Raw genomic sequence first — 72,089 nt, 5'->3', positions numbered from 1 at the left:
TCAGATTGCTGACATTTGCCCCTGCTTTGTCGTGTCATTGACCCAAACTCAGATTATTAAGAGTGACTCCAAAATAACCATAGTATCTCTGCTTTGTCATGCTTCTCAGATAAATCCTTCAAATCTTGGTATTTTCATAAGTTCACAATTATGTCTCTTTCATATGTTGACTTTGTCTTGCATTGTGCAATTGAAGAAGTTGGTGGCCAGTTTTGAAATCTTTTCTCACTTATTTTGATATGGACTTGACTCAAAAACAAGAGAAAAATGACTTTGACTTTTATTTGGACCACTGACTCAAGAAAACAAAATAAAAAAAGAAAGAAAAGACAATGATTGTCCCCATTTGAAACAAAGAAATGACAAATTTTCTAAAAATGACAGTTAACTCCAATGATTATGCCATGGATTTTGGATTAAGCTGTCTGATCTTTCTATCCAACCTTTCTACCAATTATTGTTGAGTTAATGGCCTTGAAACTGAGTTGTTTCCTTAGGCCAATTGCATTCAGACCTTATTCGGCTAGTGACGTTTTGAAGGGTCTTTCCCTCAGCCTACCCTTGTCTTATGGTGTCTGTGAGGGTTTTTACTAATGAGACTCTCTTATTCTCATTTCTCCCAACTCACAATCGTCTCACGGTGCTCATGAGGGTTTTCACCAATAAGACTCTCTCTTTTTTATCTCTCTCAACTTACTATCGCCTTACAGTGCCCGTGAGGGTTTTCACTAATAAGACTCTCTCATTTTTATCTCTCTCAACTTACTATCATCTTACGGTGCCCGTGAGGGTTTTCACCAATAAGACTCTCTTATTTTTATTTCTCTCTTGATTCCTTGGGCTGAGGAAGACAGGTAGTTCCCAAATACATCAGCATATCCCTTGCATTCTTTGCCTTAACATCCCCAAAGATTGATCTGAAGGTCTTTTCTTTGGTTGTAACTTGGCTTTTGGATAGGGTTAAAAAGAAAGGATGACGTGAGGCCTAAACAACACTTGAAGTGGGTTAGGACTTACAACTTTTGGAATCGACTCAAACAATGAGGATTAACTCATGCCACGGTTTCTTTTGACTGGGTGATGCTAAATTATTTATTTGGTTGGACCGAGCCCTTAGTAGGGCAGCCTACGTATCTCACCCCCGAGAGAGGAGAATCAGGTCATGCGTAGTTCTGGCAGCTTGTCCTTTTGCTTTGATCTAATTTTTCTCTTTTTTTTTTTCTTTTATTCGCTCTTTTCACTTTGCGATTCTTTTTTTCTAACTCTATTTTTCTTGACACTCTTTTTTGAAAACATTTTTTTCTCTTTTTTTTGTAACTTTTGACTTTATCTTCTTACTTGACACTATTCTTTGAACTTTGCTTACTCTATCTTGATTCCAAAAGAGGGGTATGAAAGAAAATAATACTAAGGCTAAAATGGGGTAAACAAAGGATGACACAATGTTTGGATAGCAAAATGAAATGCCTTCATCATATTAATCCTTGAGAATGCAAGTATATAGCATGCAATGTGAAAGTACATGACCAATATCACTTATGACACGTTTTACAACACTAACTTGCCTCGAACATGTGTTTCATCTCTTTTTATATACTTGTCAAAGATACAACTCTACCTTTGTTATGCATCCTCACATCGAGTGATTCATGCTTCTGTGGAGCTGATTATCTTCTTGTTAACCTTGATATAGGGATCACACGTCTACTATTTGACCTAATTGGGACTTGCCTTTTGATCGATAGCTAAGTTATTCTTGTGATTCTCAAAATAATTGCCTTAACCTATTTTCAAATGTCTCAGCACTCTATCTATTTTCTCATATGCTATTTTTTTTCTAACTTTAACCCTCTGATTCAAAGTTCTTGCTTAAATTGAATTTTAAGATATGGCTGAAAATTTCACTGCATGTCATATCACTAGAGTTAACACAAAATGTACTATGTAAAGAAAACAAACAAACAACACATATTTAAAACACAAAGGAAAATGAGACACTTCATTTAGTCAAAACAAAAGATAGAAGGGTTTGAACATAAACAACAAAAGGACAAAACAAGACAGATCCCGAACTACAACCCTGAAATAATTCAGAGAACAGAAACAAAACAAAACAAACTACCAGACCCCTTCCTAGTAAGGAGAGGGGTGACTTCTTAATTGCTCAGCCTAACATCTTAGCCACTGGTTTGCATATCAGCATGACTAGAGCTTTCCTCACTGTCAGTGTTCTGTACCATGATTGATTTATCTTGAATCATCTTTTCAATTTCTCTTTTCAAAGCACGACAATCTTCAATACTATGACCCTGAACATCAGAATGATATGCACATTGTACATTAGGATCAAAACTTCTTGAATGTGGGTCGGGAGTATACCCAAGGAGAGGAGTGATTATGTCCTGCTGTACCAATCTCTAGAATAAACTTGCATACGACTCTCCAATGGATGTGAAGTTATCCCTCGACTTCTGTCTCATTTCATTATTTGGCTTAAATTGAAAACCAGGCCTAGAAGGGCTTCGATATGTATATGGAGTTGGAGGATGACTCGGCAGAGTTGGCGTAGGCCAGTGTAGGTAAGATGGGGGTTGAACCTAAGGATGCGCACTATACACTTGATATGGAGGTGGGGGAATGGGATATAATGGATTTTGGTAAAGATTCTGTAGAGCTTGGGCATAAACTTGGGTTTGAGCCCGTGGGTAACGATGGTGTGGTCTTCTTGCCCATGCCTGTTGTCCAACTGCAATGGAGGATACATCTTCCACATTCTTCTTTCCTCCCACACTTCCCAAACATTTTTGAATTTCTTGAGTAGTCGCTTTTAATGTTGCAAAACTCACAATGCGACCAGTCTTAATTCCATCCTCTATCATCTCCCCCATTTTGAGGACCTCAATAAATAGCTTGCCTAATGCAGGTAACAAGTGTTGATAATATGTTTCATCCTGCGCTTGAATAAACGCCTCCACTATCTTACTTTCTTTCATTGGCTGTTTCACCCTAGCAGCTTGTTCATGCCATCTAATCGCATATTCTCTGAAAGTTTCAGTACTCATTTTCTTCATATTAGTTAAGGATTTCTCGTCAGGAATCAACTCCATATTGTATTGAAATTATTGTACGAATTCATTAGCCAGGTCATCCCAGCTATTCCACTTGTCGATGTCTTGGTCAACAAACCATTCTGAAGCTAGACCTGAAAGAATCTCACCAAAATATGCCATGAGTAATTCTTCCTTCCCTCCAACGCCCCTTAGCTGGTTGCAATAGCGTCTCAAATGTGCTATAGGATCGCCATGTCCATCATACTTCTCAAACTTCGGCATTTTAAAACCAAGAGGAAGATGTACACCTGGAAACATGCACAGATCTTTATATGAGACACTTTTGTACCCCTCAAGTCCTTGCAAATTTTTCATAGTTAGTTCCAAACTTCTCAATTTTCTGGCTATTTCCTTTTGTTCTTCTGTCATAACAGGTTTCTCAGTTCAGTGTTAGGAGGAAATTTAGGCGGTTGAGGAAAATCATAAGGACCAGTCGACTTAAATGTGGGCTCGAGAGTGTAATGCTGATCACTAAAAATATACAATACAGGGTCGCTTGTAGAGTGAGGAATCACAACCGTTGGATTGACATTAAAAGCAGGAGCTTTAGACGAAGTGGGGCTGCAAAAGCATGAATAGCAGGCGGAGCCGAGCATGTGGTAATTTTGTATTGAGGAGTGAGGAAATGAATATTGGAAGTAGTTGGATATTGTTGCCCCAGAGTCGATCCTGATGCACGTTGCGGCATATCAACAAAAATGGGAAATTGTGCATGTGACACGGGAGGCAAGCTAGAAAGATATTCTAGATTATCAATGGGAACTGGAGGAGGCGGCAACCCATTAGCCCAAGCTCGATGCATTTCTATTATTTGTCGCCTTAATTTTCGAATCTCTTCATTATCTCCTACATTCTCATTCCCCGAACTCCCTATCTGATTAGTGACAACTAACTCGGTATCCTTGTTGGCCATAACTTCCTCTGTGACTTGGAGCAATATGGAGGACCAGCCAAAATGCCACAAACCAACCACCATAAACTAACTGGACAAAAGATAGCAAATGGTTAGAGTTCAACAGTTTTTCAAAACCTCTTTTTTCTTTCTTTTTGAAACTTTAAGAAGAAAAGAAAATAACAAATTGTCAAAAGAACTGATGAAAATCTTTTTTTGTATTTTTAGGCTTAACATCCTTATACAAAATGGAAACTATGATTAACAAAAAAAAAATCTTTTGGGGTTTTTGATTTTGAATTTCATAGGAAAATGAAACTTGAAATTATTAAAGAAAAATCCTTTTGTAGTTTTCTTTTAGAGATGTATATGAAACACCTACTCTAAGTGAAGAGTGAAGAAAATCTTTTTGAATTTTCAGATTTCTGTACAAAATGAAATCTATGATTACCGAAAAAATATTTTTGGATTTTTTATTTTGAATTTCATGCGAAAAATGAAACCTGAACCTATTAAAGGGAAAATTTTTTTGTTGTTTTCTTTTAAAGATGTACATGAAACACCTACTCTAAATGAAGAGTGAAGAAAATCTTTTTGGATTTTTGAAATAAGATCAACCAAAAATGAAAGCTACGCCTATTCAGGAAAATCTTTTTTTTTTCTTTTTCTTTTCTTTTCAAGATATGTATGAAACACCTGCTCTAAATAAAGAGTAGAAAATTATTTTTTTTTGAATTTTTTAAATAAGATCCCCGAACCTACAATAGGCTGCCTACGTATCTCACATCCCGAAAGAGGTGAATCAGGGGTGCGTAGTTCGTTCAGAGTGGACAATTAACGATTAACTAATAAATTGACCCTAACTTAAGAGACACTACCAAAAACGAACAAAAAAAATTTTGGATTTTCGGCTAGACACTGACACCACCGATTATGAAGAAAAATCTTTTTGGTACTTTTGTTTATGACAAATAAGTAGAAAAGGCAAACAAAACTTTTTTTTTCTCTTTTTTTCTTTTTTTTTTTTTAATTTATGGTACTTTGAGAAGACAAATGTAAAACGTAAAAAGAATTTTTTTGAGTTTTCGGATCGTGAGGAGCAAAAGCCATAAAGAATTTCAAAATAAACTACGACATTCCCTTTTTTTTTCATTCTTTTCGACTCACTTTTTTTCTATTTTTTTTTTCGTTTTTGCCTACGCACCTTACTCCTAACAATTTATTTTTTATTTTTTATTTTTTTATTATTATTATTATTTTTCAAAAATCAGTCCGTCAAATGACCACGTTACCCTTAAAAATGCAACAGTTAGCACATAGGGATGCTTTAGAGGTGAGCCTCCTACAAAGGGCCATGTGGGTCCCGCTAGGTCTCCGTATGATGCACATAAGCATGACTTTAAGGCTGACCTACGTTGTGGTTCACTAACAAGGCTGTTCGGGGGAGCGTATGGTCGATAGTGGCTGCTTTGTTTTCCACCTACTCCATAACACCGACGGCTCCCCCCCTAAAATAAGGGTGACTTAACTAGAGGTTGTGTACAACACGTGTACTACGGACTTGTTGCAAAAAGAAGGCCGGGGGGTGGACTCATGATGATAAATATAAAGCGGTAACACATAGGATAAATACTATAAACAAAAAGCACGAAAAGGCACAAAAGTGAAAATAACATCAACAATAATCACAAATAATGCTTATACACTCGTAATGCCAAACAAAGCCGATACAACTCAAAAATAAGCTCGAATTCTCACTAGCGTCCCTAGCAGAGTCACCAGAGTTGTCACACCCCTTTTTTACGTACTCCAAACGATTTATATTTTTAGTTCGAAAGGGTTTTATTATTTAAGTGACAAGAAATGAAAATTTGTTTCGGAAAAGGATTATTTACACTTTAACTCAGAGTCGCCACTTGGCATAATCTGGTGTGCCAAGTCACTATTAGAAAATACTTTTTCAAAACCATTTGACTCTTTAAACTGGTTTGCGAACAGAGACTCCGGCTAAGGAATTCTGTTGACCAAGGAGAAGGTGTTAGGCACCCCTCGATCCCGTGGTTCAACCACGGTCGCTTGGTAGAGTGTATCGACTATTTTTTGGCACTAAGAAATGTATAAACCGCACAAAAAGCATGCAAAATAATCAAACAAAACAAAACAATCCGAAATGCAAAGTCCAATCCAATTATTACAACCCGAAATAAAAAAAAAGACTGAAAGTAAACCTACGCTAATCCTAAATTAATGCTCCACCCGACGCCTCGGGCCTTCACCACGAATGTCCTCCGAGTACATGATACCTCGGGGCATTCCCCAGTGAATAAATATATACAGATACTTCGGGGCATTCCCCGACTAAATTATACAATTGAATTAAATGCGACAAAAAAAACCATTCCAACACATATTTCAAACATGTCTTCAATCCACCATGCCTAAGTTTGCCTACCCGCACCTACCATTTGCATATCCAATTAACGACCTAAAATCGTGACACTATCGAATTTAATCAAGTTGATGCTTATCGCGAATTAAGCGACTATCAATGAATCAACATAAACTAATGTTCACTTTCTCAATTTTAATTCCGCCCTAAACAATCAATCTTAATTCTCCAAACAAGATATCATCTCATCATATAATCCATAATCAATCCACAATCAAGGGAATTAAAATACCAAACCAGAACAAACAACAATTCACATCATCACGAATCAACCAACACACAATATTAGAATCAATGCATCGGATACCATCAACAATAAAACAAAAGAGGTAAAGAGTAGAATTAGACCTCGATGACGATTTTATTCCAAATATCAGTCAATCAAAAGACGAAATTCGCGCATCGAAGAACCTCGAATCGAACCTCAATAACGAGCCACACCAAACTCAATAATGAGAAATAATAACACGAACTGACTTGAATCCCGAGAAAGAAATAATAACACGAACTGGCTTGAATCCCGAGAAAGAAGAAGTATCACTCAAGTCGAAGACCGATAATGCCAAAAACTAAGAAAATTGTGTTCGAGATTTTCGAAAAATAGGCAAAAACAGATCGGAAATCAGGGAATTACCCAAGAAACTGAGGAACTCATACTATTAGAGCTCCGGTGAGCTAATAATGGAAATAACCGAGAATAGAATAGTTGGAGTGAAGCTGACACCGCTGTTTTCAGGCGAGTTTCACCGAAAACAGTAGCGGATAGCGACGGCAAGGTCTTTTCGATGGTAAATCCGGCGTAACAGTGATAGCAATACCCAGAGGATGATTTTCAGTCAATTTTCGGTGGGTGAGGCGGTGGTCGGTGGTTTTGCTGCCTTCTCTGGCGGCGACGAGGGTTACGACGTGGAGGGAGGCGGGCTGTTTCGCCGGTGACGGAGGCTTTCTCTGATTTGTTGGGGCGGAGACGTTGGTTTCGAAGGGAGGAAGACGGTGATGATGACATTATTGCTGTCGTCATTGGCCGAACGGAGAGGCAGCACCACTTCTCCTTTCAGTTTTGGGGAGAGAGAGAGGGTAGAAAGAGGGAAAGAGGGGGCTGGTTGTTGAGTTCACCGGACTCCGGTATCGTTGGCTGCTACTGTTGCTGGTTTGTGGTTGAAGTCAGTGGTGGCGCGTTTATGATGTATTTGTAAGAAAATTTGAATTTCTTGGGTGTGCTGTGAGTTATGTGGAGAGGAAGATGACTGTGTATGCAGAGATTTTCAGTGGAAAAATCCCCCCCCCCCCTTTCTTTTTCGTCCGTCCTCTCTCTTGTTGTGAGGTGTGGTGTCTATATTAGGTGAGGGTGGGGTAGTGGGGTAGGAGGGGTAGGGATTAGGATGTGTTGTCAATTTTTAGTTGGGTGGGTTGTTATTTTTGTCATTTTGTGGAAGGATGATCACACGGGTGAGGGTACACGATAGGATAAGGTAGAAAAAGGGTAAAACGACATCGGAGAGGGACAAAATTAGGTGTCTACAATCCTAGATGGGGTTACTATTTTTTCTACAAATTCCTTCCTTTACTTGCCACTCTGGCCCCACTTTATATTGCTTTTGAGCTTTACAAATACAATATTTTTTTTTATATTTAATTATTCCATATCATTAGAATATTAGATCTGACCCACCACACTATTATTTTAATAATTAATTAAATTAATAACCCATGGAATGTTCTATTCCCAAATCCCAATTCCCAATCCCACTGCCCACACATATTTTTCTCCCCCAATTTCCAAATCCCTAAAAACTAAATTATTTTCCTCAAAATTCACTCCAAGCTTCAAGCCAAGGAAAAATTTCACAACTTGAAAATACGCACGCAACCATCATTAGCAGCGGCCAAGTGCCAATGAAAACACGGTGTCATTACGACAAACAACAATACAAGTCAAAAGTTGATCGTCAGAAGTTAAAGATAATGATGCACCCGCTATCTTTAAATCCTGGGTTCGCCTCTATACATAAATCACCCAAAACCTAGTGTCATAATGTAAGAGCAATCCAAATACAATCCAAAAAAATGCAAAGTAAAAAATCTGCCTCTGGTCCCAAATAAAGACATAAGTAAGATAGAGTGAGATTCAAAAATTCGTCCTAAACGCTAGAATGATCCAGTAATACCTCAAATATCACCAATCAACAACACGATCTCAATCCCTGTGTGTCGTGTTCGTGCTAGGATCTACATCGAAAATGCACAATATCATAATCCAAGTTGCAGGAAAATTGTATCCCGAATGAAATATATAATTGTTGGAAAGATATATATTAAGGACTTCCAGTCCTACCTATTGTTGAGGCCTCCAAATAATTAATTATAGACAAATCTCAATTATAAAAGAATTGTGGAAAAAGATTAGAACATGAACCAAATTTTATACTCTATCTAGTGTAGATATATCAGATTCAAATGAAAACTCATAATTTAAAAGCATTAAGTAACAATATCCAGTGATATAATTCATCTAAAGTCTATCTAGTTGTTATGATAAGAATAATCCTTACTTGTGGCTCAAGCTTATTTGCGGCTCAAGTTTACTTGTTGCCCAACTAATGTCCATAATCAAAGAAAAAATTTTGTTCGTAGATCGGTTACTTGATGGACGTATCAGATTAATTTTTAACCTTTATAAATTGGTCCTCACTACGGACCATTAAAGTTTTCACATACGCTCTTCTCTCGTCCATCACTAAGGTTGTGGTAGTGTAAGACTAGGACAAGAAAGTAGAAATCAATTTTCTTCTAAGGTTTCTGCTATTCTCTGTGATGATGCCTTTCATGTCCGGTATATTTTCTATGACGTGGCTACATAAGATTATCGTGTTCAAAATCTGGATGTACATTAAATTTAAAACTAACATGTGGCATCCGAGCCTAGATTATTTGAATTGATCATCTTTGATGAAGAAAGATTTTACTATTTTGATGTTTCTATTGATTTACCTTATGATTGAATTTTTTTAATTACTCCCTCCGTTTCGAAATAAGTGAATTGTTGGAGTATTTAAGGGTGTTTCAAAATAAGTGAATTATTGATTTTTTTTTTCAAATTTATCCTTATGATTTGACAATCAGTTCACTTTTGAAAATGTATTACAAGGTCAGTTTTTTCTTTTTTGGGGGTAAAAATGGAAAGTTGTATTAAATTTATGTCTTTAATGTTTTTTCCTTAATCTGTGTGTCAGAATCCAACAATTCATTTATTATGAAACGGAGGGACTACCATGGAAGAAAAACAAATAGTACTCCTATATGATTACCACAATCATTACTGGAGATTTATTTCCTTGAAATCTAAACTAGCCCTAAAGCACTATGGTTGTCAGTATATTGTTTATGTCTCAAATTTATTACATTAGGATATTTGAGATTAGCTTCCTCAACCACGACGACACTGCATCAGGTAACATTAGGGTGTTTGGACTCAAGTACAAAGTGCTATTGGTGAACTTTATTTTGCCCAAATTTGATGATTACAAGTTTGCTTATTTATTAACTACCCAACACAATCCGAAAGAAGTTAAGTTACCTACCTCAAAACGACGAAATTCGAGCCTAAATTATTTTAAGATGGAGTCTTCCCTATACAAACAACCTCAAAATCAACTATAACATTCAAAAATAGCATCTACGCATAAAAAGAAAGCTAATGATACCCATGTTGCCAATATTGAACGGGTTCAAAATGAATTTGAAAAATAAAATGGGCAAAACTAAAATTTTATTTTAGAAAGACATTCTCCAAGGTTATAGGATACTACAATCGAAAACTCACACGAAAATGAGTTAAAAACAAGGTTCAAATTAAAAAAATTATTTTTAAGCTTTACCGATGAAAAACACAAATCTATTTTTAAAATCATGATTGAAAAGTGTTTTTGAAGATGTAATCCATGAAAAGTAATATAAATATGATTTAGGAGTTTAGCCAAAAAGAAATATCGAGAAAACCCTAAAAAATCGTCTCTTCCCGAAGTTTGGAGGTCCAAAAATGATGAAAATCGTAAAAAAGAGGGTTATATACAACAGTTGCCGCTTAAACGGCTATCGCTTTAGAGATACCAGTTTGCCAAAATAGATACCAGTTTAGCAGACTTGGGCCGCTAAAGCAGCTGTCGCTTATGCGAACTTTGGCCGCTTAAGCGGCTGCACCAGATATCGGTAAATACTGATTTTGGTGCAAGTCTACCAAGTTTCGAACAGGTCCTTGAGATTTGATTGGGACCACACAGGGACAACCCATATATATTATCATGCTATTTTCGACGTTCCAGACTCAATAGTGACTTCAAATTTGTAAAAAATATATTATTTTTAATAAATTAGCCTCTGTGAGCTCCTTTTCACTATTTTTGAAACGAAGGGTCAAAATATAAAATAAAGATTTTGAATTCAAACCAACCACGTTACAAACCTAATTTCAACATTTTGAATTTAATGAAACTGTCTAAATCATCATCCCACACTTAGAACATCAAATATTAACCGAACTCAACTATATGACTTTTAAAGCCTTTAAAAATCATAAACTCGTCCAAATCATTTTTTATCCCATCAAGAACCGTGTCAACCATCTCCACACTCCCAAATCAACATGTAGCAATTATGGAGAAGAAAAAATAATAAAAAAATATAAAAAGTAAGTTTTTAAAAATCAGGTCATTGCAATAAATTGCCTGAATACCGCACTGTCAGTCCCAACAAGTCATAAATGACTTGGGATAGCTATAAAAAGGCTCTAAATGCATAATAAGCACGAAAATGTAGAGAATGACTCAAAGGGTCTTTTTGTTTCGGTGAGAACATAAATAGATTCAACTATTAAGGGTGACAATATGGATAAGCCATTTATGATAGCTCCATGACATATTTGATTTTTTTGTCTTAAATAAAATGAACTGACGTTGGTCATTATTTTTGTAAAAACAAGTTTGTGACATATTTTAATGAATAAGCTTGGTCAACTTTTTAAACCTCTCTAGTTTTTAGCGCTAAATTAATGACCATACTCAATTAGCATCATTAAATTTCTACAAAATAAAGTAGGTAAAAGTTAAGTAACACTAGTCCATTTTCACCTTTTTTTTAGTAATGATATAACATAAACTTACTATTTTTTTAGATTTATATCTAGATAATTTGTATGCTTGATGTGATGGGCGAAGATCGAGGAGGCAAGTCCAATCATCAATAATGAAATTTTCAAATTTTTTTAGTATTTTTTAGATTTATATCTAGATAATTTGTATGAATTTATGTGATGGGCGAAAATTAAGGAGACGAGTCCACTCATCAACAATAAAATTTCAGATTTCTTTTACTTTATTTCATTTTAGTGGGTCTTATTATTTAGTACATGTGTTAAACATGCCAGTATCTAACAAGAGCCAATAATTAGGATTCAAGAAAGATCTTTAAATAACAAAAATATCTGGGAGAGTACGTTTGGTGTAGCTAAAATTTAAAATTTATGAATTTTGAATTACCATCAAACTTATAACCGTTCTTTATTGTTGTGTTTCATTGTTAGATATATTTTACATATATTATTTGATACATTTTCTAATATAAGATCTAAGAAAATTGCATTCGTTCGAAATCCACAAGTATTGTCCCCCCTCCCTCATGTATTTATCACAATCCTTAATTAGTATTACTTAGGTTCAAGTTTAGCCAAATGCAATTCTTAGGCATTGTGATTATATTCAAAAGTATGTTAAATACGTATAAAAAATTTAATTACTACATAATAATTAAGATGAGTTATAAATTTGATGATTGTTTACAAAACTCATAAACGTCAAAATCTAGCTCTTCAAATGTTTTTGTTATTTGTAGATATTTTGAATTTTAATTATTGGCTCTTGTTTGATAGTAAAATTTGAAGATTTGCAAGTATTGTTAAACTATTGCTTTCACTAGAATACCCTTCAAACAACTAATTATAATTTCACTTGCATTTCAAGTATTGAAGTTTAAAATTAGCTTGCAGATACAGGAGCCAGAATTTGAATACGCTTAATGCGCTGACCATAGGAACGAAGGATTAGTCTCACGGCTACCGGCTGTGGGAATACCTTGAGAAATAAAAACAAAAAATTGCACATATTCAATTGATATTTTTAAAGACGTAGAAGATTTGAATTAAAGTCCTGTCCTTACAAATATAAACAGAAGCAAGTTGTTATTTGCAAAATTGAGATGTTATTTATTGTCAAATATAGTGACGGAGCCATAATTTATACAAAGGAAAGACAAGATATAAAGAAGTAAACACATAAAAAAGTTATAATATATATATATATATATATATATACATACATGTGTGTGTGTATGTATATAGATGTATATAGAAGTATTTTATTTAGAATATAGTGTAATATTTTATAATAGGGGTCTCAAAATAACACTCCTTTAATAAGGATGCATTGCTCCATTAATGAGAAAATTCTCTATCACATAAATCCATATATTTATCTGAAAAAACATTGATATTATTATGTAAGAAACATAAGAATGAAACAATAAATATCTCAAATTTAGTCACGAGCTGTAAAGTTAGTGGAGCCAAAGTACATTGATATTATTAAGTACGAAACACAATAGATATGTTGATTTTAGTCACAAAATACAGAGTTGGTGGAGCAAAAATTGTTGTTCTGGGCACAAAAATTTGTATGTTTCAATTCAAACTTCAATACTAAGTTAAAGAACAACTTTCAAGAACTACAATAAAGTTGCAACAACTTCAAACACAAGTCCAAATGAATAATCAAATAAATTATCAAAATGAAGTGTTTATCAACTTTAAGAAAGAAGATGAAGCAGAAAATTGTAGAATCAAGTCCACTGGATACATGGTGCGTCCTTAAGGAATTTATTCCCCTCAAGTTCCCGAGGTTATGGAATCTTTTCTCCCAAGATAAAATGATTCTCTTTCTTAAAATAGCGGTACCTCAAATTTTCAGTCGAACATACTGAACGATTTGATGATTACACGAGAGTTTTTAGAAGAAGAAGAAGATTGTTTTTCTACTCAAAATTCTCTTTACTTGAGGAAAAATTCAGATATTTATAGCCATTAAAGTATTGTTTCATGAAGAGAAGTATTGGTTCAGAAAAGTGCACCTCTCTTCGAAATAGGTGCAGCTCTTAAAAAAAGTCACAACCTATTGGAAATGTCACAACCATTCAAACCGAAAAGCTGTCTATTCAAATTGCATCCTTCGATGTCTTTTCGGAAAACACATCTATTCATTTTCTATTCACACCTTAAAATCCCAACAAAAATTTTATTAAGAAGTGTCAAAATGTAAATAAGTAAATCTATGAAAAATCAAGAAATATATATATATATATATATATATATAGTGTGTGTGTGTGTGTGCGCGCGCGCGCGCGCACGCGCAAAAATTTCTTGAGATATCAAATATCCTCACTCACAATCAGAGGCGAACCCAGGATTTGAAGTTTGTGGGTGCACCAGTGTTGTCAAAAGCGCGCATAAGCCTCAAAGAAAGACTCAAAATGTGTTGAGCGCTCGCCTCGTTTAATGTGCAGCTTAGGTTCTAATTTCTAATACATACTTTTCCTTGTCAATGAGGCTTTTAGTAGAGATGAATGTTAAACAATTGATATTTCACTTTATAAAAAAAAATTAATTTGTTTGTTCATATATTTGTCATTCATACATATATTATTAGTCTTGGACTAGACATATATTTATATTTTTTCTCCTTTTATGCTTTTTTGTTTGTTAAATCTCACACTTTATTTGTACTTTGTACTTAAACACAATAGGCCATGAAACTTTTTTACGCTTATGGCTTTTGATGATATTGTGGTGCACCAATATTATATTAAGACGTTAGAAAAACTTTCAGTGTCGATTAAGGGATATTATATAGAACGAATAGGACTTCTAAAATAATAACTTTACTTTCTTATAATATGAAGTTTACTTTTAACAATTTTTAACAATCAATTGTGGTAGGTCAATGGTGTACGGGAGTTCACCTTAGGGACTTGTCACTGGTTCGAATCCCCGTTTCATCAATTTTTCTTATAAATTTGGTAATAATAAGCAATCTGTAAAATTGAAAATAAAAATGAAAATGTTGTGGGATTCAACCCCTGGTTGCGTGGGTGGAAGCGCTAGCTTCGACTGGGGTGCACTATTATCTATATTCTAATTTCTCAAGGTATATACGTACAATTTTTTTCGACGTTAACGGGTGCACGTGCACCCCCGACGATACATGTGGGTCCGCCTCTGCTCTAGCTACATTTCAACAGAGAGCTATTTTTCTATTAAGCATTTGAGTCATTGTTGATAAATTTGATAATATTGTTGTCTTTCTTCAAGCCTTACTGCAACACAATACGAATTGCTTTTCAAATCGCCAATGCTTCAGCTATCACGACTTGTCCAATAAAATGAAATGGACTACCATAGGCATGAATTACATTACCATCAACCTTCAAGGCTACCATTACAATACTCGCCTTTTGAGTATTTAGAACCATACTCGCATCAACATAAAGCGACACATTTCTGGATAAATAGTTAGTGACGCGGGGTTAGTCACAACATGTTATTCTTTTCGCCTATTATTTGCGATGTTTATTTCATCTGTAAACTCATGAAGGCGATCTAAAGCTCAGTTTAGAAATATGTGCTCATTTCTAGCTCTTCAAATCATTCATAAAATAGATATTGACTTACAATAAGCAGGGGCGGCTCTACCCTTTCGGAAAAAAGGCGGGCGCCTTAGGTCCCCAAATTTGAGGGACCTCATTTTTCTTTTAGTAATAATAGATTACAGTTTTTTTAAAAAATATTAAATGTAAATAAAATAAATTTTTTATATAAAAAAAATTTAGAAGTAATTTGATATATCTAGTACTCCTCTGTCTCAAGAAACTAATGCATTGATTATATTATTAATTAAAAAATAATTATTGGAAAAAAATGATTATATAATTTAAAAAGTAAACTTTATAAACATAATTAATTTTTCTTAAAAGCTTAAGGCCTCCGTTCGATTTTGACTTTAAACCACGAATTCGCTTGAGCCGCCTCGGACAATAAGTGATATTAATTTTTTCGGCATCCAGAAATAACTTATACCACCAAGCAGAAAATTTTGAAATGCTGTGCAAGTCGGGATATTGGATTGGACTTCTTTTCCACACATTTACGAATTTGGGACATTTGAAAAAGTATATGCTCAAAGGTCTTTTGTTCCAACCAACAATTTGTTACATCAATGATATTAAAAATTATGAAATTGATTAAAAAACAAGTTGCGTACATTGTGAAATATTATTTTTTATGCATACATTACAACAATAACATACTCCATGTATTTCCACATAGTAAGGTCTGGGAAGGATATAGTGTACGCAGATCATACCACTACCTTAGGTGAAGTAGAAGGGCTATTTTCGATAGACCTCCGGCTTAAGACCGATGATAGTATAACAACCATAAAACATCAATGCATATAAACTAGCACAATATGCAAAATAAACTATCATCGCTAGCCACAAGACAATACTATAGCCACAAGATAATACTAAAAACTATCTATTCGAAACCATAGACATCACTCAACACCATGGGCAAGAAAACTTCTGACACAAATAAAGAACGCTCCCCTACTGTTACCGACGCACTCCCACCCCTAACCCTCTATCCTAATTCGTGTTCTCCGTACCTTCCTATCAAAGATCATGTCCTCCATAAGCTGCTCCATATCATGCCTAATCACCTTCCTTCAATAGTTCTCCATACATTGAAATAGTTAATAGCTGACTGACTATTGGTTCCTTTGTTTCGATCATGGTTATTATCTGTTAATGTTATTGTTCTTTTCTCCAATGTTTTCTAAATTCTTTTTACAATGTGAATTGAGTTAATAAATTGATAAGTTATCAACCCATCTAAAAATTACGTGAGTTAAAATGAGTCACATTAAATGTGCTAAAATGCAGATCAAAACATAATTTGCACAATTCTTACTATGTTTAATTCCTTTACTTATTCTTATGTAAAATCATTAAATTTTATTATAATTAAATATAACACGTCGAATAAAAAAAATATCTATATAATATATTAAAAGTGTGAAGACTCTTAGAAAAGTGAATTGAACTTTTTGTCCTTCATTAAAAAACTCTTCTTTAGACAAAACTGTCTTTCCACTATTTTCTTTAATTATTATTTAACTATTTTTATTATATTAACTACACTCCTAAAATAAAAGGTGCTCCTAAAATATATGGAAGGAGAATCAATTAATATTTTTCTTTTGTACTGATCAATTAGAAAAATACTCTTAAAATAAGATAGAAAAATCCTCCTAAAATAGGACTCTGTTAAGAAAATACTTCAAAATATTTAGATGGATCATGATTTTATGAGCTAATTTTATCACTTCAAAATAAGGTTTGCGTACATCACCCTCCCCAAATCCCATTTATAGCCCGTTATTTAATTACACATTTACACTAAGAGTTCGTTTGGTAGAGTGTATAAGATAATACTGAATAGGTTGTATTAGTAATACTGAGATTAGTAGTGCAGGAATTAGTAATACTGGATTTATTTTTTATGCAGTGTTTGGTTTAATGTATTAAAAACAATATGTATTGTTATATTTTAAAAAAAATATTGTTTTGTTTACAAAATGTCCTCAACATATTATAACTTTGTGTGTTTTCTTTGCAAAAGGGTATTATTCTTTTTTAAAAATAAAAAAAGTTAACAATATAACTAATTATTTACTTTAGAATTTTAGATTTAATCATTCACTTACAAATTTTTATTTTTTTTTCTTTATTTGTTCATCATTTGCGTGTTGTTCCCACTTTGTGGCACTTTTAAGTTGGAAGGAGATACGTGTAATTCTTGGATGAGACAATAAAATCATTATTAACATAAAATTGTATTCTATAGAGTGTTAAAACTAAGTAGAATAAATATTTTTATTCCTGAATAACCTATTTACAAAATTAAAGTTTATATGCAATTTGTTTTTGAATTTTGATCAATAAATATTTTTCAAGTTAATGGAGTAGTTTTTTTTTATAACTAAAATTATTTGGAGGGATATTATTATTTTGATAAATTGAAAAGAAGTAAATCATATTGAATAAATTGAAAAAGATTTAGAAAAAAATTAAAGAAATTTGAGGACATTTTTGTAAATAATAATAAAATTTGTAAACTAATTTATTTGAATAAATTTATTAGTACAAATATAAAAAATAAAATAAAAAAATAATTAAAAGAATTTGAGGGATATTTTTGTTTTTACATATACTAATCTCATGGTATTAAAACTCATGTATTATTAATATCACCTGATGTATTAGTAATATACCCTATAGTACCATGTAGGGTGTATAACTAATACATGGTATTAATAATACATTGATACATTGATCAAAAATCCTACCAAATATAGTATTAATTTATATCACACTTAATACATGAACTATTTCTCCTAATACGTGCTACCAAACGACCCCTAAGTATATTGTATACCGTGCAGATTGGGTTAAGTTTAGAAATGACCTTAAAATGTCTGACAAATATGACCCTTTTAAGAGGTGCTTTTGATTTTATGACCCAGCCGCTTAATAATGTTATAACTCTGGCCTATTGTTCAATACCCAATGAGCCACTTTTATTTTGGGCTTTCAACAAAGCCCATATAAATGAAAGCCCATATAAATGAAAGCCCAATATAAAACATCTATCGTTATTAACATTACCCCTTCTCATTTCACTGTGAAAAAAACCCTAAGCTTCTCATAGAGCCGCACAGTTTGTTCAACAAGCTCATCCAGAACGAAAAATGGTGAGAGAAAATCTTCACTTTCCTTCTTATGCATTTTCAATTTTCTCGCAGCAATTAACTGATTATAATCTCTAATTTTTTGTTGTTTCTTAAATATTTTTTTTTTTCACTTTCATTCTGCATTTTCTCGTAGTAAATAACTGATTATAATCTCTATTTTTTTTTTCTGATTTTTAAAAATATTTTTTTATTTTTTTTTGTTTCACCTTACTTCTGCATTTTCAATTTTCTCGTAGCAGTTAACTGATTATAATCTCTATTTTTTGCTATTTTTTTTTCTCTTTTGCTTTTCGCTTTCCTAGTTCTGCATTTTCAATTTTCTTGTAGCAGTTAACTGATTATAATCTCTATGTTTTGCTGTTTTCTTAAAATATTTTTTTTCACTTTCCTTCTGCATTTTCAATTTTCTCGTGTGATTATAATCTATATTTTTTGATTTTTTTTTAAAAAAATTTTTAATAGTTTTTTCACTTCCCTTCTGCATTTTCAATTTTCTTGTCTGATTATAATTTCTATTTTTTTGCTGTTTTTTAAAATATTTTTTGTTGTTTTACTTTCCTCATTCTGCATTTTCGATTTTCTCGTAGCAATTAACTGATTATAATCTCCGGTTTTTGCTTTTTTTTTTTTTTAAAATATTTTTTTTGTTTTTCACTTTCCTTCTTCTGCAGTTTCAATTTTCTCATAGCAATTAACTGATCATAATATCTATTTTTTTAAAAATTTTTTTGTTGCAGACTTTCAAGCGAAGGAATGGAGGTCGTAACAAGCATGGACGTGGACATACCAAGTTCATTCGTTGCTCTAATTGCGGAAAATGCTGCCCTAAGGTCTTTTTTCCAATTTTCTATGTATTGAGTATTTTTTGTGAATATTGAGGATCCAGGAGTTAAGTTTATGGTAGATGATAATCAATTGTGTATTATTCCTTTTTGTGGTAATATTGTGGAATTTTTATGGAGTATATAATTTAACATTGAAATTAAATGATTATTGTTTTGAGTAGTATATATTGTGTTCATCTGGTGCAGTGTGACTATAGATCCGTTCATATGTGAATGGTAATTAAAAGAAAGGGACATATGCATGGTTAGTCTAATGTAGAAGTTGTATTAGCACTATTCTCGTAGTTTCTTGTTTGTCTTTTGCTGGTATAATTTGTGTGGAAGTGTTGGTTATCGGCTTAGACATGACATGGAATAGCTTCAGCTTAACGAGGACATAACCCTAGATAGGAAGGTGTGGAGGAGGCGGATTATGGTAGAAGGATAGTAGTGACGAGTGCGTCAGTGTTAGTAACACTAGGTAGGAGGACTTTGTGTGGAAGTATTGGTGTCGGCTTAGACATGACATGGAGCAGTTTCAACTTACCGAGGATATAACCCTAGATAGGAAGGTCTGAAGGAGGTGGATTAGGGTAGAAGGATAGTAGGGACGAGTGTGTCAGTGCGAGTAGGTAGGATGACTTTGTTATCTGTGTTAGTAGCTATAGTACTAGTATTATTTCATAATTTTGCATCGTTTGTTGTATTACTTGGTGAGTCTTCTTTATGGCAGAGTGTTGTATCGTTTGTTTTATTACTTGGTGAGTCTTCTTTATGGTATTATTGGGTGTGGTAATGTATCTTGTCCTTTTACTACTCCTTTTCTAGATTGTTTTATCTTGAGCTGGCAGTTTATCTGAAACCTCTCTATCTCATCTCTGAGGTAGTGGTATGGATTGCGTACACTTACACTCCCCAGACCCCACATGGTGGGAATATACTGTGTATGTTGTTGTTGTTGGTAATCGGCTTATTGCACTAGTCTTGTTGTTGTTGCTCTCTTCTGTATTGCTATGTACTGCTTTCATCTCCATACTCTCCTTTTCCAATTGCTTTGAGATGCTTTGCTTGAGTTGAGGGTCTATCGGAAACAACCTCTCTATCTACACAAGATAGGATCAAGGTCTGTATGCACTTTTCAGGACCCACTTGTGGGTTTACACCGGTTATTTTGTTGTTGTTGTTGTTGCCTTCTTGGTGTGTCCTCTACAGAGGCTAGTGATTTCTAGTTTAGGGCACCTTGATGCTCTGATTGGTGGTGTTTCTTAAATAAATTTTTTGCTCAAGAGGTGATTAGTAGGTCCTGTTTGGACTTGCACTTCGTAGACTAAGCTGAAATATATGAAAAGATGGATACTTGTGAAAGCATCTGCAAATGCCGCTTTCATTGTTCAGGAAGGAAGTTGGGGTTAGATTAAAAGGCGCAGATTAGGGATCAAATTAAGCTGTTGGAGTTGTTTTGTTTTCAAATGCAGGATATGCCAGGGTCATAATCGTGTGCTTGGGATAAGTATACTAAGATATTAGTATTAATATATGCCGGTTTTAGCTAATGCCTCCAACCAAACATCAGATAAATTTTATCCCAAATCCTAATCCCCTGAACTGAATGACTTCCTAGAGTATCATGTTCATTACAAATACTTATTCGGTACAAGAAAGTTTGATGCTGTTTGGTTAATGTTCACATATATTTCCTTCTACCATCTGTTAAATGCCGGCTGTGCTACATTGTGTACTGTTAGACCAATTTTGAGGAGTATCCTGTGACTAGTGTCTCCTAAACCCCTTCAGCATTTGAAGTTTGTATTGCCCCATAATTATCACTATAATATTAATAATTCAAGACCATTTTCTGCTATTATTTTCGAATTTGCTGATGTTATTAATCCTAACTGATTTTCAGGATAAAGCCATCAAGAGGTTCCTTGTGAGGAACATTGTTGAGCAAGCTGCTGTGCGTGATGTTCAGGAAGCTTGTGCTTTTGAATGTGAGGTTTTTAGCATGTATTGAACAATAGTTTGCTAGCTTGAAATAAACGAATATGTTCTCTATGCAGTGTACACTCTTCCTAAGCTCTACTTGAAGATGCAGTACTGTGTTTCGTGTGCAATTCACTCCAAGGTGGTTAGAGTCCGTTCCCGTACTGATAGGAGAGTTCGTGAGCCTCCACAGCGTTTCAGGCGCCCAAGGGTATTCTATCCTCCCCGTATTATCTTCTTAGCTTTGACTAAAGTTTCCTTGAGATGTGGATTTTGGTGGGGAATTGAGCTTTGTGCTTGTGAAACGGAACTTAATTATACTTGCTGTTTGCCGATTTTTCATTTTGTTGATCTGTTATCTCATTTTGGTATTCCACCTATATATAGAAGATTTATGCTACTCGGACTCTCCAAAATGTTGCATCTGTGTCGTATCCTTTAAAATGCACTATTTTGGAGGATTTAACGCGCACGTGGAGGCATTTTTGAAGAGTCCGAGTAACGTAGCAAGAAATATATTTGCCTGCTATAGCCTATTAATACCAGGAGGGATATCAACGCAGTTGCAGTCATTCAGGCTCACTTAAATATCAGCCATCTGTACTGTTTACTATTTGTTTAGATAATAATGAGGGTTCTTCGTGGACTTTGCTATTCTATGATATTTTTTTGCTCACTTGGAGTTTGTCTTTTCTGTGGTGTTCCAGGATGATCTCCCAAAGGCAGGACAAGCTCCACGCCCCGCTGGAGGACCCCCTGCTGCAGCTCGCACTTAAGTTGTTAGGCTTCAGGTTTTGATTAATCTGATAGTATGGCGTGTTTTACATGTGGTTTTGACAGTGTACTGTTTTCATTTAGACTATGGGACCTATTACCATGTTATGGAATTGAATTTGAATGGAAAACTGAGATTTAAAATTTCTGATTGAAGGGCTTTTAACTTGTGTTTTTTGATACCCTGACATCACATCTGCCGATATGCTGTTCTTAGTTATTTCAGTTTCCAGATTCAAATTGATGGATGATAAATTTCTTGTAACCTTCTTCTACGCTAGCATTGGGATTTGTCTTGATCCTGTATTGGTCTTTATATAGTAGCCGTAAAGAAAGTGTTGCACTCAGTTTGAATACAGTCAACGAGGTGGGAAAGGCCTTGTCGAGAGTGGTTCAAACCCCATCAGAAGTAACAAAATGCTTGGAGAGTTGCACAGAATCCGTGTTGGTGGAGGTAGCAAGTACCTTAATTTGTCTTGGGTGGATGCCGACTTGTTTGTTTAACCAAGTTGTAGGCCATAGATTAACTTTCAAATTTTCACATGTTAATATGAATCAGGAATGCACTAGATGAGATATATGAAGGCTAAGATCATTAGATAGTGGTGAATGAGGAATGCAATAGCTGTGTTGCTCGGACTCTTTAAAAATATCAAAGGGTGTGTTGGTTACTCCCAAGGAGTACTTTGATGGAGGTTCAGATACGGTGAAGCAACATTTTTGGAGAGTTTGAGCAACATAGGTGGATAGTGGTTCAAAGGTCAACAAAACACCATGGTGGTGACCTTTTTATTATTTGCTTAAAGCTTAATTAGCAGAGAGTTGCAAAGTGTCTGTTGGTTGAGGTAACAAGTATTTGCTACAATCACCTCCTAGCAACCAGGAATGCTAAAAGAAAAAGGGGCTGCCTGCTAAAGCTTCTGCTATGCTCATAGTGTGGGGAAGGGCTGGACCACAAGAATCTATATATGTGTGTGACTAGCTCTTTGAAAACTCAAGCTATTTTATAATACACAATTATATCTTCAACATATGAAATGCTCCAAATACCTCAAAGATTGGAGTGTGCAAAAAGGAAACCGGCCTGCATTAACCAACAAAATTTGAACAACAAAGAGGTGGGGGGCTGGAAGATGAAACTAAAACTTTCCAAAGATGCTTTATAGTGAAACACTTCTATTTTAATTAGGCCAAAATCCTGACATTAATGGCAACCTGGCTAAGAACACATCAATAAAGTGTAAAGATAAGGAAGATGTTACTTTTATGTATGCGGGCATACCGGTTACCTCTAAGCCTCTCCGTTTGAGGTTTGTGAAGGCTAAGATCATATGACTTGAAAAGAAATTGATAGGAAATGAAGAACTTTATTCGATATTCATGTATGATCGATATTCATCTATCAGTAAAAAAACATTCAGGGAGAAATACAGACCCTAATAATAGACAAATGAACCCCATAAGTCAACAACATTATAGGATAGGATTAGACTTAGCACCTTGATTTTCTTTAGACATTCTTGAGTTTTTTATACCTCATACCTTTTTCATTCTTTTTCCTTTTCATATTGGTGTATTTGATACAACTATTGTCCTATTTATATTTCAGTGCTTGGTCTAAAATTTGTATAGAGTAGTATTGTGGTAGATTCTCAAACATATAAATATTCTATATGTTACACCCTGGTAGATTCTTGTGCTGCTATATTATCTTCAATGTGTTCCTCTTTTTTGTACCACCTGGATAGCTATACTCGAGCCAAGGGTCTTTCGGAAACCTCTCTACCTTTCTCTACCTCCCCGAGGGTAGTGTTAAGGTTTGTGTACGCTTTGCCCTCCCAGACTTCACTTGTGGAATTTTGTACCACCTGAATTTGCTACAGTTAAGCTAAGGGTCTTTCGGAAACAGCCTCTCTACCTTCCCGAGGTAGTGTTAAGGTCTGTGTTACCCTCTTCAGATCTCACTTGTAGGATTTTACTGGATATGTTAGTTGTTGTTATATGTTACACCCTATTTTTGACAATCACATAGGCCCGTGACTTGCTACAAGTCTTCCTCTGTCAGTTTCCTTGGAGTTGAAACTTGCCTGCTGCTCTCTGTCACCTCTGCAATTGTGTGTTCACAGTGCTTGTCTTGAAAGTTGAAAGTATAGGCAATTGAGAGAGAAATTGAGAGAGAATTATGTTTCGAATATAACACAAGAATTATACATTCGTATGTTTAGAATATAATACGCCCCCCTATTTAATATATATTACTGAATTGCTAAGTTGTTCAGACTCTTCAAAAAAATTGTTGCTGCACTGGTGTCATTTTTGAAGGATTTGACAACAAAAGCACAAACTCATTTGTGAATCAAATATTTATACCCACCAAGAATTTTATGTTGATTTTATGTTTCAATAAATTTTGAAACAAATACATCGGTTAAAGATTTTTTAAGAGTTATGTTTCAATTAGTTTGGAAACAAATGCATCACTTAAAGTTTTGAGTTACAAAGGAAATGAATTTGATAAATTCATTATTCATAAGTTTTGAGTTACAAAGAAAATGTATTTGACAAATTCATTATTCATTTTTACGTTATATTATAGGTTCTTGAAAGAATGACATTTTTTGTTTTAAAACATACATGAGCCTATTAACTATTATTTAATTAATATGCTTCTCATGCATGAAACTTTCATCCTATAAATAGTGTTTTCTTTGGTTTGAAAAAAAAAAACACTCAAAACTACTTTCCCCTTGAAAACACTAGAGAGACATTGATCAAATGGTGAAATCACCAATTCAAGAATAGAAGAGCAACATTCTTGAATGCTACTTGTTTTGTGGCTTAGTTGAATCCCGAAGATAGAGTTGTCAATTGTTCTTCCGTTTGCTCGTGTGAGAGACTCCAACTATCTTCAAGAAGCGTATTATCGTACCTCTAAGCCAAGCAAGTTTTATTTTGAATTTCTTGTACAATTATCATTATTGTTCTAACAATTTGAAGATAGTTGTCTCTATGACTTCTGCATCAATATCAACTAGTATCCCATCTTTGCCTAATCTTAATTTTAAAATATTTGATGGCAAAGACTTTTCTAGATGGCGTGGAAAGAGAAATTTTTTTTAAAACGATTAAAGTTGGCATATGTTCTTGAAGAACCTTGCCCTAATGCTCCTGGTTCTGAGGTAGCATCTGACGAGGCTACTTTGATTAAAAAACAAATTGCCAAATGACAATATGATGATTATTTGTGCAAGAATTATATTCTTGAAGGAATGTCTTGCAAATATTATGATCAATATTATGTTAAATGCAAATATGCTAAAGAGATATGGGGCACTCTTCAAGCTATTTATTTAGCCGAAGAGGTGAGTTCTAAGAAATTTCTCGTTTCAAATTATAGGAAATTCAAAATGGTTTATGACAAGTCAATCACTGAACAAGTACAAGAATGTCAACTTATAGCTAATAAAATTGCTATATCTGGAATTGCTCTTGATGAAAACTTTCATGTTGGTGCTATTGTATCAAAACTTCCTCCATCTTGAAAAGAGTACCGAAACAAACTCTTACACAAAAAGGAAGATTTGACTCTTGAACAATTGTTGCAACACTTGCAAATTGAACAAGAGACACGATGACGCGATAATAATAGTTTGAAGGAACCTGTCATGAAAGCTCATATGGTTGAAGAAAAATCAAACAAGAAGGAACTTGAAAATAAGAATTTTTCAAAGGCAAAGAAGACTACAAATTTCAAGCGTAATGGTGCCAATTTTAAATCTGGTGAATGCTATTATTGTCACAAAGTTGGTCACTATGCGCGTGATTGTAGAATTCTCAAAGCCGAAAAGAAGAAAGAAAAAGCAAATAAAAATAAAAAAGATGATCTTGTGGCAATGGTCACAAAAGTATTTGTAGCGGAAGATCAAGTGGAATGGTGGATAGATACTGACGCAACTCGTCACATATCAGGTAACCAAAATTCTTTCAAGACTTATGAATTAGTGGGGGATGGTAAAACTGTATATATGGGAAATTCCTCCTCTACTAAAGTTGTGAGAAAAGGAACTGTTGAACTGAAGTTTACTTTTGGAAAGATTGTTACATTGATGGACATATTGCATGTTCCTGATATTCGAAAGAATTTGGTGTCAGGTAAGCTTCTTTCGAAGCATGGTTTTAAAATGGTTTTTGAGGCAGATAAATTTATTTTATCTAAAAATGGCATGTTTATTGGAAAAAGTTATGTTGCAAATGGAATGTTTAAACTCAATATTGAAAATGAAAATATTTTTGCTTATCTTGTGGAGTCTCTGGACTTATGGCATGAACGTCTGGGACATGTGAATTTTAGATCCATTCAACTTATGGTGAATAATGGATTAATCAAAAATTGTGGAAAGAATCATACTACTAAGTGTCTTACTTGTAGTAAATGCAAGATTACTAAGAAGCCCTTTAAGACAGTTGAAAGGACTTTCACACTTTTGCAATTAATCCATACTGATATTTTTGAGATGAATTATTTGTCACGCCATGGAAAGAGGTATTTTATCACTTTTGTTGATGACTACTCAAGATATACTTATGTCTTTCCATTGAAAACAAAAGATGAAACATTTGAGACTTTCAAAACATATAAAGCAGAAGTTGAAATAAATTGAGTGTGAAAATTAAGTCAATTAGGTCTGATAAAGGTAGAGAGTACTTAACGTCAGATTTTATTGATTTTTGTGAGAGAGAAGACATTGAAAAATAATTGACCATGTCCTATACACCACAACAAAATGGTGTAGCAAAAAGAAAAAATAGGACTTTCATAGAAATGGTTAATTCTATGCTTTATGGATCTGGTATATCTGAAAATTTGTGGACTGAAGCCTTACTTTCAGCATGTCATATTTTGAATAGAATTACTTTCAAGAATCATGATGCATCTCCATATGAACTTTGGAATAATCGAAAATCAAATATAAATTATTTTAAAGTATGGGGTTGTTTGGCTCATGTTCGATTACCAAATCAACATTTAACCAAGATTGGCTATAGAGGAGTAGATTGTGTGTTTATTGGTTATTCACAAACCAGTAAGGCTTATAGTTTTTTAAATTTTGAGACCCCAAGTCCTCACACAATTATTGAATCTTTACATGCTAACTTTTTTGAGCATATATATCCCAAGAAAAAAGATTTTTTGAACAAGATTCAAGTTCTTCTATTCCTTCTCTTAAAAGGAAAATAGTTGAGCCATTGGAAGAAAGTCAACCAAGATGTAGTTCAAGATCAGCCAAATCAAAAGACTTTGGACCTAATTTTCAAGCTTATTTGGTTGAAAAGGATCCTGAAAGTTATGCTGAAGCTATGTCTTCACATGATGCTCCATTTTGGAGTGAAGCCATTGATGATGAAATGCATTCTATATTATCTAATAATACATGGATATTGTCAGATCTTCCTCCTGAATGTAAACCAATTGGTTGACGATGGATTTTTAGGAAAAAAATGAAATCCGATGGTACTTTAGATAAGTACAAAGCCCGTTTGGTAGCTAAAGACTTTACTCAATTGAAAGATATTGATTATTTTGATACTTTTGCACCTGTAGCTCGGATGACCTCTATTCGTCTCTTGATTGCTCTAGCAGCAATTCATGGTCTTGTGATTCATCAGATGGATGTGAAAACTGCATTCTTGAATGGAGATCTAGATGAAGAAGTCTACATAAAACAACCAAAAGGATTTGTCAATCCTGGTCAAGAACGTAAAGTTTGTAAACATCTTAAATCTCTTTATGGATTAAAGCAAGCTCCAAAATAATGGCATGATAAATTTTAAAAAGTTATGATTTATAATGGCTACTTAATCAATGGTGGAGATATCTGCATATTTAGTAAATTTCAAGAAAATTTTGGTGTTATAATATGTCTTTATGTAGATGACATGTTGATCTTTGGAACTGATATCGAAAGAGTCAAAGAAACAAAATATTTTCTTGCTTTTCAGTTTGAAATGAAAGATCTTGGAGAAGTTGATGTAATTTTAGACATCAAAATTGTAAGATCGGCAAGTGATTTGACTCTTACTCAATCAAGCTATATTGAGAAGGTTCTAAAGAAGTTTGGTCATTTTGACGACAAGCCTGCTCCTACACCATTTGATCCTAGCATCAAGCTAGTACGAAACTCTGGTGATATTCTTGATCAATTGACATATTCTCAGATTGTTGGGAGTCTTATGTATGCTGGCATTGTACCAGGCCAAATATTGCTTATGCAGTATGAACTTTGAGCAAGTTTACTGGTAGCCCTGGAGTTGAGCATTGGAATGCCTTAATTCATATTTTAAGGTATCTGAAGGGTACAATTAATGTTGGCCTGCATTATTCTACCTTTCCAGCAGTTTTTGAAGGCTACAGTGATGCTACTTGGAATTCTGATCTGAATGACTCTAAATCTATTACTGTTTGGATTTTCACTTTGGCTGGAGCAGCAATATCTTGGAGATCAAAGAAGCAGACATGTATTACTTACTCAACCATGGAGTCAGAATTTATCGCTATGTCTTCTGCTGGAGAAGAAGCTGATTGGCTGCGGAGTATACTAATAGATATTCCATTATAGGGTAAGCTAATACCACCTTTGACTATATATTGTGATAATAAAGCTGCTATATTTCGGGCTTCAAGTGATTGTTTCAATGGGAAGTCAAGACAAGTTCGCCTCAAACACAATCATGTGTGAATATTATTGGAGGATGGCATAATATCACTTCAATATGTGAAGTCCAAACTCAATTTAGCAGATCCTTTGTCTAAAGGGTTAGGCAAGGAATTGATGGTACAAACTTGTAATGGGATGGAAATAAAACCTGTTATAGATTGATTGTACTTTATGGTAACCCTACCTAATGATGTAATCTTAGGTTCAAAGGGAAAAACAAGTAAAGTTACAATTGTGAAGCACATCAATAAAATTTTCTTTTTCCCTAGAGAGTGAGTAGATGTGCATAAGTTGAGATTTATTATCTTGATAAATCTATAAGACTGATATCGGTTGGAGTAAATAATAACACTCTTGATAGATTTGACAGTATTCCTACAAAAGAAAAGAATGAGATTATATTCTCTTATTAAGTCTATACATCAATTTCGGTTGGAGTGTGTAGGAACACTCTTGATAGATTTACTGATACTTTGTTGTAAATAAGGATGAGATTAATTTCTCTTAATGAAATTCATAGACTATTTAGTCGGAGTATGCAAAGTTACTCTTGATGAATTCACCGCACTAAGTGCGAAGTGGAGGTCGCTTCAATAAGATTTTTACAGGAAAATCTTAAAGCACTTAGCTAAAATGATTCGGGACACATGGCCGTAAGGTGTCAAAGGATTTTGATTTTCACCGGAACATAGCAGTATGCGTGGAGTATTTTTCTACTTCATTCAATGAACTACTTAGTTCAAAATTTGTTCACTAAGTAGTCAATGATTTAGAAAGTCTTCACTAGCTAATGGTTCAAGTCCAAAAGACACCATTATTGATGCATGTTGCTAGATTGATGTCTCAAATGAATTTTGTTTTTTAAAGATAAAATTTCTTGAAACAAGTGGGGGATTGTTGATTTTATGTTTCAATAAATTTTGAAACAAATACATCGGTTAAAGATTTTTTAAGAGTTATGTTTCAATTAGTTTTGAAACAAATGCATCACTTAAAGTTTTGAGTTACAAAGGAAATGAAGTTGATAAATTCATTATTCATAAGTTTTGAGTTACAAAGAAAATGTATTTGACAAATTCATTATTCATTAAGTTTTACGTTATAGGTTCTTGAAAGAATGACATTTTTTATTTTAAAACATACATTAACCTATTAACTATTTCTTAATTAATATGCTTCTCATGCATGAAACTTTCATCCTATAAATAGTGTTTTCTTTGGTTTGAAAAAAAAAAGCACTCAAAACTACTTTCCCCTTGAAAACACTAGAGAGACATTGATCAAATGGTGAAATCACTAATTCAAGAATAGAAGAGCAACATTCTTGAATGCTACTTGTTTTGTGGCTTAGTTGAATCCCGAAGATAGAGTTGTCACTTGTTCTTCCGTTTGCTCGTGGGAGAGACTCCAACTATCTTCAAGAAGCGTATTATCGTGCCTCTAAGCCAAGCAAGTTTTATTTTGAATTTCTTGTACAATTATCATTATTGTTCTAACATTTTATACCCAACTTTTTTTTTGCTTTTCTTTAATATATATATAATCAGAGAATGACAGAGTCAAATACTATATACTATATTGTGACGCCCTAAATTTTTGGGGCCTGTCACCCGTCAGGATTGTGCGTGCCAACTAGGCTGCAACATTGTCAGCTATGCAGGCGGCATGTGCTGAGGGAATATGCTAAAGTCGAAGATGAGGCAAAGGGGCATAACATGAGGCAACCAACATCTATATATATTGCATGACATGTCCTAAGAGTGCCAATGTGATTTGAAGAGGGCTTGGTGTGAGCCCAAGGGGGCGGAGGCATGGTGAGGATCGTAGGCGGTGTTCGATGTCAGCACCGTGCCATTTTGAGCTACAAGTGGAATCTAAGGATTCCGGTTTACAGTGTTGATATTAAGGGTACCTTATGTATGCTTACCAAATTTGGGGTCATTTGGAGTTCGTTTGGATAGGGGCTTGACTTGGCCAAAGTCCAGTGGCATTGTCGTAATTTTCTGATTGGTCCGAAGGCCATAACTCGTTCCATGTGTATGGGAATGGGGTGAAACTTCATGGAGGTGTGAAGAAAGTCAAGAAAAAAGAGTAGGAACAAACGACACCCAATTTGAAGGTCGGATGAATGATCTAAGCCCCAGTATGATTCTCGGGCAGAATGATGTCTAGTGCCAGACATTGAGATTATTTATTTTAAGCATATATAAGGGGGGTATACATGGTGACAGCCTACCAGCCTCCCCCGGGTGTGTCGACATATGGCCACCCCAAGAGTGTTGCCTTGAGGGACAACCTCAAGGGCTTGCCTTGGCATGTCAAAGGAATGCGCAAGGTACTCATAGGGCTCGGGAACCCTATGGGCAATGCAGGGTCGGGTGGACTAGCGTTGGGCACCCCGACAAGGCTAGAGGTTGGCTATATGAACCGACAAGCCCCGCGGGCTGTCTAAATGATGGAAGGATGCCTCCAAGCCGATAGAGCAATCGAGATACTCTCCCCAAAAGACTCGTGAGCTAACTTCTGAGCTTGGTCAAGGTTCAGCCAAGCGAGCAAGGGTCCGTTGGCCCAGACGCGCAGTTGTGGGGCGACACTGTGCTATGAAAGTTGGATGCAAGTTGCGTAGGCTATGTTTGGCTATGCCATAAGACATGAGAGGGCATGACTAAGGAAGACGCTTGAGACAAAGGCCAAGGATTAAAGGTTGCCCTACTCGAGCGAAGCAAAGGCCAAGTGCACATGCACAAGGCGATGTCAAGCTTGAAGATGGGACTGTGCACGCTATAGTGATGCCCAGGTCCAGGCGAGGGACGAGTATATCCGTAGCCATTCCCAGGAGCGCATATGGATGAGATCTAAGGATTAAAGGTGCGCTATAAGAGTTGCTTATACGTTGGCCATGTCAGCCGACATGTTGATAGAGCGGCACCAAAGGGAGCAAACCTCTGAGACTAGCTTCCCACAGGCACAGAATCATGCTAAAGACCTGGGAAATGAGGAAGGCTGCCCCATAGTTGGGGGAACCATGGGCGCCGCACGGGCAAAATTGTGTGCCGCTGACACAGTCAAAAATGAGCCCGTGACAATATTCTTCATTACATATTTCCATGTGGGTGTTGCAATTTTCAAGAAAAGAATAGATTTTTGATGGGTAGAAAGAGAATTAGAAAGAGAAAAAGAAAGCTAATTGGGTGTTTTTGTTTTTGTTCATAATTTCATAGTATTACTATACTATTACTACTACTATATGAATTTCAAGAAAATGTTATTTATTACTATTAGGCAAATCTCACCACACATCTTAATCACCAGTACTTTGCAGTGTGATGGACTTTTTTTTACTTTTGAGGGGGGTAAGAGAGAGAATAGATAATGGGGTTTTTCAGTTGAAAAACCCAATGATTAGGAAAAAGGGTACTAACACACGTAAATATTAAGCTGTAAATAAAAGCAATAGAGCATAGGATGAAAGCTGTGAAGATGTTCTTTATAATTTTAAATAACTTAGTTTGGCAATAAAACGTTCCTCTTTAACATGTAAAATGATTGCAACAATTCAAAAATTTGCTATCTATGGTGCTTGGATTTTTTTAAAATATCAACGGATGGATGTCGAGTTCGTCAAAGCTAGTGTATTTTTGAAAAATCCGACACAGGTGTGGCATCAAAAGTGAAAGTTCGCACAACTTAGCACATATCGAAAACAACTTCTTCATCTCTATTTTCAAGATAGGGTAAAATTTGTGTATACACCGTCTTTTTTAAATTTCACTTGGAGAATTGAACTGTATATATTGTTATACCCTCTAACCATCTATATTATCTATTCAAGAATCAACATTGAAATTATCTCTTAGAACCTCATCAATATCATAGTTCTCCTCTGTTTTTAATAGGTACTAACAAACCACTAGTTTAAGAATGTCTTTTCTTGACTAAAATGAATTAATGAAATTGCCATAGACCCATATTTTTAAATTGATGAGAAGTTCGACTTGATATACTTTTTTGATTCGATTTTGACTTTTGTGTACGCTAGACCACTAGACAACAAGCTCACTTAGTGAGGCTTAATTACTTTTTAAAGCAAAATGAGATAATTATTTGAAATTGAAGGAGTAAATTAACCTCCTATATTTTCTATTTTGTAGCTGAGATTGTGTTGCAAGAGTTTCTAGTTGTTTTGATGTTTGTGTACGCTAGACCACTAGATAACAAGCTCGGTGAGGGTTAATTACTCTCTAAAGTAAAACGAGATAATTATTTTGAAATTGAAGAAGTATGTATTATTATAATTACTTGATTAACCTCCTACATTTTCTATTCTTTCTTTAGCTGAGATTGTGTTGCAAGAGTTTCTAGTTGTTTTGAATTTTGCGGCTCATTTGGTGAGGGTTAAGTTCTCTATAAAGCAAAATGAGATAATTATTTTGAAATTGAAGGAGTATGTTTATTATAGTTACTTGATTAACCTCCAACATTTTCTATTCTTTCTGTAGTTGGAATTGTGTTGTAAGAGTTCAGCCAATTCATTTGGGACCCTGCAGATCCACTCTTTTTCCTATTCAAAGATCAACCCCCTGGCTCTGTGTTTTCACATCTAGAATTATTTGCAGATGAAGAGATGTTAAGTAGCTGTTTTGACTTTCGTGGATGCTAAACCACTAGACAACAAGCTCACTTGGTGAGGGTTGAGTACTCTCTAAAGCAAAACGAGATAATTATTTTGAAATCGAAGGATTATGTACTACTATACTTATTTGATTAACCTCCTACATTTTCTACTCCTTTTGTAGCTGAGATTGTGTTGTAAGAGTGCCTAGTTGTTTTGACTTTTGTGGACGCCAGACCACTAGACAAACAAGCTCACTTGCTGAGGATTGAACACTCTCTAAAGCAAAACGAGATAATTATTTTGAAATCAAAGGAATATGTATTACTATAGTTACTTGATTAACCTCCTATATTTTTTGTTCTTTCTGTAGTTGGGAATGCGTTGCAAGAATTTCTACATCTTTGTCTAACTGTACTTTGGCTTCATCTACTTCTAATCAATAACTTTGCCTAACTTTGCATGACTAATCTCTGCATATCTAATTCATATATTATTAATACGTGCATAACTTCAATCAACTTCGGCTGAATCAAAGAAGACAATAATACTGTAATAATAACAAAAATTATCTTTATCCATATAGCTTTGGCACAATTCGTTTCAAGTGTAACATAATGAGTATAAGATCTAAAATTATGATACTAATTAATTAACCAAATGATTGTCTTCAACAGTGGTGTCACACTTATATTGCCATAATTCAGTAATTTTGATGTGGGACAATTGTTGTTTTGAGATTGTTTGGTATGAAGGAAAATATTTTTTTTGAAAAAACGATTTTTTGAAAACTAAGTGATTCTTTTACTTAGTTTATAATATTTGGGAAGTAAGTAAAATTTATATTATTTCAAAAATATTTATATGTAGCATAGGATAGGAAGATACTATATGGGTGTAAGTCCATCCCGGGTGGCTGGTGGGGTGGGGGACTGGGGTCGGGGTTGCTGGAGGTGGGTGGCCATCAAGATGTGGGGGGAGGGTATGGGCAATAGCGGAGTCAAGATTTTTATTGAGGGGGTTTAGAAGTATATATACGAATTAGTCGAAGGGGGTTCAACATCTATTATATATGTATAAAAAATATTTTTAATCATGTAAAAATAGTATAAAAACAGTATAACTTTCCGTCAAAGAGAGTTCGGATGAACGCCTGGACCAAAGGTGGCTCCGCCACTGGAAATGGGAGTCGTGGGGGCGAGGAGGATATAATAACCTTGAGACAGGACGGACCTAAGTACAAATATTTGGCACTCCGACCCATTAAATTATATGCAGATTAGGTATAATTAGATAAGAAATGTATAAAAATTGATATAGAATGTAAAAAACCATCCTTAAATCAAGAATATAGTTGAGTGCTTTGGTTTTCAAACAGAACCTTAAAACTTTAGTTGTCAATATGTGTGTTCAAACCTCCTGAACACCCACGACCAATAAATTCTAGGTCCACTACTGCCTTAAGATGTCACTTGAAACTATGCCTGTCAAGTGGGCCGGGTCGGACTAGCCCGAAACCGGCCCGTGTTATTTAATCGGGTTGAGGGCCGGGCCGGTCCGGACCCAACAGTAAAAAAATCAAAAACCACCCTAACCCGGCCCACTTAACCCAATCCGGTCAAACCCACCTAAACCCGGTCAAACCCGTTTAAAAAACCGGTCAAACCCGGTCAAAAATATAAAAAAAAAACTTTTTTTCAAGATACATTATATATACCCACCTATATACATTATAAATACGTTAAGCAATATATATACACTGTATATATAGTATATACTACATTAGAGTTTAAGAAATATACACACATATACACAATTACACATATATACGCACCATCCAAATATATATGTACTACTTTAAACTTTAAAGTTTAAATAAAATATACTAATATATATATATATATATATATATATATATATATATATAATTATATATATATATATATATATAATTATATATATATACACATGTTTACGTTAAATATACACGTCTATAGAAGATCTAATCACATAAATACTCTCTAATCTATGTATATGTAATACTTTAAATGAAATATACTATAATATATAAACATTACTATATATATTTGTATAGTTATATACTAATTTATAAAACATATACACATGTATACGTTAAATATACACATCTATAGAAGATCTATTCACATATATACACTCTATTCTATGTATATGTAATACTTTAAATGAAATATACTACAATATATATACATCACAATATATATTTGTATAGTTATATACTAATTTATAAAATATATACACATGTATACGTTAAATATATACATTTATAGAAGATCTATTCACATATATACACTCTATTCTATGTATATGTAATACTTTAAATGAGATATACTACAGTATATATACATTACAATATATATTTGTATGGTTATATACTAATTTATAAAATATATACACATGTATACGTTAAATATGCACGTCTATAGAAGATCTATTCACATATATGCACTCTATTCTATGTATATGTAATACTTTAAATGAAATATACTATAATATATTTGTATAGTTATATACTAATTTGTAAAACATATATACTTTGATACGTTAAATATATACATCTATAGAAGATATATACACACCATTCAATATATATGTACTAGTTTAAATAAAATATATACTACAATACATATATATATACTAGAATATATATATATATAGTTATATACATAACGTATACATTAAATATACTCATCTATAGAAGATATATACACATATATATATCATTCAATATATTCACTACTTTAAATAAAACATACACTACAATATATATATATATATATATATATATAGTTATAGTTATAGTTATATACTAATTTATAAAACATATACACATATATACGTTAAATATATACTACTTTATATTTAGAAGATATACACACACATATATATACCATTCAATATATACACTACCTTAAATAAAAGTATAAAACATATGCTACTTAATATAATAAATTAATAATATTTGATAGTAAATTAATAATGTATTAAAATTAAGTATTTAATTTCGGTTGGTGAAATTCTGAATTTTCAAAAAAAAAAAAAAAAAAAACTTAATCGGGCCGGGCCGGTTAATCGGTGGGCCCAAATTGAGTTGGGTCCGGGCCGGGTTAACCGTGCCCAAATAAAAAACCCAATCGGACCGGGACCCGGACCTCTAAAACCCTTGGGCTTACCGGGCTGAGTTAAACCGGGCCAGTTCGGACCGGTTTTAACCGACCCGTTTGACACCCATACTTAAACTTATATTCATGTTTTACTTCTCATCAATTTTCTCACTATTCAGGAACTTATTGTTCTAGATAAAATATCTTTTTCAGAACACGCTTACCAATTAAATACAGAAAAATTGAAAAATATTTTCTCCGCACCATACACACCCTCTATGAATTCATTTTTGGTAAATTAATACTTTATCTTGTACTATATGTATTCTCAAGGGACATCAATACTAAATATTAGCACTACAACACCAATAACATACCTCGTTAATTCTACAAAGTGAGGTCTAGAGAAGATAAAATATACGTAATTCATACCACTACCTCAAATAAAGTAGAGAGTCTGTTTAATTTCCAATAGTCCCTCGACTCAGGACATCAATCTAGTTCAAAAATAAAATATTATTATTATATAGAGAAAATAGTCTATTACCACCTTGAACTATACGTGAAAAGGCTGAGACACACTCGAACTTTAGAAGGGTCTTATTACCCCACTGGATTAATTAAAATCGTATTTTTTACAATCTTAGTGCCTACGTGGCACAACACACTGAAGGGTCCACGTAGGCACACGTGTGTGCCATGTATGTGTCACGTAGGTATTAAAGTTATCAAAAATACGATTTTAATTAGTCCAGGGGTAATAGGACCCTCCTAAAGTTCGGATGTGTCTCAGCCTCTTTGCGTATAGTTCAAGGTGGTAATAGAATATTTTCCCTATTATATATTATAAATGATTTTTTTTTTGGTCAAGCATAGAGAGTACACTATTTGTGGTAAAAAAAGAATTCAAGTTTCTTCAGAAAGACAAGACATCATGAAAATGTCTCAACATATCAATGTTACATACAATGGTTAGGTTTTCTTAGAGGGTTTTGATTTGGACCAGACAACCTAAAGTGATAACATGTCAAATATAATTTCTTATCCACAGTACAATGTACAAGACAAACAACTTCATACATAAATATGTTAATTTAAATTGAAAGTTCTTGAAAAGGTGTTTTCTAAGTACCAAACATAAGTACCAACTATTATGTTCGTATGTTTTTGTCTTTACTTCTTTGCCTTTGTTATCTATGGAAATAGAATGATGTAGATTGATTGAGAGGGTAGAAGTTGCTTTTTTGATTCTTTGGGGTTGTTGGTGAAATTAATTTTAGTCAAAAAATCTGTTTGGCCTTCTATTTATACATAGTAATTGCACATAGGGGAGGTCGGGGTCGTTCGGTGTGAGGCATAACAGATAAATAGTTTTGGAATAAAATGAAGGACTATTTTAATTCATATTTGGTGTGAGGTATTAACTAGTACCGAAATTATTTATCCACCATAGTGATGGAATAAGTTATCTCATATACATAATGAAATAACTAATCCCAAGATTAATTATACCGAAATAACCTTTTCCAACCAAACAACCTCGGGATCAGGATACTATGTTTCTGAACTACAGAGAGACTTACGAAGGCAAATTCATATTAATTGCTACAAAAAGAAATATGATACGAAGTAAGCCGAGTAAATTATTGGTGCTATTGAATATAGAATTTTATGAATTAAGCATGATGCATTTTCTTTTTTTATATCTCTTTCGTCTTTAAAAATAAATAACTTGTTTATAGCACATTCATGTTGTCATATGGCTTTCTCTAAAATTAGATATATATTTTATATTATGTACATATTTTCTAGAGTTAATCCAGTATTATCTATTGACCCTCATGATCTAAAAAATGTTTAAAATGATGCACGTGATTAATTATTGAGTTATTTACTCAAAGAAATAGATATCAATACTCACTTATTATTTTCTTTATTCTCAATAGTGTACTTCTATTCTAAAAATTCCAAATTCGCCTCTCATTAAAAAATTAAGATTGAATTTATATAAAGATTCAAACTTTTTGAATGATGAAGCCCTAATTTTTTTTTAAACTTTAGAAAGAGATGTAACTTTCTATGGGAAAAACTTTAGCCATGAATATGGAAAATGAGCTTTATAGTGACTACCCTACCAAAACATTTCTATTTCTAATAATGCATTGTAACAATATTGATAGCAAGATCCATAAAGTGACATAGAAGTACGTTATTATAACCTTTTGAAAAACAAATAGTAGTATATAATTATAAGACAAATAGAGACATATATAATTTATAAATATATAAAAATACGTTCATGTCAATTTTTTGTGGAACAAATGTAGGCTCAAATATAGGCATTGCGTGTGAATAGTGATCCTTTTCAACAACAACATATCTTTTGACTTGATTGTGTTTTCATCTCTCCATTATATAGTTTAACATGTGATATCAGATTAATTATAATTTTTCTGGTTAGTCAATTAATATAAATTAAGTATTGCTATGAAATTCTACACAAATATAATGATGTTATCTTTATTGTTTCAAAAAACAGTTAGATGTATCTTTTATATGATGAGAAATTAAATGTGTCGGAGATTAGTCTCGCCTCTCTCACCTTGTTCATTACGAAAGTCATTTTTACCTTGTTTAAAATATTTTGTCCCTAATCTATTGCTCCTAATATGCTCACAAATTCATCTCAACATCCTCATTTCCGTCACACTCATCTTCTGTACATGTGAGTTCTTGATTGGCCAACAATTTACCCCATATTACGTAGCTTGTCTAACTTATAACCTTACCATTACATCTTGGTTGGTGAACATTTTTATTACACAAAACACAAGATGCTAGCTTCCATTTCATCCACCCTACATTAGTACGTGCGTTCGTGTAACATCATCGTCGATCAATCTCCCTATTTCTTAGAATTATTGACCTAGGATATTCGAAACAACCTCTATTATATTGGAGATGACTTGAGGATCAATCCTCACTTTGAGGATCAATCCTCACTTCCATATCTTTCTCGTGAGTTACGCCACTAGCTTTAAAGTTGCAGTCCAAGCACTCTATCTTAGTCATGCTTAACCGAACCTTTTGTACTCTAGGTTTGTCTCCAACCCTCCAGCCTATCGTTAATTCCGTCACGAATCTCGTCAATTAAGACTATTAATCACTAAAATACAGTTTTCAAAGCATTAAATTTATTATAATCAACGGGTGACATAGAAAAATTACTCATACTATTTATCGTTTCTTAATCTGTGTGTCGAGTCAATAATGGATATACAAGTATTGTTGGATGGAGGGAGTACATAAGTATTACTATTACTTGTATTGCTCAATTATTGATGTTGGTAAACTACTTAAAGGGGACAATGGAAAGGTAGAGTAACTTTTTCACATGATAAAAGGTTGGAAGTTGTTGAAGTTTTATTACTGCTTGGGGAATTCTTGAAGCCAATAGGAAATGTGTGCAGGAGACTCTGAGAACCAAACATGGCAATACAGAGGAAAATGACTATCTCTTTTTGTTTGTTTCACCCTAATATTGAGGTCTTTTTTTTCCTTTTCAATAAAAATATTTAAAATTTTAGTCTATGTATAACAACAATAACATATTCACTACTCGTAAGGATGATTGAGTTGGCGTGACATGTAATGTTTCATAAGATGGGTCAGGAAGCGATATTCCTTGCCAACACCTTCTTAATCTAGCACAAGACTTATCCAGTACTCGTAAGGATGATTGAGTTAGTGTAACATGTGATATTTCATAAGGTAGGCCAGGGAGCGATTTCCCTTGCCAACACCTTCTCAGTCGAGCACTGAACTTGTGTAGTGTTTATGTTTCTTGTGTGATTATGTCTTGACAACACCTTTTAATTTGATTCACCCTAATATCGAGGTCTTTTTTCCTTCTCAATAAAAATGTTTAAAAATATAGTCTAGGTATAACAATAAAAACATATTCAGCAGTCGTAAGGTAGGTCGGGGAGCGATTTCCCTGGCCAATACTTTCTCAGTCGAGCGACGAACTTATCTAGTGTTGTTTACATCTCTTGTGTGATTATGTCCTTGCCAACGCCTTCTCAGTGAATCTTATTACATCGGTCTACATCTCTTTTGTGATTTACAAACTATTGTAGAAGAGCACATTTACCCGGTGTGCTCATGAAGGATCGCGACTGGGAGTTTCCTTGAGGGCTTCAAATAAAAATGACGTACTCAATATAATTTCACAAGTGGGTTTGAAAAAAGTGGTGAGTACGTAGGCTTACCTTACTTTAATTTATGCTGGTAAAAAGATTGTTTTCAATAGACCTTCTGCTCAAGCATATATATATATATATATATATATATATATATATATATATATATATTAGCTTAAAAACAGATATATTATCCGTGTATATAATTTAAACTCCTTTTAAATTTCATTGAACTTCACTTATGTGAACTTATTTATATTATTGGTCTCAAGCTCGAATAAAAAGAGGATAATTGTTGAGGATCAATAGAAAACGACCTATCTCTACCCATAAAGGTAGAGATAAAGCTGCGTACATCTTATTCTCTTACCGTACTTGTTGAATTACACTAAATTTTTTGTTGTTGCTATTGTTTCGATTTCATTGACTAGTACTCCCAAAGGCTAAGTCAGGTAGGGGCATTCAAACTTCCTTCGCTTGAAAATTATATTTGATTACTAACATGGGTTGTGGTGTAGTGGTGGAATTACTCTACCCTTAATTAGAGGGTTTCGAGGTCGAGCCTGGGTACGAACAAAATCCTGTTGGGAGCGCAATCCCCAGAATGACCCTACAATGCATGATCTGAATTAATCGAATCTCCAATGCGAGTACCGAATACCACATGAAAAAAATCTCCAATAACAATACCGAACACCAAATGAAAAAAAAAAAACAAATGTTGATTTTCTTTTGACTTCTTACATATTTACATTTTAATATTTTTAACCTTTTAATAAAAGTCCTGACTCCGCAATTCATCGGTACTCCCAACAATTATCAGTAAATATATGTGCTCTCCTCAGTCATTCAAAAACTTTTCTGTCCAAACCCTCAGTGTCACTACCACTTCTACAGAAAAAAAATCTTGAACATCCCAAAAAACTAATTTTGCATTTAGCAAATCTTGATTAAGAAAAGTACCCTTTGAGTGATCAAAAATGATCCAAAGTTAATTAATCACTTTTATATTTGGGATCTTGATTTAACCGATCTTTGTGATATAATTACATCATAATTTTTTCTCTTGTTGTCCATGGAGTACTACTACTTGAATGTCAAATGGAGGATAATACACAAAAAATTCCTCCTATTTTTTACAATCTCCTCTTTGTTCTTCACCTTTTTGGCAGCCTACAATTCCTTCAACTCTACAAGTCTCTTTGGTAAGTTTTTTTCTTTATAAATCAGTGTAATTTAACTTGTTATATTTTTTTAAGTGGAGTTTTATTAACATTAAAGTACAACAAAAATAAAAATAAGTAGTGGTGAAATTGAAAATTTTATCAAAAATGTTCAAGATTAATTAATATGTATCTATAGAAAGTAATTTTCTTTTTACTTATATATTCAGTATAATTTTTCGACCATCCTGTCGGCGGGTTGCTTAGGTCCAACCGGAGTTCGCGAGTGCACTAGAAGAAGCTCCAGTAGCTCCACTAGTGATAATAACAATAATTAGTGGTGAAATCAGAAATCTATCTAGAATGTTCAAGATTAATTAATATGTATGTATAGAAAGTAGTTTTTTTTTTACTTATATATCCGGTATAATTTTTTTTTACGTAAATATTCAGCCGACCTTGCTTCGTTCTAGGCAGCTCCACCAATGACAATAACAATAGTTAGTGGTGAAATCAAATTTTTTTATCAAAGAATGTTCAAGATTAATTTATATGTATGTATAGAAAGTAGTTTATTCCACTTATATATCGAGTGTAATTTTTTATATATATATAAATATTCAGGCGACCATCCTTCGTTCTAGGTACCTCCACGAATGACAATAACAATAATTAGTGGTGAAATCAGAAGTTTTATCAAAAATATTCAAGATTAATTAATATGTATGCATAGAAAATATTTTTTTACTTATATATTCAGTATTATTTTCTCTATATAAATATTCAACCGACCATACTTCGTTCTAGGTAGCTCCACCAGTAACGTAACAATAACAATAATTAATGGTGAAATCAGAAATTTTATCAAGAATGTTCAAGATTAATTAAAATGTATGTATAGAACGTAATTTTTTTTACTTATATATCTAATATAATTTTCTCTATATAAATATTCAGCTGACCATCCTTCGTTCTAGGTAGCTCCATAGGTGACAATAATAAAATACTCAATGTAATTTCACGAGTTAGGGTTTCTTATTTTTCAATGTACCATATTTAATTATGATTTATCTAATATTCACTAACAATGAAAATAATTTCTTTTACATGATTAGTGCAACTTAACGGAGAGGGTTTAATTTACTTGTTTTATTTTACCAGGTTACTGATTCAAATTGATTATAGGTGGTTATTTACCTTTATTTAAGCTTAATATAAATTATGATATAGTTTAAATTTTTGTATATTGTTAATATATGAAAATTAAATTATAATTAGTTTTGGCCAAGTTTGTATTTTTCCTCTTTGTCCTTCACTTTCTTTAATTTCCATTTTTATCTTTTCAGAAATCAATTTTGGATTGGGTGCTAAAGCTGATTTTTCCTTCCAGGTACTTTTATTACTTAATAACTATCTATTTTAACTTGGTGTCAGTTACTTATAGTTTGCCATTATTAATTAATAATAAGAGGGTGGAATTTAAGTACTAAAATTATTACTCCTTTCATTTCATTTCATTTCATTTTATGTGTTATTTTTTTATCGGATACGGAGTTTAAAAAATAAATGAGGATTTTGTAAAATTTATAAAATTGCCCTTCTTAAAGTCACTTTCACATTTACTTTTTAATTGTTTTTTCTTGTTAAGTTGGACTCAGTAAGAATAAAATGAGAATGATATTATTAAATAATTATTAAAAATATATTGTAATACTTTTTTTTTGGAACGAATAAAAAAGAAAAATATATCACATAAATTTATACGGATGAAGTAATATTACCAGTATACCTTGATTTCTAGGAAATATAACTGGTTTTGCAATAATCCCAAACTTGAAACTTGGCATTTTCCTAGGTCACCATTTTGAATTGAAGTTTCAAAATTGTTTAATCTACTTTGGTATTCCTTCCGTTCGATTTTATTTAACATATTTTTTACTTGATATATATATTAAGAAAAATAATTAATAACATGAATATTTTATCATAATACCTCCAATAATGTATATATTGTATTTTAAAATTCATTTGGTGAAAAAAAAATTAATGCTATAAGAATCAAATAAAAAAAAGAAATTATCTTTTTTTTGATATATCAAAAATGATAAGTAAAAATAGTAATTCAATTTAAAAAATAGTGATAAGTAAAAGCGAATGGAGGAAGAGAATATTAACATTTTTAGTTTAATTTCCCCCTCCCTCCCTTAAAAAAAAAAATTGAAATATATTTAAAAGGGCCGAATGACAGTTGAAAACTGTATCAGTATTGTATACAGACTGTATCTAAACTACATGAGTCAAAACGATCCAAATTAGGAAATGGCTATAAAGTAGAAATACTTTATCTGACTGATCATTTTTTGATAAAATCTCAAACTTGGGCTATTTGTTCTAAAAAGTGCTACACAGTGTCCTTTTCTCTTTACTTTTAGTCTTCTTTTCTTATTAAGTGGGACTCAATAAAAATAAAATGAGAATGATATCATTAAATAATTATCAAATAAGAAAATATGTCACATAAATTGTGACGGAGAAAATACTACTACTAATATAACTTGATTTCTAGGAAATATAATTGGTTTGCAATAATCCCAAACTTGAAACTTGGCATTTTCCTAGGTCACTATTAAAAAAATAAATTAATAATATAATTATTTTATTATAGTATTTTCATTAAATGATGTTTATATTATATTTTAAAATTAATTTGAAAAAAAATTAATTAATGCTATAAGGATAAAATAGAAAAAAAAATTATTTTTTCTTGATATATCAAAAATAACAAATAAAAATAGTAATCCAATTAGAAAAACAAGCGAACGGAAGAAGTATACAAATTACTATAGAGGATCTTATCATGTTTAGTCTAAACACCCCCCCATTCCCCCTTCCCCCAAAAAAATTACCCTTCTAATTGTAATAAACTATAGTTATTTTCAGTGTATATTCAATGTATAATTAGTGGTGATCATGCTTACTATAATAAAGATTAGGCTAGGAAATCACATTTAATAACGCTGAAATTGAGTTGTCTTAAACTTTTGACCTTCATCTAATTCGTAAATAAAATCTTTAAATCAAAAGTTTATCATGCAAATGTGATTTCAATTAAATTTAGAAACAATGCTATTTATAAAAATATTTTGTATTAATTCAGCCTATTTTGGCCCAACCCATCTTACTCAACACGATACATTTGCCACCCCTAGTATAATTATTGGTTCTTCTCTTGTTGTGCTTTCCCAATTATCGAATCCAAAAATTATAATTTAGAAACAACGCTACTTATAACATTTTTCTTTTATCAATTCAGTCTATTTTATCCAATTCATCTTAATCAAAACGATACATTGGCCACCCTAGTATAATTATTGGCTCTTCTCTTGTTTTGCTTTCCCAATTGTCAAATAAATCCAAAAATATAATTTAGAAACAACGCTACCTATAAAAATTCTTTTATTAATTCAGCCTATTTTGGCGCAATTTATCTTAATCAATACGGTATATTTTCCACCCCTATTATAATTATTGGTTCAGATCAAAATGAGACATTAAAAGAATTGATTGTTGAACCGTGTGATATGAGAAATTCTCAAGTACAATTTTAAGAAAAGGAATTGACCTATCTATTTCTGTCATAAAGAACAAGTCATTCAACAGGAAGATTTTGAAGTTACAGAGGCATGCGTTAAGTCATTAAGTATTAAAAATATGTTATTGCGCTTACTCCCGATAATTATATTAAAGCATATAGTTGAAAATCACGAGACGTTTTTTAATCAAAACGATACATTTACTACCCCTAGTATAATTATTAATTATTCGTTCTTCTTCTTGTTGTGCTTTCCCAATTATCAAATAAATCCAAAAATATAATGGGGTCCATGCATGCATGGAATGGAAAAATCAGTAGAATTGTTTGTCTTCATCCTAATTAGTCAGATTTCTTTCTGAAATTTTCCTTCAACCGGCGCTTTGAACGGAACAATGTTCCCATAGCCAAGGGCCACATGTTTATTAGTGACTGATGTGATTGTGGTGCTCAGATTAGCTTTCATATATTTAATTTTATAAAATATCTATCATTTTTCATCAGCAATAAATATCAAATAATTCTATTTCATCAAGGTAGAATAAATGGAAAGAAATCACATTTAATTTTACGAAATATTTATCACTTTTCATCAGCAACAAATATCAGATAATTCTATTTCATCAAGGTAGAACAGATTGAAAGAAATCACGTAATGTTTGTCTCTATTGAAAATTGAACCTCAGACCTAATAGCGTTCAACCCACTCCGTTCAACTTCTACGTCACACCCTTGGATGAGTGTTATCGAATAATTTTGTTTTATAATCGTGGTGTTTGAGTGAGTTTCTACATACCTAATTTCACTATTTACATATCATTTTCGACCAGCAACAAATACTAGGTAGTTTTGTTCCACCAAGGTAGAACGGATGGAAAGAAATTACGTAGTGTTTGTCTCTGTTGGGAATTGAACCTGAAACCTTATAGTGTGTTATCGAATTTTTTTATTTTTTATTTTATAATTGTGGTGTTCAGATCAGCTTTCGTGCATCTAATTTCATAGAATATCTATCACCTTCCGCCAGCACTAATACGAGGTAACTCTATTCCACCAAGGTAGAACAGATGGGAAGAATTTACGTAGGGTGTGTGTTTTCAAATATTTTTTTATAATCATGACGTTCGGGTCAGCTTTTGCACACCTAATCTCACAGAATGTCTATCACCTTTCACCACCAACAAACATCAGGTAACTTTGTTCCATCAAGGTAGAATAGATGAGAAGAAATCACGTACGATTTTGTTAGAAATTGAACCTGAGACCTTATGGTGATCAACCCCACTCCATTCCGGATGCATGTTATCCGATAAATTGTTGAAAAGTTTATGGAACATTCTCCATTACATTTTTTTGAGATATTAGAATCATTTACCAACAATAATAGCTTATAGTGAAACCTAACTTTAAAGATTTAACTTCTATACGTTCATAAGATAAACTTTTTTTTAATAATGTTATCAATGTAATTTAATAGGCGCTTGGGAAAATATTGGGTTAAAGTTTGTAATAGATGAATATTTGAGAGTGAAATCCATCATCTTTCATACTAACATTTCTTTATCTTACCAAAATTTTAAATACTTAATTTTCAATATTAGAATACCAAAAAAGATATTTGATGTCCATATGGTGCATTAATTCTTCTTTTTGGAAAAATTACAGAGTAAATTTATGTCTTGTATTTATTTGAAATAGACAGAACTTGAAAAAATTACAATCATAGCGAGAGTTTGAGTTTAATCTGTTTCATTGTAGTTGTTTCGCTTGAAGCTATATAGCGAGAGTCTGAGTTCAATCAGTTTTACTGTAGTTGTTTCACTTGAAGCTATATCAATTTGTTCTGTATTAGTGTATCAATTCACTTTGTATCTATTGTATTTGCTTGACTGATATAGAGCAAATCGACACAGAGCGAATAAATACAACAGATATAGAGTGATAAATTAATTGATATGCTGATAGAGAACTGATATGCTGAATTAATACTACGCTTAATCATTAGTTAATTTGATGATTTCTATGATTTTGAATAGCTAATTTATAGTATTACTTTGTGGGTGTCTTGTTTCCTTTATTATCTAGCAATGTGATATCTGTTTTTTAGGTTTGCTTTTATGTTTTTGTTTGTTATACTGTTATCTGTCCCGAACCGGAGGTCTATTGCAAACAACCTCCCTACTTCATCTGAGGTAGTGATATAAACTGCATACACTTTACCCTTCCAAACCCCACTTCCACTTTGTGGGAATACACTGATATATTATGTTATGTTGTTAGTCATTAATTAATTTATCACTATAATTGATAAATTAAACTCAAAATACCGCTATTTCTGAATTTTTCTTAATCACATCTTGATATATATTAATTACTTGCATCAGAGATTGAAGAAGGCCACAGGAAGTACAAGGAGGATTTTAGGTGGGCTAGGATCATCGCCGCCGCGGTGCACGTTAAAATGTGACAAGTGTATCCCATGCCATCCGGTCCACGTGACGGTGCCACCGGGTACTCCGGTGACAGCAGAGTACTATCCAGAAGCTTGGAGGTGCAAGTGTGGCAACAAGTTGTACATGCCCTAATTATATCATCATTTTTATGTGTTACACTTAATTTAATTTATGACTAGTTAGGAATATCAACATGAACTAATTAATTGACGCTTACTCTATATTATGAGGAAATGATAGTGATAGCAGTATGATTTGTAAATAGTATCCATTGAGGATTTGATTACATATTTGTATTTCCTCTGTTTAATTTATGTGGTACCGTGTGATTGATTTGACGCATTTCTTTTTTAATTTTTTTTTTTTTTTAAATTTATGATCTAAAACACTTCTTTATCATTTTTATGGCCATAAATTATTTTATTAAAGGTTAAAGGAAAAATTTAAAACTTAAATTACTTTTAATTATAGAAAACTGATATGCTTTTTGAGATAAATACAAAATTTAAACTAAAACTTGAGTTTAGACAAAGAATTTAAGTATTGTGAAACTATTAATACACAAAATATTCTATAATATCAAGTAAACGTGAACTGATATTGCAGGTTATTTAATTTTTATATAAAAAATTAAGTAATTTGTAATAGTGGATCAAGTTTATCTAATAATTTATAATATTTTATATACTAACAGTACAGTGCACAAAATAATTTTTTTTTTGGCTTGTATTAGCAGAGTGTTGAGGGCCCTTATTTTGACAGAAATAACATGTAAATGCCCATGCACCTCAAAGCTAGAATGGTAAGATCTCGTATAACTCGGACCCACCATGAGATTACACTAGTTTGTTGTTACGTGAATATTATTCTAAATAGACTTATTATATTATTAATTATAAGTTATAATAAAACTTTTCAATAATTATTAGACTAAAGAAATAATTATAAGTTATAGTAATTTTTTTAAAAGATCTATTTTAATTAAATATTTGAAAATCGATTATCTAATATTTATTATTTATATTATTTTTTTATTTTGAGCATTTAACATTTATAACTTAACTAAAGATTTGGATAATTATGGCAAGTTATATTATTGGGATCAATGTCTTTTTTTTTTTTGATAATTAAGTATTAAAGTTGTTCACAACTTAAGGAGTCATATATGGTAAATATATTTTTTTTAAAGTTAAAAATTTATATTTTACTTTTTATTTACTTTAATAATTAACTTAACTTAACTTTAATATTTTTTTACTTGCTTTTATATATGTCGAAAACAATAGTCTTCATGCTGATAATTAGTATTGTGCCCTATGAGACATTTCTCTTTTTAATCTATCACAAATAGCTATACTTTTTTTAAAATTATCTAACACAATGTTCACATTTTATTGTTAATATTAATAAGTGTTGAGCTACAAAAATTACTATTTTTTTAAAGTTGAAATTGAAATTATGTTTGATGATAAATATAAATTGAGGCTGTTTTGAATTTTTGTGAGAGGGATAAAAGTAAAAATAGTGAAAACAATTAATTTTTTTACTTACTTTTATTTTTTAAAATATAGTTTTAAATTATATTTGAAATTCTCATGATCAAACACCAATTTAAAGTTATATTTAAAATAAAGCGAAAAAGAATTTTTGAAAAAAAATTCTCATGTTCAAACGGCCACTAATGATGTATTGAGGCTCGTTGATATAAAAGTTCATTCTTTTACTACGAGAAAAAAATTTAAAAATACACGTGAAACTCTTACCATTGCTCATTCAAAATTACAATTAACGTACTTTAATTTGCATATATCTTCTATATATTGCTTATATATATGTTTGAAAATCTTTGCTTTATTCCTTAAACTTAATTTTCAATCAGACATTTTTACTTAAAATGAAATGGAGAGTCATAGTATGATGAGAATATCACTTTTATGTTTCTGCTAAATAAAATTATTTTCTTAGTAATTTTATTTACGTCCTATCATAAAATTCGTCTACTTTTTATGCTGATTCTCTAGTAGAAAACTCATCAAACACCAATATCAATCATGGTTAATACAAATTATTTTTTTATTGTAACGAAAAATTATTTGACATTAAATAATTATCAATTAATTTTTTCAATATTTACAGTGATAGTTTTTCATGTAATATCCATTACATACACTACAAAGGTTATGTAAAATAAAACATAATTTTTCTTATCGATTGTCACATTCATAAAACTCATTCACTACAAATGTGATATATGCGAAACTTCATCGATACCAATTTTAACATCAACTTAATACATTGAGAACTAAAAAAAATATTATTTAAGTATGAAATGAGTATATAAACTAGTTTCAGCGTAATTTATTAAACAATTCATGAATATTGTATTGTGTACTATACTGGTTTCATACACTAAAAACAGTTATATAAGAATACATCATTTGTATGTAGAATCTTATATACCAACACAAATAACAGATTGCTCGGTATTTTCATTAATATCCATTGTCATATATTTTGGTGTCACATACAATATATATTTAATAAAAAAATTAACAATACTACTTTTCTAATCTAAATACACCATTACTCCCCGGTGATTCTAGAATCTTTGATTTGTTAAAATCAGTCCGACTACCACTTTTGTCATCCCTTGACGTCTTGCATAAACTTGATCTTTTATTGATCATGTATGAATGTCACAATACATTCTTATCTTAAAAATCTTTGATTTGTTAATTCTGGAAGAACGAAGAAACCAAGTATAGTCCTCCACCATACAAATCAAATTGTAGCTGTTAAATTAAAAAAAAAAAAAAATTCTCAAAAAACAGATACCCGAATTACATACAACTATAATATCCAATTTAATACACTAAAAATACACAATCGTTTTTACCTGCTTGTGCTTGACCTTTCAGTTCGATATGTCTATCATCAGCTGTGTTGCGATTGCCTCTACTAATCCTTTGTATTTTGTTGTTGCATCATACATAATCTCATCAATTTCAAAGTCCCTCGGTATTACTGTTTAAACAACAATTTTAGCTTTCATGCAATTAATAAACATACAAAATTCAACAATGTAACAATAGAGAATTGAAGAAACACAAAAAAAAATAAATCTTTAAATTCGTTTTGAATGAAAAATATCCATTTTCATAAAAAAAAATTAACAAACCTGATGAATCCCATCTCCCTCCATGATGTTTCATGATTGAAATTTGTTATCAAAAGAAATACTTGTTTTTGCTTTTCTTTCAAATTATAATACTCAGCAATTTGTTGACGCCGAAATTACGGTGTTTTGTTTACTGGTATAAATTAATCTTGTACAAAGAGAAAGATAGTGTATGAAGATGGAAACTCTTAATGCAAGCATTAAAATAGGAGGAAAAAAAATGATTAGAGAGATTTGGGGTGGATAAATATCAGTAATTAAAGTTAAGTACATTTAAGGAAGGTAAATTGTACATTAATTGTATTAAATCTTTATTTTTCTTTTTCATTAATTACTTTTTTGTATTTCCAACAACAAAAAAATCTTTTTAATATATTTTTTTAAAATGAAAGTTGCTATAACTTGAAAACTTAAGAGTTTTGCTATAACTTGTAATGACTAATCTAATAAGTTTATATAGTTAATTTTCCCGATGTTATTGTTGGTTTCAACATGGCCCAAATTGCATAACTAGAACCACTAAGCTACCTTTCCTCTTTAGTTAAGGGGATTCAAAAATAGTATATGTACAAAATATAGAAAATCTATCCTATATATATGAAGTAATTTTTTGTCGACCCCTTGACACCCACTGTCATGCCTCAAATCCTATTGGGGCGGACTAGCACCCGTAATCGAGGAGGTCCGGGAGAACCATCTCATAACCTTATACTTCCCACGCATACCTCTATGACAACCCGAAATTCGGACAGCATCATGTCGCATATAAAAGGAAATAATCACCTGTATAAGCTCGAGCACACATATATATGTATATACAATACTTGGCCGTTGGAGCCATCACGTCTATTAACAAAACACCACCTTGACTGTACATTAGGTCTACAAAGCCTTTAGACAATACACAGAGTTTAACTAAGGTCGGGACACACCCCGCCATATAACTAACTTCTATACAATACCAAAAGTGACTGGATATGACACGAAAAGCCCCAAAGCAAACTGGAGCTCACCAAAAGCAGCTAGATATCTTGGATCCTACTTGTGCGGTGTATGAGCTGAGGTACCTGTGCCTACAGCATGAAATGCAGGTCCCCCATGGGGGACGTCAGTATGAAATATGTACTGAGTATGTAAAGCTGTAGATAATCACATATGATATAGGAGCTCAATAGAAATTAGAAACAAGTAAATAAATCGTAATAGGAGTGGACCACACTTACTAGAACTTGTGACAACCTATACATTGTATTTATTCAATCACTTTACCTTCGTTCTTATCATCTTTGTAATCATTACTGTACTGTACTGTGACCATTAGGCTGCCTCCAGTACATATCAACTGGGATCGACCCATGCTAGGCTTATGCCCCTGGGATACCACCCATAAACACATAACTAGGGATCGACCCATGATAGGCTTATGCCCCTGGGATACCACCCGATAAGAGAGAACTTTCATCACTTAGTTCAATTAATCTTTGAGATTGTTATTTCGGTCGCCACCACATTTTTGATACTTTGAAACAATGATACATCAATAAGAGACATATAAATAGACCATCAATGCAATAACAATAAAGTAAGAACTCATTGGCACATCAATAAAGTGTTTTGGAGTCATCAATGCCATAACAATGAAGTAGGAACTTATTGGTATATCAATGAAACGTTTTGGAGTCATTAATAGCACATGGATCTTGTTCGAGTAACCGGATACCTTCTAACATTCATTAGTGCAATAAACATGTAAGATTTGGAAAACAAGTAAGTATTGGAATGTCTTGACATCTTGTAGGGTGGGAACAAGTTCATTGGTAACGTAGGACATCATACAAAATCATTATGGATCACATGTTATTGAATAACTTTGGAAACTTTCTTAATAGAACAATTGTTCACTTTCGTGCCAAAGATATGGTATAGAGTATGTTTTACATACCTGACTGTCAACCTTCAATACTAGTCCCAAATGGACTTCTCATCTTTTCGGATTCCTTATCTACAATGAACATATATAGCAATCTAGTATTAGCGACCAAACGTCACAATTCAATTATTTGAATTCACCAAACTAGTGGTTAAGTAGTAAGCCTTAATTACACCATAAAGGGTGTCACTTTAACCTTCTTATACTCCAATTACATTTACATGTCATGCATATTCATACAACATCCTCCAATATCAAGTTTGGATTCATTTATCCTTCCAACCAATCCATTAAACCAAATTGAGCTATAGACATAAATAATCATCAATTCAATAGTATCACCATATCCACCTTCCATAACTCAATTACCATATCCACCTTCCATAACCCAATTAACATATCCTCCTTCCACAATTCAATACAACCAAACCATGCAAAATAGTCCATAACCCTATTTCCATCACCTTCAATAACAACCAATACATATAATCCTCTATCACATATATACATATGGAAGAGAACAAAGGCAAACAATATTCATACCTTAGAATTCACCTCTTGATTATGCAATCCTGTTTGCACAAATAATAGGTGCTGTTCAAAGCTCTCGAGATGACAAACGCAGTTATCGGATTACTTTGGAATTTCTACGGTTGAATCAAAAGTAATTTAAAGGTCAAATTTGGCTAGGGTTTGTTCTTTCTCAATGATTGATGATGAAAATGAGTTTTTGAACTCATATACATGTATATGTACACATATTCCTGTCTATAATATCATAGGGAATGACCAAAGTCCCTTTAAAATTTAAATAATGTCAAATCTGTCCTTTGGTGGACTGTTTTGATAAGCTAAAGTAGATCGACCATAACTCTTTGCTCCGATATCGAATTTTGGTGAAATTGGTATCGTTGGAAAGATAATTCAAAGGGCTTTCATTTCATATAAAGTAGGCCACCCAGTTCGTCCTGTACAAGGAGTTATGATCGTTTGAAGTTGACCCTAAAAATCTATTTTGAGAGGCTGAAGTAAAACGAGTATAACTCCTTACTCAGACGTTGGATTTGGATGAAACCAATTGCATTGGAGAGAAGACTCAAAGATCTTTCTTTTCATAGGTCGCAGCTCTCCCAGTTCATTATATTAAGGGAGTTATGATCTTTCAAAGTTGACCCAAAAAATTGGCTGGCCTCAGTAGTTTGTGTACAGGAAATTTTCCTGCATATTTACTATTCCCAATATCCCGGCCACCATTTTATAGTTTTGAACGTGCTCGATTATATCCGAAACCTATCCGTTTTTGGAAATCTTTATATCGTTGGAAAGCTTATTCAATAACCTTCGTATGGAACAATCGACGGGCAAATTCCAGTATAATTAAAATAAAATAAAATTAATTCCATATAAATAAGACCAATACACGTACTTGAATACGCCAATACACGTACTTGAATACGGGGTGTTACACCCACCTAGGTCCACCCCGATTATGACTTATGATTCATCTAAATTCAGTAACTTCGACTCATTTCGGATGTAACTAAAATTTACTAAACAAGTAATAAATAATGAATTTTAAATTTAACATATCAAATAAACCATGATAAAATTTTGAACTCGAAATAACAATTTTCAAATTTTAAATCCTTTTCGCATCACGAATGGGCTGGACTTTTGTTTCTTGCCAAGAAAAAAGTGGACGTGGGCCATGAGATGGGTTTTTTATAGGCTTAATGGACTATTTGTGAAAAAGGCCAACAAGATGAGCTCAACGGTTTGAAGCTTAATTACATATTATTTTGACATTCTGAATAATTACTGTAAATATTGATTTTAAGTCTATCGAAAGAAATAAAGTCAAAAACATATGAACATAATAGTTGGTACATATGTTTGGTACTTGGAAAACACCTTTTTAAGAACTTTCAATTTAAAAAGGGTAGCCCGTTGCACTAAAATGTCCATTATGTGCAAGGTTTCGGGGAAGAGCCCCATCACAAGAGTGTATTGTCCGCAGTCTTACCTTGCATTACTATCACAGGTTGTTTCCGATGCTTGAACCCGTGACTCTTAGTCACATGGAAGCAATTTTACCAGTTACTCCAAAGCACCCCTTCGAAAGAAACTTTTCAAGAACTTTCAATTTTAACTAACATATATATATATATATATATGTATGAAGTTGTTTGTCTTGTACATTGTACTGTGGATAAAGAAATTATCTTTGGCATGTTATCACTTTAGGTTGTTTGGTCCAAATCAAAACCCCATAAGAAAACCTAACTATGTATGTAACATTGATATGTTGAGACATTTTCATGATGTCTTGTCTTTCTGAAGAAACTTGAATTTTTTTTTTTACCATAAATAGTGCTCTCTGTGCTTGACCAAAAAAAATCATTTATAATATATAATGACAATATTTTGTCTTTTGAACGAGATTAATGTCCTGAGTCGAGGGTCTATCGAAAATTAAACAGTCTCTCTATTTCATCTAAGGTAGTGGTATAGACTACGTACATATTATCCTCTCTAGACTTCACTTCGTGGAATTAACTAGGTAGGTATGTTGTTGTTGTAGTAGTACTAGTATTCATGTCCCTTGAGGATATATATAATGGAAGATAAAGTATTAATTTAGAATCGAAAATGAATTCACAGATGGTGTGTGTGGTGTGGAGAAAATATTTTTCAATTTTTCTGTGTTTGATTGGTAAGTGTTTTGAAAAAATATTTTCTCCAGAACAAGTTCCTCAAAAATCAGAAAAATGATGATTCCAGTGCCAGATCAAAAATTTTTACTCAAAGGTTCGGAAAAGAATTGCTCCTTAATAGTTGTTGACCAGCAAAGGCTCAAATTTAAATTAAAAAAATAAAAGTACATGCGTGCCCAGCGAGAATCAAACCTAAAACGCGCGGGTCTATATCATGGCCCAAGTAGTACACCCAAAACCACTAAGCTACCTCTCATCTTTGATTCAGGAAATTCAAAAATAATATATGTATAGAATATAGAGAATCTGCCCTTATATATATGAAGTATTTTTTTGCCAAAGAGATTCGGGTGAAACCCCAACACCCACCTAAATCCACCTCTGATTATAACTTATGATTCATCCAAATTCAGTAACCTCAACCCATATCGTATGTAATTAAAATTTACGAAGATAATAAATAACGAATTTTCAATTTTAAAAATGAAATAAACCATGATAAAATTTTGAACTCGAAATGAAAATTTTCAAATTTTTAAATTTTAAATCCTTCTTAGATCACGAGTGGTCTCTTTTTCTCCTTTTTTGTAGTGGAAGACCATATTTCGAAGGCTATGTTGAGTCAGTATGGGCTGGACTTTTAAGTCTTGCCACGAAAAATGTGGACGTGGGCCATCAGATGGGCTTTTTATAGGCTTAATGGATTATTTGGGAAAATTATATGAACAAGTTATTCTTAAAATTTAGAAAAAAGATAAAATAAATATACACTTTAACTTAATATATTTACCCAAATTTTCATTAATTGTGTATCTTCGTTGGATATTTCGGAAGCTAATTATATATCTCGACAGACTCGGAATCAAAAAAAATATATATAGAGCTAATTATGTATCTCGACAGACTCAGAATCGGAAAAAATGTATTAGGAGCTAATTATGTGTTTTTACAAAGCAAAAACTGTATCTTTGTTGGTTGAATTATGTATCTCGACAAACCAAACCCAAAATCGAAAAAATTATATCGGGAGCTAACTATGTATCTTAACAAAGAAAAAAAAAATATCTTCGTTGGATGTATGCATCTCAACAAATCCAAAATCAAATTTTAGTAATTATTTAAATGTTAAAATTTTCTATAATTAAACTCCAAATTATCGGAATTTATGTTGTTTGACTTACCATATTTATATAAATCTCCACCCTAACAAAGTAATTACAAAAACTCAACTAATAATGTATCTTCATTGAATGTATTAGAAGCTAATAATGTATCTTTATTGAATGTATTGGAAGCTAATTATAATCTCGACAGATCAAAGCTTTTTAAAAAAATGTATTGAGAGCTAAATGTATCTTCGTTGGATGTTTTATGTATCTCGATAAATTTAAAATTAAAAAAAAATATCGAGAGCTAATTATGTATCTTTACAAAGGAAAAAATGTATCTTCTTTGAATGTATCAGCAACATTATGTATCTGAACATACCCAAATTGAGAATTTCAATAATTATGCAAAATGTCAGGATTTTTTTGTAATTAAGTTTCAAACTGTTGGAATTTATGTTTTTGAATGGAAAAGTAAGGATATCCAATGAGGTGGGATATTCTATGGGACTATTTTATCTCTCCCTCTCATGGGATAGTAATCTCACCATTTTAATATAAATGGTGACATAAAATAGTCTCGAAATTAAATAATACCTTATATCAAACATAAAATAAAGTTAATTTCAAATTTTATCTCGAGATTATTTTTCTTATCTCTACTACCAAACGACCCCATATTGACTAATGAACAGTAATTAGAGATTAATTAGTTCCTACTAAGTAATTAGTACAAGAATTTGGCAAATTGAGTTATGACTCAATTTTTAGACCATTTCATCCTGAGTAACATTTCAACGATTCAATTATCATTCATTTATTAACTCAATTTATTTTAAGATTCTCAAATTCAGCTCGATTGACCTATTTAACATCTATCTTGTGAACATTATGGTGGCTCACAGGGGCGAAACTATTCTTTGGCGAGGGGTTCATCCAAAATCCCCTCGATAGAAAATTATACTATTTATACATAGTTAAAATTATTTTTTATTTGTATATAATAGATGTTGAATCCCCTTCGATTTGATTGCATGTTATTTCTGAACTACCTTAATGACAATTCTGACTCCACCGCTGATTACTCATGGATCTTAAATACTAGATAAGCTTGAATCCACCAAAAAAGACCTAACAGGCTTGCTTACTCGTAGCCTCGTATGACTCTTTATCTCCGGTTTAATTTTTTTATTAGTCACTCTGTTCAATTTATATAAACTTATTTGAAACATAAATAAAAAGTATCTTTAGCCTTGTAATTTTATATGTCGTAATATTTCAGTGTTTACAAAATCTTGTTATAAATAGTGTGTTTGGTATGGGAAAATAATTTCTTATCTTTGGAGGGGAGTTTTGAAATAACTGGCAAAGTAGCTGCTATGTGATTAGGAGATCACGTGTTTAAGCCTCAAAAACAGCCTTTTGACAAAAATGTAAGGTAAGACCACATACAATACATCCTTATGGTGGGATACTTCCCCATCCTAGCGCATAGCGGGAACTTTAGTGTATCGGCTTGCCCGAGTTTTCATCCGTTGTTTGATATTTGCATTGAAATGTGATGGTCTACTAGATTCGCTCATTATAAGGCTCATTTTCGAGACGGAGCTTTCAATTGGACCTTTATTCATTCTCAGGACTCGAATTTCAAAACTGTGATAAAGGGCGTACGGGTCTCATCCATGGCACCACAAATATAATACCTAAGTTGAACGGACTCTCCACTTTCGATACTGCACCTATATTAAATTCTTCAAAAATACACTAATTTTTGACGAATTCGACCCGCAATCAGAGACCGAAGAACATAAAGTACCATCCAAGTACAGAAATTACATTATTAGATGTTTATCTCGTGTCCTAATTTTTAACTAAAAATTACATAAATACACAATTTATATTTTCAATATAACAAAAGATCTCAACTCCCTAAATATATTACAAAAATCCCACATATACACAGAATGCTATATACATGTCAGCTATGTTATGTATATTAATAGGGAGAGAGAGTAAAATAATTAAAAAAAATAAAAAAAAGTGTAATTACTTTTAAAAGATTGGTATTTATGTTATTTATTAAATCACCTACCTATTATTATTAGTACTATACATTTTAAAATCTGAATCTGACCATCTTTTCATTTTAAATTCATAATGTTCCCTCAACAACTATTTTGCTGTCTTTAACTTACTAGCTTATATTCATTTTAAAATTTCCTGTGTTGGTTTAGAAGTACATATACACACTGACTTAATTTAGTTTTAGATAAAAAAAAATTTCTAATATATATTATTATTGCATGACAAATATGACTAAAGTCAGTACTTATCCTGGCAATTTTAACATTTTGTATGCATGCAAATAATGTGTTCATTTATAGATGATAGTTCACAATTATTTAAATATGTCAGTTCACAGTGATTTAATATGGTGAATGGTTATAATATGTACAAACACACTATAATAAAATTAAAATTACTCATGAACCTCATCGTCAATTAATTTGTTCGTAGCTTATGGAATTTTATGATAACAATCGCTAAAGGGAAAAAGCATCATTTCCACCTCATACTATACAAGAAAAGTCGAAGTCACACTTAAACTATATAAGTGACCTATTACACAGCTTAACTATATAAAAGCGATATTATTACCTCCTCGCGACCCCCATTCTAAGGCGCGTATGTTACAATTATTTTAAGCGCGTCCAGCCTATTAAATAACCTAAAAACATTAAGGGAAAAGACATCGTTTCCACTCCAAACTATAGTCGAAAAGTCGAATCCACACCTAAACTATATAAGTGACCTATTACACACCTTAACTATAAAAAAGTGATACTTTTTACTCCCTAAATCTGACGTGGAAAATACATAATTATTTAAATAAAAATTGGCGCATTTATATAGTTTAAATGCATTAATTGTTAATTTAAATGCGCCAACTTTTATTTAAATAATTATGTATTTTTCACGTCAGATCTAGGGAGTAAAAAATATCACTTTTTTATAGTTAAGGTGTGTAATAGGTCATTTATATAGTTTAGGTGTGGATTCGACTTTTTGACTATAGTTTGGGGTGAAAACGATGTCTTTTTCCTTATTTTTTCGGATTATGCTGACGTGGCAGCGCGTGTAAAATACCACACCACATGCAAGTGGTGTAATGCCTGACATGGTGTAAAAAGTATCACTTTTTTATAGTTAAGGTGTGTAATAGGTCACTTATATAGTTTAGATGTGAATTCGACTTTTAAACAATAGTTTGGGATGAAAACAATGCCTTTTCCCGTCGCTAAATAGTCATCACATGTCATGCATTTATTTGTCCGCTTTAAAACACCGGAGACCGGACACTGATAAGTTTTTATCTTATGATAGTGGGGTGAAGTAGGGGTACGGCAATTAGAGGTGTTGAAAGCTTCCATCGTTTTGCTCCTTTGGTGATTTAAACTCAGAATCTCAAGATAGGAAGTGGAGGGTACTTAAAATCCGAGCAGGGACGGACCTGTATAGTAATTTGTGGTGCTCCGATATCCATTAAGTCTGACGCAGGATAGATATAACTATATAAGAAATGAATAAAAATTAATATAGCATGTAAAAAAGCACCTGAAAACATGAAAAATAGTTGGGTGCTTAAATTTTTCGACGAAAACTTAAAATTTTAGGTGTCAATATGTGTGTTCGAACCTCTCGATCACCACGACTCCTAAATTCTGAGTCCGCCACCGCATTCAACCAACCTATAAAACAATTATTTTCCACTGTAACTATTAATAGCTTGCTTACTATACATTATATAATATGCTAAAAAATAATTTATTTTACATGAAAAAAATCATCAAATACACATAAAAGTGTAAAATGAGAAGTTCAAGCTCCATTATTTCAAATATAGAAAGAAGTTATTAAAATCTTGGTGACTAAAGATCTTTTTTTCTTTTTTTTGTTTGTTTAAAAGTAATGATTTGTATGTGGTTGTCTTCAGTGAATTTAATTTGTGACACCAAAAAGATTAAAGAAAATAAAAAGTGAGTTTTTGACATCCACAAAATTGCAATGGTAGGGAATTCACAGAAAAGTACTATACAAAAATTTTGTTAATTACGCACTTTCCATAAGTCTATTTCATACACAATTTCCCCCCTTTTTATATTCCATTGTTATTTTCTATAATAATATCAATGTTATTTTTGTCATAATATGTTCATTTATTTCACATCGAATTGGAGATATTTAAATTGCAACTTGTAATTGGTGTGCCCATTCGTATGTGGCGAAAATATCTTATGGCCATATTTTAATTTTTAGTGTATTGTGTTATCCCTATCACGGGCAAAACTAAATAGGTGTTCGAATTTACTTATTTTTAAGTATTTTTTTAAAAATTTTTTAAAGGTGTTTAATTAAGACAAAAAGTATTTTTAAGCACTTTAATCTAGACTTAAAAGGTAAAAAAAAAAAAAATCAAAAGTAAAAAATAGAGTGCTATCTACTTTTGACTTGTAGGTCACTTAGGAATTCCGGCTAAGGAATTCTGTTGACCGAGGGGAAGGTGTTAGGCACCCCTCGATCCTGTGGTTCGACCACGATAGCTTGGTGGAGTATATCGGCTAATTTGGACACTATGAATGTATAAACCACACCAAACATAAATAAAACGATCAATCAAGCAAACAGATCCAAAAACAATGTCCAGTCCAATTATACAGTCCAAAATAGAAAAAGAATGCGAAAAATGTAAATCCTATTCTACCGTACACTAATTTTATACTACGCTCCCATGCTACCCGATGCCTCGGGCCTTCATCATGGACGTCCTCCAAATACAAAATACTTCGGGGCATTCCTCGGCGAATAAATACAAGTGATCGCGGGGCATTCCCCGATTAAATGAATACATTTCCAAGTGGAAGAACTAAAACCAAACCGTTCAACTCAAATTCCACATTCAAACATTCAACAAGAAAACTTATTCCTAAATTTTTGCCTACCCGAACAGCATTCGCCTATCCATTTCAACATATCATAATTTTATCACATTCCAACAATATTTATGCTCATTATGAATTAAACAAAATAACAATAAACCAAAGCTAATCTAAATTCAACTTTTTTTTAATCAATTTCTCAATTTCATCCCCCAAATCCATTTTTAACCACATTATTAAACCAGCTCAATTATCAAATCACTTTTCAAAATTCGAAACCAACAACACATACCCCAACGAAGATTCAAACATTTAAGCATACCAATTATTCATATCCACAACAACAATTAACATTTTACTCGAAATATTCAAAACCGCACCACAAAATCATGCTATTAACCAACTTCGATATAATAAAAAAGTAGAGTTGAGAGATGGGCCTTTGAAGAATCGATTTCGTTGATAATAAAATCAAGAAAGCCCGGACTATAGAATTCCTAATAGGACCTCAACAATGACAAACTCCAACTCCATAGTAAAAAATTTGAGACCCAAAACTGAAGCTCCGTAAATCCAATCGAACCCGAAAACCGACACCGTTAGTGTTCACAACACTGTTCACGGTACTGTTCACAACACAGTTCATGGCACTGTTCACAACACTGTTCACAGCACTGTTCACGATACTGTTTCTCTCTCATTTTTTTTCTCTCACGCGATTCTCTCTTCTCTCCCTCGTTTTTTTTGTTCTTCTTGTGAGAAGGATGATTTCGTGATTGTTGTTATTGTGGAGAAGATGATGATGAAAGAATAAGCCTCTTCCTTTTCCCCTTTTAGAATTTTCTTTTTATATTTTTTATTTGGTTTTTCTTTTTCTTTATTTGTTATCCTATGTGGAAGCATATAATTGGTGGCTTGTGGGAATAGGTGTGTGGCATGTGAAAAAGTTAGTGTGGCATGTGGAAATATGAGGGTGGCGTGTGGAAAAATGAGTAGGGCGTGTGCCTTTTGCATGTATCCAATGAAAAATGGAAAGTGAGGTGTTGAGGTGGCATAGTGAGGTGACAAAGATGTTATGTATTTAATTATTTTCAATTCTTTTTTTTTGGGGGAGAAATTATCAATTAAACAAAAGTATGGTAAGGTGAATAAAATAAAAATAAAAATAAAAAATTAAAATAAAAAAAATAAAAATGATTAAAATATTTTTGGGAAATGACAAAATTACGTGTCTAATTCATGCCCCCTTTGGATGTAAACACATGGTGTTTTCATACAAAGCAGTAGACAATGAGGCAAAATTTTTTCCTGACCTCTATTCAAAAGCATGAAGCACGAGGAAGGACGGAAACCAGGTCTTGACTTAAGACATCTTACCTACCCAAGTTATGAGGGAATCAATTGACAGTTATCTCAAAGGAATGGAAGGAGATGGACTATGCCGAGTTGGAGAGTCGAGTGAGGTCCCATCGAAGTTTCGGTCCGCAGCTCTATTATTACATCAAAAATGAAAATTACAAGTTAAAAATATAAATGAAATTACAAAATCCTATCTATGTAGCTTCTGTTGGAATCTTGACTTGAGTTTCATCACCCTATTCTTCAGGCGGGCTCCTGATTTGAAATTTCTTCAACTTGTTGCTTGATTTTCAATTTCATCACCCTGTTCTCCAGGAGGGCTCCTGACTTGCTATTTTCGATCTGTTGACTTTCATTTTCTTCACTTTGTTACTTGACTTTCAACTTCTTCACCTTGTTGCTTGACTTTCAATTTCTTCACCTTGCTGCTTGACTTTCCATTTATTCGCCCTGTGCTTCGGGCTGGCTCCTGAAATCACATCAAAACTAGAAAGAAAATTATTCCAAACAAAATTATTGTAAAGAGAAAATCATTTGCCAAAAAAGTAAAGTTCCAAAACAGATATTATTTTTTTTGCCCCAGTTTACCATCAGAAGACTTTTGAGAAAGTCAGATTATACCTACTTGTATGTTGAAATAATGAATCAAGACTCTGACCAAGAAATGCATCTCTTGAGGATAAAATTGAATGACCAAGACTAGGAAGTGCGTCTCCTAAGAATTAAAGTGAGGAATTCTGACTAGAAAGTGCGTCTTCTAGAGATAGAAGTTTAAATTACAAAGTGTGTCACCTGACAAATGAAAACTAACAAGGAAGTGCGTCTCATAAGGATTAAGTGCAATGACTCGACTAAAAAGTGCATTTTCTAGAAATCAAGGAGAATGACTCGACTAAAAGGTACGTCTTCTAGGATTCAAGGGGAATGACTCGTCTAAAAGGTACGTCTTCTAGGGGTTAAGGGGAATGACTCGACTAAAAAGTACGTCTTATAGGAATCAAAGGGAGATGACTCGACTAAAAGGTACGTCTTATAGGAATCAAGGGAGATACTCAACTAAAAGGTACATCTTATAGGAATCAAGCAGGATGACTCGACTAAAAGGTATATATTATAGGAATCAAAGGGAGATAACTCGACTAAAAGGTACGTCTTATAAGAATCAAAGGGAGATGACTCGACTAAAAAGTACGTCTTATAGGAATCCAGGGAAATGAATCGAATAAAAGGTAAGTCTTCTAGGGGTCAAGGGGGATGAATCGACTAAAAGGTACGCCTTATAGGAATCAAGAGGGATGACTCGACTAAAAGGTACGTCTTCTAGGGGTCAAGGGGAATGAATCAACTAAAAGGTATGTCTTATAGGAATCAAGGGGGATGACTCGACTGAAAGGTACGTCTTCTAGGAATCAAGGGGGATGACTTGACTAAAAGGTACGTCTTCTAGGGGTCAAGGGGAATGACTCGACTAAAAGGTACGTCTTCTACGGGTCAAAGGGGATGACTCAACTAAAAGGTACGGCTTATAGAAATCAAGGGGGATGACTCGACTAAAAGGTACGTCTTTTAGGGGTCAATGGGAATGAATCAACTAAAAGGTACGTCTTATAGGAATCAAGGGGGACGACTTGACTAAAACGTGCATCTTCTAGGAATCAAGGGAGATGACTTGACTAAAAGGTACGTCTTCTAGGGGTCAAGGGGAATGACTCGACTAAAAGGTACGTCTTATAGGAATCAAGGAAAATGACTCGACTAAAAGGTAAGTCTTCCAGGGCTCAAGGGGAATGACTCGACTAAAAGGTACGTCTTATACGAATCAAGGGGAATGACTCGACTAAAAGGTACGTCTTATAGGAATCAAGGGGGAATGACTCGACTAAAAGGTACGTCTTATAGGAATAAAGAGTGAATGACTCGACTAAAAGGTACGTCTTCTAGGAATAACGGTTCAATTTAAGAAGTGTATCACCCAACAAATAAAAACTGAAATCCCTGGACAAGAAAGTGTGTTTCGAGGGATATAGGATGATGATTTTTTACCATGATTTGATTATCAAACCTGTGCAGCAACATTGCTTCCTGCATTTGTAAAAGTGAGAAATTACGGGCCTTGATGTTTAGGATTTAAAATCCTTGATTTGAAGGTAACATATGTTCCTGTTTCATACAAAGAAAGGTTGTGAGTTTAAAAACATGGTGCCTGGTTTGTGGTTTTGGCTTTCATGGCAAACGCTCTTGGCGTCATCACATTTAACCTTGCTTCCAACCATTAGCCCGTGTCATTAACTTGCTACTTTATTGACTAAACTCAGATTATTAAGAGTGACTGAGACAAACACAGGATCTCTGCTTTGCCATGCTTCTCAGATAAACCCCTTGGAACCTTGGTATTTCATGAGTTCCCAGACTTATTTGTTGACAAAACTTTTTGCTTGCTGCATTTTGGCTCACAATCATGTCTCTTTTATGCGTTGGCCTTTCTGCCTTGCTTTGTACAATTAAAGAAGTTGGTAGCCAGTTTTGAAATCTTTTCTCACTTGTTTTGACATAGACTTAACTCAAAGACAAGAGAAAAACGACAATGATTTTATTTGGATAACTGACTCAAGAAAATAAAAATATAACTATAGAAAAGAATGAAATGATAATAAATGTCCCTATTGAAAAAGATGAAAGAAAAGTTTATCTGTAAATGACAGTCAACTCTAATGATTATGACATGCATATCAGGTTAAACTGCCTGATCTTTCCACCCAAAACTCTCACAAATTATTGTTGAGTTAATGACCCTGAAAGTGAGTTTCTTTCTTGGGCCAATTGCATTCGGAGACCTCATTCGGCTAGTGGCGCCTTGAAGGGTTTTTGCCAACAAGCCTCTCTCATTTCCTTTTATCACCTGACCATCGCCTTATAGTATCTGAGAGGGTTTTTTACCAATAAGATTCCCTTATTTTCATTTCTTTCAACTCATAGTCGTCTCATAGTGCCCGTAAGGGTTTTCAGCGATAAGACTCTCTTATTCTTATCTCTCTCAACTTACCGTCATCTTACGGTGCCTGTAGGGGTTTTCACCAATAAGACTCTCTCATTTTTATTTCTCTATTGATTCCTTATGCCGAGGAAGATAAGTAGTATCCAAAATGCATCATCACATCTATTGCATGCTTAGCCTTAACATTCTCAAAGATTGATCTGAAAGTCTTTCTTTGGTTGTAACTTGGCTTTTGGATAGGGTTAGAAAAAAAGGATGGCATGGGGCCTAAACGACACCTGAAGTGGGGTATGACTTACAACTTTTGGAATCAACTCAAATAATGAGGATTAACTCATGCCCCAATTTTTTTTGACTGGGTGACTCTAAATTATTTATTTGGTTGGACTGAGCCCGGAGTAGGGCAACCTATGTATCTCACACCCGAGAGAGGAGAATCAGGTCATACGTAGCTCTGGCGGCTCGTTCTTTTGCTTAATTTTGATTTCCTTTTCTTTTCTTTTATTGACTCTCTTTTTGGGATTTTTCTGATTCTATTTTGCTTGACACTCTTTTTTTCTTTTTGGACACATTTTTTCTCTTTTTTTTTTTATACCTTTTGACTCTATTTTTTTGCTGGCACCTTTCTTTTGAGCTTTGCTGACTCTATCTTGATTCCAAAAGAGGGGCATGAAAGAAAATATGACTAAAGCTCAAATGGGGTAAACAAAGGATTACACGATGTTTGGATAGCAGAATGAAATGTATTCGTCATATCAATCCTTGAAAATGCAAGTACATATCATGTAATATAAAAGTGAGAGATGAAGATCATTTGTGAAATCCTTTAAGCATTATCTTTGATCGAGTCTGTGCGTCGCTACTTCTTCAGCAAACTCCACCTTTGTTGTACATTCCTTACATTGAATGACTTATGATTTTATGGTGATGATTTTCTTTCTGTTCACGCAGCCACTATTTGACCTAATTAAGTCACGTCTTTGAATTGATGACCAAGTTATTCTTGTTATTCTCAAAGGAAGTGCCTTAATTTTTAAAGAAGGCTTCAACTTGTCACCAAATATCTCAGCACTCTACCTATTTCCTCAGTTGTTCTCTTTTACTAACTCAAATCTCTGATTCAATGTTCATACTTAAACTGGATTTCAAGATCTGGCTGAAAATTTTTCTAGCATGTCATTTCACTAGAATCAACATAAAATGTGCTATGTAAAGAAAACAAACAAACAACACAAATTTAAAATACAAAGGAAATGGGGACACTCCATTTAGTTAAAATAAAAGATAGGGTTTGAACATAGCGACAAAGGAACAAAACAAGATAGATCCCGAACTACAACCCTGAAATAATCCGGACAACAGAAAATAAAACAAAACACACAACCAGACCTCTTCCTAGTAGGGAGAGGGGTGACTTCTCAATTGCTCAGCCTGACATCTTAGCCACTGGTTTGCATATCAGCATGACTAGAGCTTTCCTCACTGTCAATGGTCTGCTCCATAATTAATTTATCTTGAATCATCTTTTCAATTTCTCTTTTCAAAGCACGACAATCTTTAATACTGTGACCCTGAACATCAGAATATATGCACATCGTATATTAGAATCAAAACTTCTTGAATATGGGTCAGGAGTATACCCAAGGAGAGGAGTGATTATGCCCTGTTGTACCAATCTCTGCAATAAACTAGCATAAGATTCCCCAATAGGAGTGAAATTATCTTTTTCCTTTATCTTTTTCCTTCCTCCTCTTTGTGAACTCTGGCCTCGAATGAAACTTAGATTTAGAGGTTCTTTATTAAATTTGTAGGGGTCGAGGACGATGTTGAGGCACAGGTGAATGGCATTGTGGATAAGAAGATGGATGAGCATACAATTGTGCATTGTTCAAAGGATATTGAGGAAGTGGAATGGGATTTCTTGGATTTTGGGGAAAGAAACCTTGTTGCAAGTGGTTATGTGGATTTAATATGTAAGCTCGGGATTGAGGCTGACAGTATTGGTAGGTTGGACCTCTCAAACTCTGCTTTGGCCCTGGCATGACAATGGGTGCGTTTTTCTTCTTCTTTCCTTCAGTTTTCCTTAGTTGATTGCAATGTCGTCCCAAATGTTTCACAGAATCCTTTTGTCCATCAAGCTTCTCAATTTTGATGTCTCAAAGCTGGGAGGAAGGTTAACACTTGAAGACATGCCCTAGTTTTTATATGAGACATGTTTATAGCCCATAAGTCTAGGGGAATTTTTCATATCATTTTCTACACTCTCAACTTTCCCAACCACTTTCTCTGGCTCTTCTAGCATGCTAGGCTTCTTAGTAAGAAATTTTGTCGGTCCACTTAATTTAGCGGTAGGTTCAAGAGTATAAAAATGATCATCAAGAGTATTGAAGGGGGATTCACTAGTGGATTGGGGAAGCACAATCATTGGATTGATAGCCAAAGTGGAAGTCTTAGTAGAAGGTTGAGAAACAAAAGCACGGATGGTATGTGGTGATGTAAATATGGTAGAATTATACCGAGGAGCTAAAGAAAGAGTGGTGGTAGTATTGAGGTGCATTTGACGTGGAATGGATTCTTAGGAATGTTGTGGTGCATTAACAACAGTAGGAAACTGACTTTACAATTTTGGTGGAAGACTCAAGGTATTTGCAGGGTCAAAAGTGGGGAACGGAGGTGGAGGCAGCCCACTGGCCCAAGCTCAGTACATTTCCATCATTTGTTGTCTCAGTCTCAAATTCTCTTTCTTTAAACTCTCAATTTTCTGACTCTTTGTTTCATCCATGGTGCCACTCTTTATATACTTGTTGGACACAACTAAACCTTCCTTGGATTTAGTGTGATATGGAGGACCAGCCAGGAAGCCACAAACAAACCACCTTAAACTAACTGAACAAGAGGCAACAAATATGTTAGAGTTCAACTTTTTTCAAAACCTCTTTTTTTTTTTGAAAAGATCACCGAACCCAAGAAGGGCGCCTACGTATCTCACTCCTGAGAGAGGAGAATTAGATGTGCGTAGTTCGTGAAGTCGTGCCAAAATGGCCAACTAAACTCTTAGTTTTCTTTTTTTTTTCTTTTTCTCAGAACGTTAAGAAGAAAAGAAAATAACAATTTGTCAAAAGAAATGACGAAAATGTTTTTGAATTTTTCATCTTTTACATCTCTATACAAAGTGAAATCTATCATTACCAAAGAAAATCTTTTTGGGGTTTCCGTTTTAAATTTCATATGAAAATGGAACTTGAACCTATTAAAGAAAAATCTTTTTGTAGTTTTCTTTTGGAGATGTATATGAAACACCTACTCTAAGCGAAGAGTGAAGAAAATCTTTTTGAATTTTTTTAAATACGATCTCCGAACCAACAATAGGTTACCTACGTATCTCACATCCCGAAAGAGGAGAATCAGGGGTGCGTAGTTCGTCCAGATTGGACAATTAGGGATTAAATGACAACTAAACCCTGAATTGAGAGACACGACTAAAGACAGATGAATAAAATCTTTTTTTTTTTATGTTTTTAATTAGAAACTAACACCAACAACTATGAAAGAAAAAATATTTTTGATATTTTCGTTATATAAAAATGTACAAAGCTCCTATTGAAAGGGAAAAAAAATATTTTTGGAGTTTTCGAATTGTGAATACTTACTAAAGAAATAAAAGGAAAATCTTTTAAACGTTTTAATTTTTTTGGGAAATGAGTGCAAAATGTAAAAAAAATATTTTTTTTTGAATTGTGAAAAACAAAAGCCATAAAGAACCCTAAAAACTACCAAATCTCTTTTTTTTCACTCTTTTTTTTCTTTCTTTTTTTTCTCAACAATTTCTTGCCTACACACTTTTCTTCTAATTCATGCTTTTGCCCAAATCAATCTATCAAATGACTTTGTTACCCTCAAAGATGCAACATTTAACACGTAGGGATGGTTTAGAGGTGAGTCTCTTACAAAGGGTAACGTGGGTCCCGCTAGATCTCAATATGATGCAAATAAGCATGACCTAAAGGTTGACCTACGCTGGGGTTCACTAACAAGGCTGTTCGGGGGAGCGTATGGTCGATAGTGGTTGCGCTAGATTTTCACCCACTACATACCTGCCGATGGCTCCCCCTCCTAAAAATAAGGGTGACTCAACTATAGGTCGTGTACATAGCGTGTACTACAGTACTTGTTGCAGAAAGAATTAACTTGGATTATGCAAATGATGTCAGATATAAAGCGATAATATATAAGAGAAAAACTGTAAACACGTAGAACGTAGGCACTGAACAACGATAAACAAATACAAGCAATAACACAAACAATGTCTATACACTCATAATGTCAAAACTAAGCCGATATAACTCCAAAATAAGCTCGAATTCTGAAAAGATTCCCCCGCAGAGTCGCCAGAGCTGTCACATCCCTTTTTCAACTCCGAAAAAGAATTAATTTTTAAGTTTCGAAAGAGTTTTATTATTAAAGTGACAAAAGATGAAAATTGTTTTGGAAAAGGATTCATTAGTTTCAAAACTCAGAGTCTCCACTTGGTATAAATCAGGTGTGCCAAGTCACCCGTGAATATTCTTTTTCAAAATAGTTTTGACTCTTTAAAACTGATCCGCGAATAGAGATTCCGGCTAAGGAATTATGTTGACCGAGGGGAAGGTGTTAGGCACCCCTCGATCTCGTGGTTCGACTACGGTCTCTTGGTGGAGTATATCGGCTAATTTGGACACTATGAATGTATAAACCACACCAAACATAAATAAAACGATCAATCAAGCAAACGAATCCAAAATCAATGTTCAGTCCAATTATACAGTCCAAAATAGAAAAAGAATGCGAAAAATGTAAATCCTATTCTACCGTACACTAATTTTATACTACGCTCCCATGCTACCCGATGCCTCGGGCCTTCATCACTGACTCCTCCAAATACAAAATACTTCGGGGCATTCCCGACGAATAACTATAAGTGATCGCGGGGCATTTCTCGATTAAATGAATACATTTCCAAGTGGAAGAACTAAAACCAAACCGTTCAACTCAAATTTCACATTCAAACATTCAACAAGAAAACTTATTCCTAAATTTTTGCCTACCCGAACCAACATTCGCCTATCCATTTCAACATATCATAATTTTATCACATTCCAACAATATTCATGCTCATTACGAATTAAATAAAACATCAATAAACCAAAGCTAATCTAAATTCAACTTTTTTTATCAATTTCTCAATTTCATCCCCCAAATCCATTTTAACCACATTATTAAACTAGTTCGACTATCAAATCACTTTTCAAAATCCAAAACCAACAACACATGCCCCAACGAAGATTCAAACATTTAAGCATACCAATCATTCATATCCACAACAACAATTAACATTTTACTCGAAATATTCAAAACCGCACCACAAAATCACGATATTAACCAACTTCGATTTAATAAAAAAGTAGAGTTGAGAGATGAACCTTTGAAGAATCGATTTCATTGATAATAAAATCAAGAAAGCCCGATCTATAAAATTTCTAATAGGACCTCAACAATGAAGAACTCCAACTCCGTATTGAAAAATTTGAGACCCACAATTGAAGCTCCGTAAATCCAATCGAACCCAAAAACTGACACTGTTAATGGTACTGTTCACAACACTGTTCACGGCACTGTTCATGGTATTGTTCACAACACTATTCACGTCACTGTTCACGATACTGTTTCTCTCTCAATTTTTTTCTCTCTCACGCGATTCTCTCTTCTCTCCCTCATTTTTTTTGTTCTTCTTGTGAGGAAGATGATTTGGTGATTATTGTTATTATGGAGAAGATGATGATGAAAGAATAAACCTCTCCCTTTTCCCCTTTTAGAATTTTTTTCTTTATTTATTATCCTATGTGGAAGCATATAATTGGTGGCTTGTGGGAATAAGTGTGTGGCATGTGGAAAAGTTAGTGTGGCATGTGGAAAGATGAGGGTGGCGTGTGAAAAAATGAGTAGGGCGTGTGCCTTTTGCATGTATCCAATGAAAAATGAAAAGTGAGGTGTTGAGGTGGCATA

General features: G+C 33.2%; 2 protein-coding genes across 2 annotated transcripts; both read left to right on the top strand.

Moving 5' to 3' along the window:
• The first annotated feature begins 18,180 nt into the window (after positions 1-18,180).
• On the top strand, positions 18,181-22,103 carry LOC107873550 (40S ribosomal protein S26-3). Its single transcript, XM_016720438.2, has 5 exons — positions 18,181-18,366; positions 19,104-19,196; positions 21,097-21,181; positions 21,251-21,384; positions 21,881-22,103. Exons 1-5 carry the CDS (start codon positions 18,364-18,366, stop codon positions 21,947-21,949), a joined length of 384 nt encoding a protein of 127 aa, XP_016575924.1. The 5' UTR covers positions 18,181-18,363; the 3' UTR covers positions 21,950-22,103.
• A 19,173-nt stretch (positions 22,104-41,276) lies between these two features.
• Positions 41,277-48,166, top strand: LOC107875142 (EPIDERMAL PATTERNING FACTOR-like protein 6). The gene is made up of 3 exons (XM_016721760.2): positions 41,277-41,825; positions 43,130-43,173; positions 47,760-48,166. Exons 1-3 carry the CDS (start codon positions 41,696-41,698, stop codon positions 47,958-47,960), a joined length of 375 nt encoding a protein of 124 aa, XP_016577246.1. The 5' UTR covers positions 41,277-41,695; the 3' UTR covers positions 47,961-48,166.
• Positions 48,167-72,089: the final 23,923 nt, after the last annotated feature.

This window comes from Capsicum annuum, chromosome 6 (genome assembly GCF_002878395.1).
Source record: "Capsicum annuum cultivar UCD-10X-F1 chromosome 6, UCD10Xv1.1, whole genome shotgun sequence".
Classification (NCBI taxonomy): domain Eukaryota; kingdom Viridiplantae; phylum Streptophyta; class Magnoliopsida; order Solanales; family Solanaceae; genus Capsicum; species Capsicum annuum.
This window is presented reverse-complemented; position numbering and strand designations above follow the sequence as displayed.

Excerpts from the sequence above, each read along its gene's own strand:
- LOC107873550 (XM_016720438.2), top strand. Across the intron at positions 19,197-21,096 it reads GCGGAAAATGCTGCCCTAAG|GATAAAGCCATCAAGAGGTT; the intron begins GTCTTTTTTCCA and ends ACTGATTTTCAG. Across the intron at positions 21,385-21,880 it reads AGCGTTTCAGGCGCCCAAGG|GATGATCTCCCAAAGGCAGG; the intron begins GTATTCTATCCT and ends GTGGTGTTCCAG.
- LOC107875142 (XM_016721760.2), top strand. The coding sequence starts at position 41,696 with ATGGAGTACTACTACTTGAATGTCAAATGGAGGATAATACACAAAAAA. Across the intron at positions 41,826-43,129 it reads CAACTCTACAAGTCTCTTTG|AAATCAATTTTGGATTGGGT; the intron begins GTAAGTTTTTTT and ends TTATCTTTTCAG. Across the intron at positions 43,174-47,759 it reads AAGCTGATTTTTCCTTCCAG|AGATTGAAGAAGGCCACAGG; the intron begins GTACTTTTATTA and ends TACTTGCATCAG.